The sequence below is a fragment of the Ziziphus jujuba genome, chromosome 2 (assembly GCF_031755915.1).
Source record: "Ziziphus jujuba cultivar Dongzao chromosome 2, ASM3175591v1".
Classification (NCBI taxonomy): domain Eukaryota; kingdom Viridiplantae; phylum Streptophyta; class Magnoliopsida; order Rosales; family Rhamnaceae; genus Ziziphus; species Ziziphus jujuba.
The window spans coordinates 27,114,344-27,186,432 of record NC_083380.1 but is presented as its reverse complement, the minus strand read 5'-3'; the positions used below and the strand labels follow the sequence as shown (position 1 = coordinate 27,186,432).

The following is a 72,089-nucleotide window of genomic DNA, read 5'->3' as shown; positions in this document are numbered from 1 at the left end:
AATAAAATTAGATTATTTAAAAAAATTAAAAACAATTAGAAAGTAAAGGGAAGAGAACAGGCGATGCACAATCTAATTAGTGCATCGCCTGTAACATATATAATAAAAAATAAATAAAAAAACAGCTCAGTTATGTTACTCTAATATTTTTACAGCTTATTTATTATTGAAATAAAATTAGATTGATTAAGAGAACAAAAAAAAAAACAAAGAGATAGAGGGCAATGCATAATCTAAATAGTGCATCACCTGTTAAATATATATTAAAAAAAAATCTCAATTTTGTTACTTTAATATTTTTACTAATTATTTATTGTTGAAATAAAATTAGATTGTTTAAAAGAATTTAAACAAAAATTAAAAAGTAAAAGAAGGTAACAGGCACAATCTAAATATTACATCGTCTGTTACCTCTATTAAAAAAAAAAAAAAAAAAACTAGCTCAGTTATGTTGTTATAATATTTTTACTAGTTATTTGTAGTTGAAATAAAAGAATACTATTTAAGAGATTTGCAAGACTAAGCTATAAAAGAAAAATTATATAATTGAACAACAATCTTGTATAATTAAATTTTATTATTATGTAAATATAGATTAGTGGTTGGTATTCATTTTTCATTAGTAGTATTTAAACGTACAATACAATTCAGATAAAATATACAAGCAGTAGTGATGACAACTCTGATCAGTCCCACATTCAGCGATCCTTAACGGATGTGTCACGTGTTTTTTGTTTTTAGCGACCTTTTGAGGTCGACAGTTTTTGGATGCATTGTATATTTATTGAATTTTTACTGACGCATTAACCTCAGAGTTGCATTTTTGTTTTTTCAAACACGTTTGTTTCGAAGTGTTGCTAAGTGAGTATCGCTAGATATCAATTTTCGCGTAGTGTATCGATGTTCCAAATATAAATGATCGTGATGTTGCTAAAAACTTCGATCTGCCCAAATAACAAGATGAATTTACAATTAAGCATAATTACCGAGTTGATATTTTTAATGCTGCAATAAATTCTCGGTTATAAGAATTAAGTAGTCAATTTAATGAGCATACTATGAAATTACTTATTCGTAGTTCTACTTTAGATCCTCATGAGACAGCTAAATCTTTCATAATTAATGGTATTTGTGAGTTAATAGACAAATTTTATTCAAAAGATTTTGTTGATCATGAAAAGATACATTTGAGAATGCAACTACAACATTATGAGTGTAATGTAGTTCAAAATCCACAATTCAAAAGTTTATCAACTATATCTAAGCTATTACAATGGATGGTAAGGACTAGAAAGTCGACAATATTCCCACTTGTTTGTAGAGTGCTTGAATTTGTGCTTATTCTTCCAATTTATACTGCAACTACAGAACAATTTTTCTCAGCCATGCATATTATCAAAACTAGACTTCACAAAAAAATGGAGGATAACTTCCTTAGTAAGTAGTTGATTTTGTACATTGAAAGGGAAATCTTAGAAAAGTTTAGCAGTAATTCAATCATAGATAATTTTCATGATTTAAAAGAATGTAGAGTTCTATTTTGATTTATTAATAATCTGTTTTTAGTATTGATATGCATGATAGAATTGAAAATTTTGAACGGAGTTACTTAATAATATATGTATTTTTGTTTTTATTACTATCTATCTGTCTGTGTGTGTATATAAATATATATATATATATATATATATATATATTATTAGAAGTAAAAAAAAAAAAACTTTGATTGTTAACCCACATCAAAAACCAGAATTCGAAAGTCAGTTAGAGTTTCTCCCTTTATGAATAAATAAATGGAAATATGAAAAAGAAAATGACGAACTCAAAGTTGGAAGATGCCATTTGAAACGAGAAAAAGAAAAAATAAGAAAAATCTAGGAGACGAAACCTACGAGACAAGGAAAGAGAAAAAGAGATGATATAATTAGAACATGTATATTGCCTGCTTTTTCTTTATTAATTATTTTTGTACTCATTTTTCTTTTACTCAAAACAATTAAAATTACAAAATTGTATACATTTGTTTCTTTTTCTGCTTATTAGAACTTTTATTTTAAATTTTATTAATATTTTTTAATCCAATGATAAGAATAAATATATATAAGTTGATATGAACAGAAAAAAAATATTGATTTTATCTATCTTTTCAATAATTAAATTTTATTGATGTATCTCATTTGTATCAATAAATTTTATTATATAAAACTCATATTTAACTTTTGTTTATTTATCTATTTTCTTTATTAGTTTTATATTATAAAATTTATAATTCAACATTTAAATTTATTTATTTATCTTTTTAGGATTTTAGTAATTTTAATCATATAAAATTAATATTTAGTGAAAGTTGGATTATTTTTTTTTTTTTGGCTGAATCTATATAAAAATTAAACTCAAATTTATAGTTAAGAAAATAAGAAATAAAAACAAAAATTAAAGAACGAATGTAAGAATAAAGAAAATAAGGAAATTATTTATTAAGGGCATAAAAGTAATTTCTCATGGAATTTTGGGCACTCATCATGGACCATCATCCTCGATCCAGACACAAAAGTCACCAATTTAGTACCGGTCTCACAGAATTTGTATATTTATATATCAAAATAATATATGATATTTGCTCTACAAATTTAAATAGACAAATTTTGTGTGATCCTATCCTTTTTTATTTTGATTTGATGACAAATAAATCTTCCAATTTTCATTGAATTATGTATGGTACAGAGTAATTGAGTATAAGAGTCATAAGAAAAATTAATGCATGCTGAAAGAAAGCCACTATTTATGATATGAATAAGAAAGAAGACAGGACAAGATAGAGAAGACCTCGATTAATTAAACCAAGTCACATCATTTTGAAAAATAATAATAATAATAATAAAACTTCTTATTTTTTTATATAGTTAGACCACATAATATAACACATTTTTTTTTTTTTTGGGTAAAATACCACTTGATATCACACTCATTAGCAGTTTAGTCAGTCACCCGTCACCCCTATGTTTTCAATTTTCAAATATCTCGACCCTGTTCCAAGAATGACTGATTTGCTTCACTGTGTCATGGACTTTTATTTTTATTATGTTTATTTTTTGATAGTTTGAGTTGAAAGGGATGCTGACCGTGATGCATGTGGCTGATGCGGTTGCGTCTTTGGCCTCCGAGGAGTCGGTGTTCGTAACAGCTGGCATTGATTTTGTTGTCGACCGTGGATTTGTACTTTTGTTACTCCCCGGCCATGATGTTTCACATTTGTCGGCCTCGTGACTTTCAGTCAAAGCCTTATTATTATTATTTTTTTGTTTTTTTCCTTTTTAGCTATAATAATTAATTAATTACAAATGTTCACCAGCAAGCTATCTTCTTTTTTATTAGTATTAAATGTTGAACCATACTGTATTACATTCATTAATTTTATTTTTTAATTATATTTTACTTAATGTCACAAATAATAATGATAGTTTATTACATTTTGAATAACAAATAGCTTTTTCTTTTTTAATCATTTATAACAACTTCTCTTCTCTTCTATTTTTTTTAGTCAATTTATTTATTTATTTTTAATTTTGTATCTTAACAAATAAAATAACATATCATGTTGACATCAGAATAATTTAATATTTTTAATATTAATTTTTTTATTAATTTATAGATTATATCAAAAATTATGATTTAAAATTTAACAATAGTAAAATATGAATTTAGTAATATATTAAAATTTTATTTAAAAAAATAAATTTAAAATTTAATAATTAATAAATATAATTTTACATATCAGCTATTGATACAATTTAAAAATTTTTAAAAAATAAAAAATTTAATATTAATTTTAATATTTTGATAACATATATAACACAATTGATTTAGTGGTACCAATTGGTAGGTTTACCAAGTACAAGAGGCAAAATGAAATTTGTTATCATTTTACTAGCAAAAAAATTAATAGAGAAAATTATGGATATTTATTCATGAACTCAATAGGCAATAACACCCTATTATATGATTTGGCGTACAAAACTAATTAGAAAAATTTGGTGGTCCTACCGTTATTGATCTTGATTTGATGATCAATAATTCAAATTTTTAGTAAATTATGTATGATATGTCAAGCACTTTTTTTAAAATTATTTTTTGCGTCCATATTTCATGTCACCATTCATCTTTCTGATAATGCATCTGAAATTGATGGTCATTTATCTCTAAATCGGGAAACATGTAACTACATCGAAAGGACGCTTTAGTTTGACTAAATGGCTAAAGTGTGTAATCTACCAAAAAAATTCTAACCAATTCTTTTATTGATTTCAGAAAAAAAATAATATATATATATATATATATATAATATTATATTTCATCCTTTTATATATTAGACCACTTTATATGTAACACATTAGGATTTTCAGACATCTCGTCCCTGTTCCAAAAATGACAGACTTGGTTCCACCACCATTCAAAAGCAAGCTTCACGGAAAGGTGGCAATAGTCACCGGCGGTGCCAGCGGCATCGGCGAGGCCACGGCGCGCCACTTCATCAACCACGGTGCACGCGCTGTAGTCATCGCCGATGTCCTAGACGAAAAGGGTAGAAACGTCGCCGTATCAATCTGTTCCGACCGTTGCGCTTACATCCACTGCGATGTATCGGATGAGGACCAGGTAAAGTCCTTGGTGGAGTTGACCGTATCAAAGTACGGTCGACTCGACATCATGTTCAGCAATGCCGGAATTCCTAGCTCCGACGGACAAACCGTCTTGGACATGGACATGTCGAAGTTGGACAAGGTTTACGCCATCAACGCTCGTGGAATGGCGGCGTGTGTGAAGCACGCGGCGCGAGCGATGAAAGAGGGAGGAGTTAGGGGGCGCATAATATGCACGGCGAGCGTGTTGGCCACGAGGGGGTTTTGGGCCAGCACTGATTACGTGATGGCTAAACATGCGGTGGTCGGGCTAGTAAGGTCGGCGAGTTTGCAGCTCGCCGGCGATGGGATTAGAGTGAACAGCGTGTCGCCGGGAATGGTAGGGACACCGTTGACGATGATGAGGTGGGGATTGAAAGATGAGGAGGAAATGGAGAAGATGGTGGAGAAGTTCTCAATGTTGAAAGGGATGCTGAGGGAGAAGCATGTGGCTGATGCGGTAACGTTTTTGGCTTCGGATGAGTCAGAGTTTGTGACTGGGCTTGATTTGGCTGTGGACGGTGGGTTCATTGCTAGACAACCATGATATGTACGGCTTTTTTTTTTTTCTTTTTTGATGACGATATGTATAATGTTTTTGGTAACAATGTTAAAAAGCATATTTTTAAACCGGATAGGTTTCTTCTCTTTTTCTTTTTTTGAATAGAAAAAAAAAATGTTTAAACTAAATCCATGTTAATATGTTGAAATTAATAGCAATATATATATATATATATATATATATATTGCAAATGAAATAAACAACAACATTAATATTACCAAATTAACTCATGAGATTATAAATAGAATGAATTTTCCTATAGAAATTACAGTTATTAACTTATTACTTATATATCAAAACTTTTAAGTTATATGACCTCTTTTTCTTTTTTATTTTAATTTGTATTTTTTTTTCATGAGTATAAGGACATTCGGAAGCCACTCCTAGTTTTAAAATTTGTCAATTAATTGATTCAAATATAACTAGTTAGCCCTTGTTCAAAGTAAGGAACAAGAAAAATAAAATAAAATATATATATATATATATATATTCTATGGTACAAGCTCTGCACTTTTTTAATGTATAGATATCCATAAAAATGATTTTTTTTTTTTTAAATTTGTCAAGTATACAAAAATGTCAACTTCTTAAAAAATCTTTTAATCATCATCTTTACGAATGTCATATATACAATAAAAAAAAAAATAGATATTGACACTGTAGAAAAACTTTGTCTATATATATCATAAATGTATATATTGGTAAGAAATAGAGAATATTATTTCAAAGTAAGAAATAGAATACATATATGTATATATTAAATATAAAATACATTATATTGATGGACAAATACACATTCTATTGGGATACTGGTAGGTCCCTAGCTAAATTATACCCCTTTTGGGAAGATTATCCCTAACCTTTTTTTTTTTTTTTTGGCAGATTGATCTCTAAACTCTTGATTTTATTGGCTTAGTTCTTTCATAAATTTCTATTAGTTTTTGGCATCAAATAGCAAATGAATTGCACATGACACAGTTAATTCTATAAGGTTAATATGATGGTTTTACTATCATAATATTCATTTTCAATGCTTAAATTTGTCAACTAAAAAACAAATATTTATAATCATTTGAATATTTATAAAGTTCACTTTTGAAAATAAAATTTAATATATCATTAAATTTATATTATACTATTTATTAATTTTTTAAATCTTAATCTTTATCGATTTAAAAAGCTTATAAAAAAAGAGTTGATATTAAAATTATCCATCAATCTCTCTCTCTCTCTCTCTATATATATATATATATATATATATTATTTATATTGGCATGAGATATATTTGAAAGGCATTTCTTATCATTTCTATATGCTATGCAAGTGGGGTTTGGGATAAAGATGGTTCTATTCATATTACAAAGCATGCTAAATGCATTATAATTTTAATTATTTTTTTAGTATTTCAACAATACCTATACAAAAATGTAAATTTAACTATAAAAAAGAGGGAAAATTATTAAAAAAATATAAATTTAAATTCATTATAATTATATTATTTTTTAGTATTCAACACTACCTATAAAAAAAATGTAAATTTAACTATTAAAAAAAAAGAAAAAATTATTAGATTCACTACAACTACAAACTGATTCCCTTTAATAATTAGATCTATACTTATTATCTCTTTTACAATTTAGGAAAAACATAAACCCTAATCATATTATTGATTTATAAAAACATATAAGCCTTAACCATAAAACTCTATAATAAATATGACAAAATAGAAAAAATTTTGACAAATTATCCCTTTCAATCTTAAGAATGCAAGTATTAAAATGTTTAGTTTTATCAAAATCAATTTTCCCCATCTAGTTACATTCTTCATTTTTTTTTTTTTTTTTGTTTAATTGCTTGTTTTGGTGTTCTTTTTTTTTTCCTTTTCTCAAATCCAATTGAAAACCAAATTGTCCTTTTTTGTCTTTTTAAACAAACAGTGGCACGTATTTATAAAAACTTCAATTTCTTTTCATTTTGTCGTTATGTACAAAAGCATATGAATTATTAAGATCCAAATTAAAGCACGAAAAAGGAGAGATCATAATTGTCTTCTTCTTGGTCATTTATAATAAGGAACTACTCCGATCACTACTCCAATTACAAAGAGAGAAGGGCTTTTAGGGGTTCTCTGGACACTCGTCCTCTTTCTATAATTATAATTATAATTAGTAATTATAATTCCAACCGCGACAAATTAAGCTTCGATTCATCATCCAAACATTCCAGAAGAGTGCCAAGTTTAAATCTTTTATATAAAAGTTAAATTAATCTTTAATTTTTAAGGTTAATATCATATAAACGCATGCCTAAAGATTTTATATATTTCAAAAACATCCTGCTCTTAAGTACATTCTATTAGATTTAACTGTGAAAGGACAAAAAGTTAATTGAGCAATATGGAAAAGTTAAAATTTTTTTATCTTACATGCATTGAAAATGGTAAAACTTTGTCTCCTGAAAAATGTACAACAAAATATATAATAATAAAATAAAGAATTATTTATATATTAATTAAAAACTAATTATTATATTTTATAAAATAATTAAAAAGCAATTAATTTGTGTTGCAGTTTCTAAAATACATGCTCTATAACCCCAAACTGTGTTGCAGTTTATTTAATTATAATAAACTGATTATTATATGTTATAAACAAAATTTCAGGAAAAAAATAATAATTATTTGTTGATCTCCCAAAATAAAATGTTGTAATACAAAAAAATGGAAATGAATGAACTAATTATTATATATTTCCAAATATAGCAAAAGATTCAGTAAGTTGTTCCTCCTAAATAAAATGGTCTGTTACCTAAGAAACTAATTATTCTCCTTAATTTTTTTTTTTTGGGCTAGAAATTCGTTAACTAATTATTATATTTTATAAAATGAAGAAAAGATAAACAAAAAAAAAAAAATTAGTTGTTGCTCCACCTAAGTAAAATATTTTATTACCTAAAAAATTAATTATCCTCCATTTTTTTTAGCTCGAAATTATCATCTTTAATTCAATATTTACTTTAATTAATCCAACTATTTGATATCATCTTCCATATGTATAGTACATAATAATATATTATTAGAACTATTAAATTTTTTTCTCCAATTTAAAATTTTTGTATTTAACTTTGCTTTAGATTCTTTTTCTATATACTGTAAAAAAATAATTTCTTTTTAATATGATTCCAAATTTATTTTATCAATATTTATTCATTATGAGTATCTTTAATTTTTTCCGTCTATTTCTTGGTATTAATGTTGACAATTATGTTTGTATTTCTAATTTACTTATCTAATAGTTATTTTTCGAATAAAAAATTACATGAAATATTTTTGAGAGTGGCAAATAAAATAAATGATGGAAAAAAATTAGAAATTTTTATATGGTATTTAACCATGCCATTATTTTAAAGACCATCAAAATTTCTTTTTCAAAAAAAAATTTAATTTAAAAAATATTATGATTTCAAAAGGTGACGAATAAAATTGAAGCTACTTATATTAGATTTTTTTATATTATTTGAGTGAAACCTAGTAATATATACATATATATATATATATATAATTATAATTTTATTACTTGGTTATATACATATATTTAATTTTCAAATTCAATTAATCTAAATATATAATTACATAATAAAACCAAAAAAAGTTGACGCAAAATTGCAAATTATGTAACAAATATGAAAAATGGTAAAATAGTAAGACTAAATAGGTAGAATATTTTTATTATAATGATTATTGATAAAATAGTAATAAAGATAAAAGGTTAATATTTAATTTTTGGAGAAGGGGTATATATGATACAAACTATATTAGTAATTATTCACAAAAAAAGGTTAATTTCATACACCCTTTTTGATGTTTGATTTAAATATAAATTAGTCCTTTTAGTTTTAAAAATATCATAAACTTCCCTTTAGGTTTTAAAAAGTTATTATTTTCTTCCAAATTGTTTTATTCACACCCTTTGAAATAATATTATCCACACCCTTTTAGGAGTGTTAGCCGTAATTTTCAAAATTTGAGGATTAAATTATAATGAATGCAAACCTTAATAGGTGCAAATGTAATATTCCCAAAAAAACTATCTTAATTATTAAAAGTTATTTTTGAATTGTAAGGATATTAATGTCCTTATAACTTGTGACATAGAAGAGAGAAAATCTTTTTGACAGAAGTTAGCTGCACATGGGTTATTTTTGAAATGTTTAAAATCTCTAAGTATAATTTGAAATAACAGAATCTTAAAAGGTTTAAGTGAGATTAACCTAATTTTTCTTCTCTCCTTAGGGTTGTATAGTATGATTTTGATTTTTATAATCTACTATACTCTGCTTTCCTCTCCTCTTTAACATTCTACTTCTCCTTTATGAATATTTAAAGAAAATTAAAAGAAAAAAGAAAAAAAGGAGAAAAAAAACAAAAAAAAAAAACATCATCAGATCCATTGATGAAAAGGAAGCCAAAACAATAGGGGAAAAAAACAAAAAACCATTGATTACGTGACTAAAGCAAAAAAATAATAATAAAATAATAAAACAAACTTCATATCATTGCAAACCCACACCAATTTCAAATAAAAAATTGATTGGGAAGTTAAGAGGCATGATAATTGTTAGGATCCGTCCAAGACCCCTCATCAGAATCTTAGACAAATTCTGATCCCAGGAAAACACCACCGAACCTTACAACGGAAAGTTCGGCAGCATCTTCCCTAAGGGTAGGACTTACCATAATTTTCCTGCATTGAAAATACACTTCTGTACACACTACCTTATTTCTCCCATGTTACTATAATTTAAGTTCCACAACTGGCAGCACTTCGATAACAAATTAAATAAAAGGCATATAATGGAATTAATTTAGTAAATAACCAATTAAAATATACCATCATAGATTCTCGTCCGCCTACACCACCACACTTAGTGCTGCACATGTCAATTACACCCCAATTATCGTTTTACAAATAGGCCAATGCATAACATAGAACGAAAGGTAAAACAACATCACATTAACAATAAAATAAAACAATAACAACGTTTTAATGATACTGGTATTAATGTAGCTTGCCTGAGGTTTATCATATTCCCATACATGCCCGAGGGCTATCTCACCTATCCAAAGGCAACCATTTGTCCGAGGACTATTATACTTGTCCGATGGCTATTTTTTTTGCCCGTAGACTGTCATACTTGTCCGAAGATACCATATGACAGTAATAATAAGAAGAACAATAATTATAATAATGATCATAATAGAAATTGGAATTACAATAAAAATAATTATTATAAATAATAATAACAATCCCGATAATAGTGACAATAATGTTTGGATAAATAGTTAAATACAATTAATAGTAATAAGAATATAATAACATTGATTAGGAATATTAGTAGAAATTAAATCACAAATAGATAACATAACATAAATGCATAAAATCATATCTTAAATTCCATAGCAAAAAAATGAAATATGCACACTTGTAATGGAGATACGTATGATACCTTCTAACATGCTACGTGATCCATGATTCCAACTGTTGTCGGCACTCTGCTGCCAATACAAACTAGGGTGGTTGCCTATATTGGCCGTCCGATCCCCTGGACTCGTAAGCAATATGATTATGAGGCTAGCTCTACATGGACCACATTGGTTCGCCGCCTCCGTATGGTGCGGTATATGCAGTATAATACCAAATAATATAACATACAAATATATGTATGAACATATATAAAAACAATTACTTGATGCACCATATTATATACCAGTGGTGCCCAAAGGTACCCAGCGTCCCGAGCATCGATTGACAGGAGGTTAAAAAGAGAAACTTGCATACGGTCGCTTTGGCGTCCCGACAGCGCGCTGCTTAAACCGTCATCTCGGCCATGGAGGGGGGCGGCTTATGGCCAATATTAAACTTGCCTGCCCTCGGTCCAATGGCAACTTACGGGAGACATTACAACTTGCGCGCTTATCATAATCACATATACAGTACAGAACACCGGTACGTGTATGAGTGCATCTTAAACAAATAACCAAAAAAATTTCATAACATTATAAAATATTAAATTTAGATAAATATAATCCAATTCATATGCTTTTATCAAATACATAAACAATAATAATAAATAATAAATAATCAAATATACAGATATTTTTGAGCTCAATAATTAATAGGAATATTTTCATAATCCTTTTTGAAATTTACTTGCACACAACCTCATTTAAATCGCATTATAAAATGAGTGCTCATATTTGAATTCACAAGTAACATTCTAATTTACATAATATTTCAACAATAATTTAACAATTATTAACACAACTCCATATCCATGAATAAATAAATATCTAAAGACATAAATATATTTACAGCCATATAAATATGCACTTTTTATCAGATCCATAGAATTTCATATTTTCTTTTAAACAGTCGTAAAATTAAATATAACAAAATTTTCAATAATATATATATATATATACAATCAATTTTACCAAACCATATAACGAATATTATATAGCATTATGTTTAATCAATTAAATAGCATATTAAATTAGATAATAGTTCCTTAAATTTTTCTAGTCAACCATAATAATTATCAGGATACACATATATCTACTCGCACACACACACATACATATCCATATATATAATTATGTAATTTCATATAAAATCACACATCTCCATAAGTATATATATATATATATATATATGCCCATTAACAATATATATAAATATATATATATATATATATATACATACATATATGCATCATATGTTCACAGTACATGTGTATACATACATATATATATATATATATATATATATATATATATATCAATCTATCCACCTGCTAACTATAATTTTTGTATAATAATTCCAATCAACATAACAAATAAACTCACCAAAATTCTATAACGATCCTTTTACACCTTCTGCTTAATATTATCAACATTGTCCACTCTAATTTGATAGAATACTGGATGAACCCGTAGCCTAAATGGCAAATTTGGGATTTTTCAATATCTTGACAATTAATTCAAATTAACCAATCCTTTAGCCTCTAACAATCATTAAGAACCCAAATGTAATGGCAACTGGCTAAGGACTTGTCCAACCTCTATCCAATTTCAACATAAACACAATCTAGCTCCATCAATGGCAACTTTTTAATTACTCAATTATAATTTGCATTCTAGCAACCAATTTAAAGCTTATGATGAGAGTATCAAGAAAATACCTTCAATTGGTCCAACCGCCGCCGGAGGTCGCCGGAATCTTGCCGTGAAGTTGCTACCGAAATGGGCTCTTGTCGTATCTCACGAATGAGCAAGATTTGAGCCAATCCGAGCGTGGAAACCGACTCAGGGGGCCCGAATTTGTGGAAAAGGACCCATCACATGGTCGGCAACAGCTGGAAAACCAGCCAACAGGGAGGGCACCAGTCGCCGGTGTTGGGCGCCGATCCCAACACGTCCGTCAACCAATCGGTCGGAAAATCAACGGCTGAGCTCGCCTAGCTGTGGGCTGTCCCGTCACCTGGCGCATGTAGCCGTCCGATGGCTAGAGAAAAAATGCAGTCTGAGAGAGAGAGAGACCGTCGGGGGGAAGAAGAAGAAGAAGAAGAAGTCTCGTGGCGCTCCCCCCCCCCCCCCCCCCCCCCTCTTTTTTTCCCACGTGGGGAGAAGAAAAAGAAAAAAGAAAAGAAAATAATAAACAATTATATAAAATAATATTATTTTATAGAACACTAATAAAATAATATGGTATTTAACCATGGTTGACATGTGGTATCTCACCATAATGACACATGGTACCCTTTAATAAGTCATACGTGGCACACTGTTCATATATTTAAAAATAATATTAAAATAATACTGTATCTAAAAAATTTGCAGGTCCATAACATTTTAACCAGATGTCCAATTTAAGCGTGCAGCTAGTCTATGAACTCGTATCAACGAGTATTTCACAACCATGCATGAGTCAAAGCTCAACTTTGCATGAACAAAAAGTCAACTCTGGCATTCCTTAAACAGTTTGGACCTCAACTTATTTTGCTCATAACTTTCAAACCGTAGTTCCGTTTTCAACATACTACTAGTGTATGAACTCGTGACAATATGTACTTTTTAATGGTACCTTGGTCAATGTAAAATTTCATCAGGAGTAAAAAGTCAATATTTAGCCCATTTTCGATCAATGAAGGTCAAATCCGATCAATCTTGGTCAAATTTGAGAAATTTCCAGTGTACTTCCGAGACGGGATGTTACAATAATACCTTGAAGAGTGTAAACCTTGTAGTGTATTAATTAGGTTTTATTTTAAGTGATTAAAGATAAAACAAGTATAAATTATTAGTGCAGGTAGTAGATATATATCTTGATGTGGTGTACATGTAATGCAGCTAAAATATTTTATAGTGTATATAAAACTGCTGCCCTTGGGGTAAAACAACACTCTCTAGCTTGTTTCTCTCTTCCTTAAACTACCATTCAATTATTTTCAAATAAATAAAAGAAAATAAACAAAACAAAAAACAAAAAATAAAAAATACTCCCTTCGCTTCTCCATAGCCTTAATAAGTTTAACATGAAAAAGGAGTAAATCTTTAAAGAGAAAGAAAATACTTGCAAACGAAAGCATATCAGATTACAATATCATGGAATTTTCAAATATTTTTATTACTATTAAAACCATATTTTAATCCCCTTTCACCTTTAATTCCCATACAAGTTCAATCATAAGTACGACAGATAAATAAAGATAAAACGAAAATAATAGAATAAGGTTGGTCAAGCAGTGAACCCACCGTCCACTACCAAATCAAGCCCAGTCACAAACTCTGACTCCTCTGAAGCCAAAAACGACACCGCATCAGCCACATGCTTCTCCCTCAGCACCCCTTTCATCCTTGAAAACTTCTCCACAATCTTCTCCATTTCCTCCTCCTCCTCCACTCCACACGTCCTCATGATCAACGGCGTCCCCACCATTCCCGGCGACACGCTGTTCACGCGAATCCCATTGCCGGCGAGCTGTAAACTAGCCGACCTCACCAGCCCAATCACCGCGTGCTTCGACATCACGTAGTTTGTCCATGTTTCTAACCCACGACTCCCCGCTAAGCTCGCCGTGCATATTATGCTCCCCCTCACCCCTCCTTCCTTCATTGCACCAGCCGCGTGCTTCACACACGCCGCCATTCCCCGCGTGTTCACTGCAATGACCTTGTCGAAGTCCGACAAGTCCAGGTCCAAGACGGTTTGGTTGCTGGTGGCGCCGGAGATGCCGGCATTGCTGAACATGATGTCCAGGCGGCCGTAGATAGAAACAGTGGATTCAACTAGAGACTTTACCTGGTTTTCATCGGCAACGTCGCAGTGGATGTAGGTGCAGCGGTCGGAGCCGATCGAAGCGACGACGTTTTCACCCTTGTCGTCCTGTACATCGGCTATGACCACTGCACGCGCACCATCGTTGATGATGTGGCGAGCTGTAGCCTCGCCGATGCCGCTGGCTCCACCGGTGACTATTGCCACCTTTCCGTGAAGCTTGTTGTTGGCGGTTGGTGAAAGATTTGCCATGTTTCGGAAGCTAATCGAGATGTCTGAAACTGGTAACGGGTTTTGGGTTATATAGAGGCTTCTTTATATAACTGATCTACAATAATATTATATTATAAAAATGTTTGGAAAAGATAAATATTTTTTATAAAAAATAGCCTTAGTGCGTAGTGACTTTTATTTTACGCAGTGTTCTTAGTCATCATCAAGACCACGATGGCACGAGCCTTTAATTTAAAGAAGATAAGATAGGAAGATCGGTGAAGAGTAGCGGGGATCAATCTTTAAAATATCCAATTTTTTTTGGAAATTTTTATTTTTTTAAGGAGTGAAAATAAAATTTAAGTTTTAAATACAAATGGATAAGATTTTCATAATATCTATACAAATTTTTACCAAAATTTCTATACAAATTTTTATCAAAATATTTCTATGGAAATTTTAAAAATATTTACCAAATTTTTTAAATTTTTTTATAAAAAATTCAAAAATATTATTGATGTGTAGTGAATTATTTTATCAAATTAACTATAGTGATGATTTCTTTTTAACTTTTTAATTATTTTTTAAGTATTTAATAATATAAATAAAACAAAATAAATTGAATTTAATAACTTCTATAAGTTCTATTCATTGATAATATATATATATATATATATTTGCTATACATTTTGTATAAGATTGATTTATTAGAATCCCATAATTATAAGTTAACAATTAATTATATAAGAATGAAAAATAATAACATAAAATAATAATATGAAAATACAATATTATGTAAAATTGATAATAACAGCATTTAAATTAATAACATTAAGCATATAAAAATAAAAGATGATGGAATACATTATATTAAACATCAAAGATAACTATATTTAGTATAAGATTTTTATAGTTGACATATTAATAATTACATAAAAAATTATTAATTACTTTTCACATTTCACATCTTAAAAATGAGAATGAAAAAAATACTAATAATTTTCAATTATCTAATAATTCTATGAGTATTGAGATGATATTTATGAAATATAATATATTCGTAATGATTGTTTTATTTTAATTAATAAATAATTTATAAAATATATAATTTTTTGGGTATATTTTTATCAATAATAGTTTATTATGATCGTTACCGTTTACTATAAATTAAATTAACTAAGAGAAATATAACATTTATTCAATATTTTTACAATTTTATAATCAATTTGATAACTAATTATTTAAATAAGTTAATGATAAAATTTTAATAAAAATTTTTATTTTTTAAAATAAATTTTCATAATTTTTTATGAACTTTATTGATATTTGATACTTTCTCATATTTTTATAGAAATTTTTATATTTTAAAAATTTGATATTTTCACTGAAATTTTGAACCGAGGATCAACTTCAATTGTCTCTACATTAATAGCAACAAAAATAGTTGGTAAGGTTGAGCTATCATAATTGTATAATTTTTTTTTTTTTTTTCTGACGAATAGATGGTAAGTTGAGCTGTCAATATTACAACTATTAAGTTATATGAATATCTAAATATATATATTTTTTTGGGTATAAAAAATTCAGAAGTCACCCCTAGTTTTAAAAATTGTCAATTGATTCAAATATAGGTGTTAGCCTTTGTGCGCGGCGGGGAGAAAAGTTATACTATATTCACGCAGACATATTTGACCTGCATTTCTTATCTTTTCACATGGGTACGGAGGGAAGTTGGACGTCAGACTATATTCACGCAGAAATATTTGACATGCATTTCTTATCTTTTCACATGGGTCGAACGAGCACATCCTTAGCAAATGGAGTTTGGGGTAAAACAACAGCGTCTACTCGTTTCTCAAAAAATAAAAAATAAAAAGTAAAAACCAAAAACCAAAAACCAAAAAGAACTTTCTTACACTTCCCTATTTAGCATAAATAGGAGAGGAGTTTTGTTGGTATTTTTTGTAGTCTAATGTACTTCTTAGTATACCCGCCCACACACACACACACATTCTTTGCTTTCTCTTTTTTCTTGGATTTTTTTTGGCCATATATGTAAAATAAATTTTTTATTCCTATAATACTGTATATGATGGGACTCTTCTTTATGCTTTGTCTTGAAAAATATAGCATATGTAGACGTCCATGATTACCATAAAAAAAGGAAAAATTTACTTTAAGTTATAATACCCAAAAAATATAATGAAGAAACACAAATTTGGTAAAAATAGAAAAAAAAAAGGTTTGAAAGAAACTATTGATAGTGGAACTATTAAAGGCTAGGGAAATAAAAAAATTTAAAAATAAAAGAAAATGGAAATATAAGGGAATAGAAAGAAACAAAATCGAAATATCAAGTTGAAGAAAAGAAAAAAAAAATGAAAAATTGCTAAGGCTGACCTACACGAAGGATAAATTGATGCTTCCTTCACATAGGGTTAGAGAGAAATAGGGCAAATGTATCTATTCAATGAGTCAAGGAAACAAAGAAAAAAATAAAATAAAAAAGTATGAAAAAGGGGAAAAAAACAAATTAGTTTCTTTCTGTCACGTGTGCGGGTGAGATTGAGAGCATTCTTTCGTTTGGGAGTAGAGGCTTTTATATGCATGTATTTTCTCCTTTTTTGTTTTTCCAAAAAGGTGAAAAAAAAAAAAAACCAATTAGCTCCATCATATTTAAACGAAATCTTATGGTAGTCCCACAGGCATGGCTTTTACTCAAATGGATTTACCTACTATCATGAAATTTTAGGATTGGATTTGTACTGATATGGTTTTAATTTTAGATTTTTTTTTTTACTGCATTATTTCTGTCGCTTCCGTTGCTTTTTTGGAACAGAAGAAAAGAATTCTCTGAAACTTGGTTTGTATATGTCTCTGGTTCTTTTTGAAATTTTGATTTCCAATTTCCATTGCATTTGTGGCCTTTAGATTGTCTTTGCTTGTATATTTGGCTTCTGAATTGATTTACGCTCTATTTTTTTTTTTTTTTATGTTTTTCCTTTTTCCTTTTCCAATTATGTTTTTGATGTTGGGTTGTTTCTTTACAATCTACTTTCTTCTTCTTCTTCTTCTTTTTTTTTTATTTTTTTTATTTTTTTATTTTTTTAATTCTTTTGGGTTACTCATAAACAGAGAAAGTAAGATTTGGTATTTGACTGAATTTGGGTTTTTTTTTTAATGTTTTCTATCACTTTCTTTCCTTTTTTCTTACGATTTTAGTTTTGTTTTGTTATTTTTCAATTTTATCTTTAATGGTCTAATTATTATTTTCTTCTTTCTGATGTTGATATTTGGTTGTTCCTTTACATTTTTTTTTTTTGGCAATCATAGATAGAAAGTGAGTTAGAATCTTTGAAAGATTCTAAAAAAGATGACTAAACGATCAAATAGAAAAAAAAAAAAAGTTAAAAAATGTAGAGATTGTTTGCTGGTTTTGGATAGTAGGTTTTGGACAATCAAAATCATAAAAAAATGAATAAATAAAAAACCAAGAAAGAGGAATGTTTTGGATTTATTGGGGTTTGATAGTAGGTTTGGACAATTAAAATTAGATTGCTATAGAATTTTGTTTTCACAATATTTTTTTATTTATTCTTTTGAGCCGTTAATGATACGTGATAATTTAATTCCATTTAGAAAAAGCTAACTTCGTGTAGAATTGTTTTTTTAGTTTTGTTTTAGAATAGTTAAAATTGATCTTCATAATAAATTACAGTAGGAAGGTAATTTTTCATACTTTTATTGTGTTTTATGTCATAATAGTTATAAATTTTGATAACGTGAATGTATTGTTTTTGTTTTGGATATAAATATGGCTATGAATTTTTATCCAAAATAATTAAAAGAAAAGTAAAGTAATTGTTCAAACATGCTAAATGAGAAGATCTTTTAATGTGTTATAAAGAATTTAGTCCGGAAGCAAATAGAAATCAGGCATGATCGTAGAATTTGGGAAGCAAAAATGGAAATTTTTCTTTTTTTTTTTTTTTTTGGTAGAATTGATATCTTCTTTGGCTCATGTGTTCTAAGGCAATATGATCTTTCATACAGATGTAATTTCTGGCTAATAAATTTGTTATACAGAACTATTTATATATTTTCTTTTCAAAAGTCTTTTCCTTAGATATTGACCAAAAAATAATTTCTTTTTCTTGAATTAATGAAAAAAAAAACTTTGAAAATTGTTGCAATTTATCAATTTGTTATGTTCCATAGATTACAAAACTCTCATATCGTTTTGTAAAATGTTATTAATCTTTTTGTTTTATTAACTTCTTTGTTTAAATGTTATGGGTGGAATTTAGAAATAAATTAGCAAACTTAATTTGGTTCATATCATAATTTTTTTTTTTTACTATTTTAAGCTTATTAGTTGTTAGGTAAAGAGGACAAAGATTGAAAGGCTTGAAATTTTTGCATGAGAAATTTTATGTAAAAAATATGGTCCATACACCATAAAATTTAAAATAATAATAATTACATAACTTCAATAATATTCAAAATTCAAAATTAACATTACAAATTAAAATTATATTTTAAATAAAAAAAAAGTATATCTAACACTATTAAACCATGGTCCACGTGCAACGCACGTGGCCCATACCTAGTTTATATAAATGCTTTGAACTGGTTATGAAACTTTTTGTAGCTTTCTTGCTTGAGGATGTCTTTATTTGGAAGTCTGATGTCTAAAACTTTTATCCATATAACACAGTTAGGAAAGAAATTGATCCCAATTGAGTGTTTAGTGATCAAGCCTGTGATGAAGAGCTTATCATCTTCAGCTTTTTAAACAATTCCTTATGAGAAACCTAGAATTGTTTCTAAAGGATGTCTAGATTCATCATGATTTTGTGAGCTCCTATATCCATATATGCAATGGCTTTAATTGATGCTACATACTTTTCTACTAGAACTTGCACTTGGACATATGAAGTAGGTACCATACTAATGCTAAGTGCTTTCTTATTAGGTGTATCTTTTATTGGTGTAACCATGTATATAACAAACTCTTCTTCTTCTTAACTATTTGTGTCCTCTATGCAACATCCTATCTTTACTGGCAAACTTGTCATTCTTTACCGATATTGTCCCTGATTTAGCTATTGTACTTTGTATGAAGCTTTATGTTTAGAGCTTCTTATGAGGTCAACTCTAATATTCTCACCAAAAAAAAAAAAAAGAAAAAAAAAGAAAAAAAAAAAGAAAAAGAAAGAAGAAGCTATATATGTAATTAAAAGTTATTTTTGTATTGTAAGAATATTAATGTAACACCCCGTCCCAAAGTACAACGGAAATTTTTCAACTTTGACCGATGTTGTCGGTTGACCGTTGATCGCAGGGGTCAAAAGTTGACTTTTTGACTCGGATGGAATTCTAGGTTGACTGAGGTACCGTTATGAAGTACATATTGGCACGAGTTCTTAGACTAGTAACATGTCGAAAACGGAGCTACGGTTTGAAAGTTATGGGCAAGAGAAGTCGAGGTGCAACCTGTCCAAAAGGTGCCGGGAGTTGACTTTTTATAGTTGTAGAATTTTGTTTTGACTTTCATACGGTTGTAAAGTACTCGTTGATACGAGTTCATAGACTAGCGGCACGCTTAAATTGGACATCTGGTTAAGAAGTTATGGACATGTGAAGTTTTTCGAATACTGTAATATTTTATTATATCTGGCTTAAGTGAGCAGTGAAACGCCACGTGTCGACATCTGAGAGGTCCACGTGGCTGAACAGTGTCACCCACGGTGGCTTTTATTTTGGCAAAACGGCGGGGGAGGAGAAAGAAAGAGAGAGAGGAGAGAGAAAGGGAGAGAGAAAGATCACCGGCCGTCGGAGTTGTCAACTTTTTCGGCCGAATCTTGTCACACGCGCCGGCCAGGCAGGAGCACCTCTCCATTCCCAGCCAACCCCCAAAATCTCACGGCCAACCGGCTGGTAACACGTCGGGATCGGAGCGTTTTCCAGCGACGGTGATTTTTCCCCTCCACCACTGGCCATCGCCGATTTGCCCAGTTTTTGGCCACCCCAAGCCACACGCGCCTGACCAGTCTCTCACCCATGGGAATTTCGGCCTACCCACCAAATTTCACGGCCAACCGACTGGCGACGCGCCCGGATCAGGGCTTTTTTCGGCGGCGGCGCCCCCACCTTCAAACCCAGATCTCTTCGTCGTCCGACCTCCATTTGCCTCACTGCCGGTCCCGTTGGAACCCTCTCCCTTCAATCTACAAAACCCCCGAAAATCTCAGCCATCGGCTACTGGACGCGTCGGCGGCGGCGACGGTTGCCGATGACCTCGGCGGCTAGCCGGAAAATCCAGTTCCGGCGAGTACCCAGTTGCACCGTCAGTCCCTCCCCACTAATTCCGACCCCCTGAATCCAAATCCGATGTCCTTTTTCTCCAATTCGCGATGGTTTGGGAGAATCGAAGAGTTGAATCCCGAAAGCTTTCCGGCGAGATTCCGGCCAGCTCGGGTCCGATCTCTGGGAAGTAAGACAGGATTCGTAATCCTCGTCACTCAAGCTTCGATTTGGTATATTACTCGTCAATTTTGGTTAACGTTTGTGTTTAACCCCCGGGTACCGGGTATTATTTATCCGAATAAAATATTATTTTGTTTGACTGTGTGTGAATTGTGTTCTAGGAGCACGTGTGCGTTGTGGAATCGATCCTATGGTGGATCGTGATTTAATTACGTGCTCCAGGTGAGTGACCCACCTTTAAAATTATTTTGGGGTGATTAATTATATTTATGTCGTGTTAATTTGATATCTAGAATTATGCTCATGTGGTGGAATTTAAATATAATTGGAAAAAAATATTATTTTATATATATATCCATTGATGCTAAACGAAATTTTGGGTTATTAAGAAATTTCTGATTATTATTTTATTTTGATTTAATTGTATTTATTACACATGAGTAAGGTATTTTCATAAATTAATTGTGTCTGGATTTTTTTATATTATTTTTGGGCATGATTGGTTTAAATTGGTGGTTTCAAATTTTATAAATCATGCCCGTGGAATATTATTTGATGGACTTTGTGCTACGAGAAAAATTATTGGTATATTATTATCGATGGTTTCGTACCGGAAATGTTAAAGGAAAATGTGGGATGGTAAATTTGAAAACTGGTATAATTCCCATGGTGATTTTTGAAAAATCGGTACGGTAATAATTAATTTAATAACTGGTTTTAGACGCACTCATACAGTATTGGTGTTCTGGCTGTATATGTGGATTAGCGCGCAAGTTATTATGTTTCCCGTGAGTTGCCATTGGACCGAGGGCAGACAAGTTTGATCTTGGCCATAGTCGTCCCCCTCCGTGGCCGGGATGACGATTTCAGCAGCGGCGCTGTCGGGATGCCGAAGCGCCGTATGCAAGTTTCTCTCTTTAACCTCCCCACCAGTCGGTGCTCGGGACGCTGGGTATCGAAGGGCATCACTGGTATATGGTGTGGTGCATCAAGTCTGAATTTTCAGATAGAAATTTCAAACCCTAAAGTGTTCAAAAAATTATTTATTATATTTTATTACATTTGGGTTATTTAATTATTATTTATTAAATTAATTGATTCCTTGGTTTTCGGGAAATACGAACAATCGGGTTTTGCGAAAATGTTTTAAAAGGGGAACATTTCCAACGGAGTGAATGGAGAGAGTTTTGAGAGAAATATTATCTTCAATTAATTATTATTTATTTATTTATTTATTCTTGAGTAATCAAGTGTACTATAATTATTATTACTGTTATAATTGTACAGTAGTTAGGATCACTCACTGAGATGATTAGCATCTCATATTTTTAAATTCCGTTACCCTAGGTACAGGTTGGGAGATGTTGATCGTCCGGGACGCGCCCGACATCTCAGTTCATTGCCGAAAGTTTAAGAAGCATTTCTTCCCTTTTTCCTCTTCATCTTGTATTGTTTCATCTGACATTGTATTAATTCCACATTTATTTGTATAATGCTCTATATACTGTATTGGACATTTAGTTATTAATTATGCACTGATTTATTGTTATTCATTGGAGTGCTGCAAAATTGTGGAATCAAATTGTAGTAATGTGGGAGGAATAAGGAGATGTGTATAGAAGTGTATTTTCAGTGCAAAAAATTTGTGGTAAGTTCAACCCTTAGGGGAGGTTCTGCCGGATTTTCCATTGGAGGGTCCGGTAGGGTTTCTCTGGGATTACGGCTTGTCTAGGGTTCCAGTGTGGAATTTTGGACGGGTCCTGACAATTAATGTCTTTATAATTTGTCACATATGAGAGAAAATCTTTTTGAAAGAAGTTAACTACGTGTGTGTATTTTAAGTTAACTACGTATGGGTATTTTTAAAATATTTGAAACCTCTAGCTATAATTTGAAATAGGATAAATCTTAAGGAGTGTAAGTGAAATTAACCTAATTTTTATAGTCCAATATACTCTGCTCTTCTCTGCATAGGTAAAATTTTTATAATCTAATATACTCAGCTCACTCCTCTTTAAAATTCTACTTCTCATTGATGAACATTTAAAGAAAATTAAAAGAAAAAAAAAAACATAATCAGATCCATTGATGAACAAGGAAGCACAAACAACTAAAAAAAAACCATTCATGACGTGGTTAAAGCAAAAAAAAAAAAAAAAAAAAAAAAAAAAAAAAAAAAAAAAAAAAAAACTTCATATCATTGCGAACCCACACCAATTTCAAATAAAAACATTGATTGGGAAGTTAAAAAGCATGGTAATACCTTGAAGAGTGTAAACTTGTAGTATATTAATTATGTGTTGTTTTAAATTATTGGAGATAAAAGAAGTATAAATTATTAATGTAGTTAGTATATATATCTGTCTTGACGTGGTGAACTAGTGCAGCTAAAATATTTGTTAGTGTATATAGAACTGCAGCTCTCGGGGTAAAACAACACTCTTAAGTTGTTGCTCTCTGTTTTAAACTACCATTCAATTATTTTCAAATAAATAAACAAATAACAAAACAAAAAAACAAAAAATAAAAAATACTCCCTCTCACCCCTCCACAGCCCAAAAAAGGAATAAATCTTTAGAAAGAAAGAAAATACGTGCAAACAAAAGCATATGAGATTTCAATATAATGGATTTTCAAATATTTTTATTACAGTTAAAACCATATTTTAAACCCCTTTCACCTTCAATCCCCATACAAGTTCAATCCAAAGTACAACAGATAAATAGAGATAAAACGAAAATAATAGAATAAGGTTGGTCAAGCAATGAACCCACCGTCGACTACCAAATCAAGCCCAGTCACAAACTCTGACTCCTCTGAAGCCAAAAACGACACCGCATCAGCCACATGCTTCTCTCCCAGAACCCCTCTCAAGCTTGAAAACTTCTCCACCACCTTCTCCATTTCTTCCTCCTCCTTCACTTCCCACACCCTCATCGTCAACGGTGTCCCCACCAATCCCGGCGACACGCAGTTCACGCGAATCCCGTCGCCGGCGAGCTGCAAACTCGCTGATCTCACCAGCCCGATCACCGCGTGCTTCGACATCACATAGTCTGTCCATGTTTTGTACCCACGACTCGCCAACGCGCTCGCCGTACATATTATGCTTCCCCTTACCCCTCCTTCCTTCATTGCACGCGCCGCGTGCTTCACACAAGCCGCCATTCCCCTCGTGTTCACTGCAATGACCTTGTCGAACTCCGACAAGTCCAGGTCCAATACGGTTTGGTTTCTGGTGACGGTGGCAATCCCGGCATTGCTGAACATGATGTCCAGGCGGCCGTAGATAGAAACAGTGGATTTAACTAGAGACTTTACCTGGTTTTCATCGGTAACATCGCAGTGGATGTAGGTGCAGCGGTCGGAGCCGATCGAAGCGACGACGCTTTGACCCTTCTCGTCCTGTACATCGGCTATGACTACTGCACGTGCACCATCGTTGATGATGTGGCGAGCTGTGGCTTCGCCGATGCCGCTGGCTCCACCGGTGACTATTGCCACCTTTCCGTGAAGCTTGTTGTTGGCGGTTGGTGGCAGATTTGTCATGTTTCGGAAGATAATCGAGATGTCTGAAAAGTGGTACTGGGTGTTGCGTTATATATGCTTCTCTATAAAACCGATCCTCTGTCGTATCATACTATAAACATGTTTGGAAAAGATACAAAAAAAAAAATAAATAAATAAATAAATAAAAAATTAAAAAATTAAAAAAAAATTAAAAAAAAAGGCTTTGATTATATGTAGTGCTATTAGTCAAATCAAGACCACGCGTACGATGGCACGAGCCTCTAATTTAAAGAAAATGAGATAGGAAGATCGGTGAAGATAACCGGGCATCAGCTTCTTTTGTCTTGACATTGAATAGCAACAAGAATAGTTGGTAAGTTGAGCTATCATAATCGTATAATTTTCTTTAAAAAAAGAAGAAAAAGCATCCATGTTCAATTTGTTGAAATAAATAGCTATATATGTTAATATTACCAAAATTAACTGAGGATTATAATGAATTTTCCTATGGAAATCATAGTTAAAAACTTGTTTTACTTATATATCAAAACTATTAAGTTATATGAATATATATATTGGGTATAACGAAATTCAGAAGCCACCTCTAGTTTTAAAAATTGTCAATTGATTCGATATATGTACTGTTAGTGTTAGCCCCTGTTCCGACTAAGGAGGAAGAAAATAAAATGAAATATATATAAATATATATATATATATACACAGACCGTCTACTATCAGGTCGGACAGCATGAAAAACATGCTCAAATTCACAGCCTTTGGATTTTAACATTTGGAATGGACGGCTGAGATTGAAGGAATGGCTCACGTGTGAAAACTTTGTCCAAACCTGCCCTTTCCATTCGCACAACAACTTTTCTCTTCTCCTCTTCTCCTCTGCTTCTACACATCCACCGTTCCAGCCACCCAAAATTTAGCCCCATCATTCCAGCCACCAAAATCCAGCCCAAGTGGCCAATCGATTGGAACCAGAAAGGGTCAGGTGTAGCCAATTAGTGTATGAAAATAATTTACATATCTTAGCTCCAAGAAAGTGGCTTCTTTTTCCAAATATCTTCTTAATTAATGCTATTGATTTTTTAGAAAATGACATATTTTTTAGAAGAGTTTTTTTTTTTTTTTTTTTTTTTTTTTTTTTTTTTGTTTTGTTGATTGTCCTTTTTGTTTTTTTTTTCCAATTAGTTGAAGGAAATTGAAATGTAAACCTTTTGGTTATGGAAGTTTCCAGAACCACTTTTTTTCTTTCTAACAGTAACCAAAAGCTATACCAATACCACGTTTGTACATACAGTAGTTGGAATTGAATTTAATTTGATCATAAATATTAAAGATTCCTTAATTTAATATTATAGATTCAGGTTTAATTATCATTGAAATCTTTCTGTATTAACCATATATAGTAGGAATGTTCAAAGATATGATATACAAGAACATTGCATCACTACAATTTGAGAAAGAGAGAGAGAGAGAGAGATTGATGCAGATAAAACCTCGGGAAGTCTTAAAAGACAAACCAGTTTTCGGTAACTAGTGGAAGTTTGATAGCTTCTTTACATGGTCATAAAAGGGATACGATCTCCTAATTCGAAAAACCAGACAAAAAAAAGGAAAAAAGAAAAAGAAAAGAGGTTGGAGATTAACATTGGTGTGGATCTTAATTAGTGATTTTTTACAACCATGCTGGATTCTTCAGAGGAGTAACAACAGCCTTCACCTGCAAGTAATTGTTTAGGCTGTTGATTCCCTTTTCCCTTCCAATCCCACTCATCTTGTACCAACCGAAAGGAATTGTAGCATCGAATACATCGAAGCAATTGATCCATACAGTCCCGGCTCTCAATGCATGTGTCAGGGTGTTGGCAGTGTTGATCCTCTTGGTGAAAACCCCAGCTGCTAATCCACATCTGGTTGCATTTGCCCTTTTTTATTAGATTTGCGAGAGGGGGAAGGGAATCAGATTGGCGAGCGGGCAGGGGGCGATTTGGGCAAAGTTTTCACACGTGAGCCATTTCTTCAATCTCAGCTGTCCATTCCAGGTGTCAAAATCCAAAGGTTGTGAATTTGAGCATGTTTTTTATCCGGATGGATGGCGTGCGGTCCGACCTGATAGTAGATGGTCTGTATATATATATATATATATATACAGTCCGTCTATGGTGCGGACGGTCCTCATGCGGACCACAGTATTGGTGACAGTTTTTCATAGTATTGGTGACGATTTTCTAAAAAATCGTCGTTAATACTATAAAAAACCGTCACTAATACTGCGGTCCTCATGCGGACCGTTCTCACTATAGAATTTTCATATATATATATATATATATATATATGTATATAGATATATAATATTTTGCAATAAAAGATAGAAAAGAAATGGAAAATATTTTGCTATATAACTTATTTTACTTTCTTTCCCAAAAAAAAAAAATTGTTTTACTTAATATTTTGCACGTGAAATAAATAAATATATATATATACACTATATTCACGCAAGACATATTTGATAGGCATTTCTTATCTTTCCACATGGGTGGTCGAACAAGCATGTCCTATGCAAAGGGAGTTTGGGGTAAAACAACAGCGTCTACTTGTTTCTTAAAAAGTAAAAAGCAAAAAACAAAAAGAACTCTCTTACAGTTCCCGATTTAGCACAAATGGAAAGGAGATTTTGTTGGAATTTTTTGTAGTCTGAATGTACTTATTAGAATAATGAATATCATTTTGGTATTTATATAAAGGCCTTGAATTGGTTATGAAATTTAAGTTCTCTAGGATTTGTAGTTTTCTTGCTTAAGGATGTCTTTATCTCGAAGTTTGGTGCCTAAAACTTTCATCCATATAGTACAGTCAGCAAAGAACTTGATCCCAATTGAGTGTTTAGTGATCAAGTCTATGCGAAGAGCTTATCATTTCCAACTTTAAACAATTTCTTGCGTGGAACCTAGAATTGTTTCGGAAGGATGTATGGATTTATTATGGTTTTATGGGCTCCTGTGTCCACATATGCAATGACTTTAATTGGTGCTATATACTTTTCTACTAGAACTTGCACTTGGATATTTAGAGTAGGTATCATACTGATGCTAAGTGCTTTCTTAATAGGTCTGTCTTTTATCGGTGTAGCCACGTATATAGCAAACTCTGCTTCTTCACTGTTAGTGTCCTTTATGTAACATCCCACCTTCATTGGCGAATTTCTCACTCTTTACTGATATTTTCCATAATTTAGCCACCGCATTCGGTATGAAATGTTTTGTTCAGAGCTTCCTAGGAGGTCATCCATTGTTTGACTACTTTTGCCTAAGCATACTTAACTTCGAAGTTCTTTTGAACTCAGAATCTAACTGCTCTAAAAAGACCTTAGCTTATGAGAGTGACTACCATTACATTTGAATAATCCCTATGCCATAACCGGATGATGTGAGAGTAGACACCAGATAACCTGCCAATGCCTCTTGCACCCGCCCACATTGGTCATCACAATCCATCTCCTTTGAGGCGCAACGTCCTCACTCGCACACTTCCATCTGGGTATAGTTTCCGATACCATTTGTAACACCCTGCCTTCACTGGTGAACCTGTCACTCTCTGCTGATATTGTCTCCAATTTAGTACCGCACTCGGTATGGATTTTTTGCTTATAACTTTCCAGGAGGTCACATCTTTTGACTACTCTCACATGAGCTTGTTTAACTTTAGAGTTCTTTTAAACCTTAAAGTCAACAATTCTCAAAAGGCCTGGATGTTATGAGAGTAACTATTATTATATTTGAACCATCTCTATACCATATTTGGATAATATGGGATTGGACACCAGGTAGCTTGTCAGTGCCTTTTGCACCTGCCCACATTGTTTATCACATTCTATGATGGTAAAAATAGTATCCCCATCTTGCTCACCCTATTATGAGAATATAGATTCTAGGTCTACCTCTTATTTATGCATATCTGCTTCATCAATCTGTAGTTGTTGAAGGAGATTAACTATTTTCTTCTTTTTGTTATGACATCTTCTAGCATAATGTCTCCTTAAGCTATAAAGTAAATAACAATCTATTTTATGGATTTATTTCTGAAGTACTTGAATTTTTATTTTTTTCCAAATTGATGCCTTTGAGAATGATGCTCCTTCTTGCCTTTACAATCATAATTACTTTAGGGGCATTTAACATGTAAGTCTGATCTCTTGCATACTAATTTGTATAGAGGTTGCCTTTTTATTAGATTTTGGAAGTAATGTTGTCGCTCACACAGCTTATCAAGAGAGGCTAATGCTATTTGGTGGATGTGACCTAGCATAATTTGTGACATTTACATATTTATAGTAGATATGGATCTCTGTATTTTAGGGTGTAATTCTTCTAGAAGAGAAGCTATACCTGCTTGAGGTTAAGATCATTGGTGCCATTAATCATGTAACATCTTGTTGAAATCCTTTGGTAATGGCTCTCAATATTCTATCTTTTGAGAGAACAATATTTCATTGTGAAATATTCCCGTTGTATTTGTGTTGCTAGGAGATTATGATATCCTATAAATTCTGTGTATATAGTCCCCAGTACTTCATTAACATTGAAATTTGTATGAATTGGAGTTGGCGGTATTCATCTAGTTACTAAAATCATTCTCTTAGAGAGCCAATGAACTTAATGCAAATTACTCCCAAACTTGAACTAAAGTTGCACCATGTCTATTCATCTGGTTGTCTATCCAAGCTCCAAAGTCATGCATTTTGTTCCTCCATAAAGAAGGATGGAGGTCATCAAAGATGAACCACGAGCCAGCCTAGGTTTTCAAGGTGAAAGAATCACCTTGGCTGTGTAAATTAGATCCAATACCTTCCTTTCTTTCATTTTCCAATGATTCAGAGATCATAAGTTTTATTTTTTTTGGAATTTGGTGTGTTGTGAAGGATTACAATATCATGAGGGTTGAGATCTCTACTTGTTCCATCTTTGAGTTGGTATCATCTGATCCTGAGTTAAAGTAATCCATTGTTGATTCAATATCGTATTTTGACGAACTTGCCAGGGTCATAGTGGTCATCTAATGAATTATAGGCAAGGTTGGCAGAGGACTAGCAAGTGACGAAGGTGCCAGAGATTTTTGAGGGAATATTTTTGGCTGTGGTGCTATAATGAAGGAAGAAGGGTTAGATTTGGATGAATTTGATGGTAAAGACTTATTGAAAATTTCATGAGTCATCTCGAAACCAGTAGAGAAATATGTAAAGGTCGAGTGTATAAGTGGAGAAATTAAAAGACTGAAAGATTGAGAAATTGGGGGCCTTTGGAGATCATCATTTATCTACTTAAGTTAAGACTTTAGATCCCTAACCTCCTTTTTTTTGCTTGAGAATTTTAAACCGAAATTCTTTTGAGTAATCATTGTCCCACGGTATTGATCTAGAGTTGTAATTGAAGAGATAAATCTATTCTTCAGTTGCTGTATCTTTAGAGAGAGTTCCTCAACTGTAGCATTAGTTGATGCCGCTTGTGTGACCACCTTTTTTAATTTAGTATCAATTCATTAGAGGACTAAATTTTGAGCTTTTTCATTTAGTGTAACACCCAGACATGAGAAAATGCTTTGAGTTTGAAGTTTTAACCAAGTTTGACCAAGATGGATTGGGATTGACCAAGTGGGTTCCATAGTTGACTTTTTATTGTCAGAAGAATTTCATGTTGACCAAGGTACCATAGAAAAGTACCCATCGACACGAGTTCATAGACTAGTAGTATGTTAAATTCGAAGCTAAGAAGAGAAAGTTATGGTTAAAAGAAGATGTGATCCAGATTGATCAATGAATTCGAAGTTGACTTTTTATTTACATAGATTTTTAATGTTGACCCATATGTTATATGAAAGTACTCGTCGATACGAGTCTGTAGACTGGCAGCACATATAATTTGGACGCACGGTTAAAAAGTTACGGGTCTGTAAAATTATATCTATTTTTCTTTGAACTAATTTTATTGGGTAATGAAATATTCAAAAGAGTCATTGATTAGTGCCATGTGTCACTAGTTGGGATGTGCCATATGTCATCATTAATAAGATATTATACTATTATATTATTATTTCAGATTAATTATTTTATTTTCTTTTTCTTTTTCTTTTTCTTTTTCTCTTCCTCCATGTGGGGAAAATACACTCTCTCCCTTCCATTCTTCTTCTTCCTCCCTCTCTTTCTTTCTCTTCCTCTCTCTTTCCTTCTCTCTCCCTCTCCCTTTTGGATCCCATTGGAAAACACGCTCTTCAATCGCCTTATTGATGACATGTGCCGGATAGGTGGAGAGTTGGTAGGAAGTCTGGCCGGCAGCAGGAAGGACATGGCTAGCTGCCACCAGACGCGCCCAGATCTAGCCTCCGTTGCTGGCGATGAGAATGCCTGTTTTCTGGTGATCCGGCCACCCCTCGGTCGAATTGATCCCCCTTTCCACCATTTTTGGACCTCTTGAGCTCAATTTTAAGGTCCATTCAGCTTAATTCACTGCCGTTTGGGAAATATAAAAAATTGAAGTTTGGCTGAAACCTTAACAACCATTTTTCGGCCACCACTGACAAAATTGAGGCCAATGGAGGTTAGTAATGTGTTCCTTACCTCTTTAACTTTCCATTGGTACCTCATTTTCAAATTATGGTAGAGTATTTAGAAAAATACCATTTTTGAATAAATTATTATATTAAATGTGGAAAATTGAAAAATGTATAATGTATAAATAAATTGTTATTTAAATTTATGAGGCCAAGCTTATGTTGAATTAAATATGTGTGGCATTGAATTTATATCTTTGAAATGAAGGACAATGTAGTTTTAAATCATTAATTTTATTGTTGTGGCTATGACGCATAATAAATAGATTCTTGTGTATTTAATTATATATGAAATTTTATGAGATTTTAATAAAATCTTTGGGTATAAATTGATTTTGAAGGTTGAAGAAAATAATTATATTAAATTACTGTGATCGAAAATACAATTATGCATTTAATTAATTATTTATTTATGGATTTGGTCTTATGGTGATAGAAATTGAAATATTCAAATTGATAGATTTGTGATTATGGATTAAAAGAGAATATGAAATTTTATCGATTTTGTAAAAGTGCACACTCGATTGTATTTTATCAAAACTTGATATTTATAGTATTACAAAAGTTTATAGTTTTTAGATGTATCATATAGTATTGATGTTCTGTATTGTGTTTAGTGTGCAAGTTTGTATAACTATCATGTAGATGGTTGTTTATTATGGATATCCTGTAGGTGCCATAGATATGAAAGCTGACAAGTACATTTGTGCAGTGAGCATCAGCAGCCTCCTCCTTGGCCGCAGGTGGCTGTCATGAATCAGCGTGCAGGTTATATTCAGGGTTGTCCCTATGAGATAGGCAAGTATAATGTAGAGCGAACACCAGCCGTCTCCTCCTTGGTCGTAGGATAGCTGTCATTATGGATCAGTGAGCATATATGTATGGCCATCCTGTGGGAGCTATAGGCCAGAGGTATAGCAAGTATAGTGCACCGTGCATCAACTGCCCTCACGGTTGATTGTTTAGCCATGGGAGATTATAAGCAATCGGTGCTGCGGGACATCAAGGTGACCGATTGCAGGTTCTCTCTTTAATCTCCTTGTTAGAGAGTACTCAGGACATCGAGTACTGTCTGGCACCACTGGTATATAGTATGATACATCAAGTATCTTTATATATATATACACATATACATACATCAAGTATCTTTATATATATATACACCTATAAATATATGTATATGTGTATTATGTTATATTATATTTGTATGTACCACATCGTATAGGGCAATGATCCAATGTGGTCCATGAATAACCAGTCTCATAGCTATGTTGCCTATGAGTTCAGGAGATCAGACAACCAATATGGGCAACCAGCCCTGTATTGTATTGGTAGCAAAGTGCCTGTGACAGCTGATATCATATATCGCATAGTATGTAAGATGGAATTGTATGTACCTCCGATACAAATGTGCATATTTTGTAATATGTTATGAATTTTAAATTATTATTTTATCTTGTGTTACCTTATCCATTCATGTTTGATTTCTTAATATTATCCTTATTGCCTTTATTGTTATTACGATTATTAATATTGTTATTATTATTGTTGTTGTTGTTATTATTATTATTATTATTATTTATTCATTAGCATTGTTATTATTATTTTTATTGTTATTATTATTATAATTATTGTTATTATTATACGATAGCCATCGGATGAGTGTGGAAGCCTTTAGACAAGTATGTAGCCTTTGGACAAGTTATGCTGTTATTGTCATTAATATTACTATTATTATTGTTATTCTATTTTCCTCCTATCTACATTATGCATTGGCACGTTGTAAAACAATATTTAAATATAGTACGGTACTAAGTAGATGGTGTGGTCGGACGTGAATATTTAAAATTATTTCATGTTTATTAAATTATAACAAATATATGCATCTATATTTATATTTTATTATCGAAGTGCTGTTATAGTGGAATTATTTGTAGGAAGGTGGGAGGAATAATGTGATATTATATAGAAGTGTGTTTTCGTGTAGGAAATTTTTAGGGCATATTCAACCTTTAGGGGAGATGTTGCTGGATTTTCCATAAGATGGTCCGGTAGAGTTTTTCCTGGGATCATGGCTTATCTAAGGTTCCGAGAAGGGATCTTAGATGGTTCTTAACATTTAGAGTTTGCCAGTTTAGCATTTCTTCAGCCTGAAAGATGGGAGATGGGATCCTATCGGCTTAGATTTCTCTTGGTTGAATGAAAAGTTTGGATTGTAATTTGTATGTAAGATGTTCTTGCCATTCCAAGACTAGAAATTCTTCATCATAAGCCTAGGATGAAGAAGAAAGCATCATACATTGTTGAGGTTCACAAAGACCTTTATTCTTTAAGATTCGTAATTCTTTTTTATAAGCAGGTGGATGTCTAGAAGTGTGGCAAGGTCCAATCCATAGGCAATCTGCATCGTCTGGAGAGTACAACCTTCTTGTCTTGCAAGGACTTTGATTTCTCCTTTATGCGAAGTTTTGATAGCAAGTGCTTTTGTTTTTGCACATCTCTAGAGCAAAGTCTCATAAGAAATACCTTTTGCGATGGCTGACATAAACATTTTTTTCCATCATGTTCAAAATATTTGATAAGTAGTTATTGTGAAAAGGAATTTGAATAGTAGTCTATAAGAACTGGGCTAACTACATAGTTTGGAACAAAGTGGACACTGAATTTTGAGAAAAGGAATTAGGCTAATTACAAATTGGTTCAACGGATCCATCTTGTCATTTGACAAATGTCAGTTCCATAATTAAAAGGGTTTGGCCTACTGATGAAACTTTTCATAATTAGTGATCCATGTGAGAGGCATTATTTTCTTGAAGTCTTCCCTAGAGGTTCTTCTAGAAAATTGTGTTATACGCACTCATTCTTCATTATTGATGTTGATAAAAACAAGATTCGAACACGATCTTGGGATCTTTAGATTTACCTTCAGGAGCTTGTACGCTAGCTGGTATTGAAGAGTTGTAGCATATACGTTGGAGATTTGATTTGCACCTGAGAGGAGCAACTGAATATTCGAAAGGTTTGGATGATTAGGGTACTTAATAGGAACATTGAAATTAGGATAAAAGTGATAATGATACTTCTTGAATCTAGAGGAGACAAGATAGTCCCTATTCATGCTAATAGCGAACAAATGTATGGTTTAAAAAAGCCATACTTGCTGTGACAAGAAGACCAAATATGCCATGTAAGGAGAGAACTATCCTCATAGCGTCAAAGTAGATATTGGTATATCCTTCATTTACCTAGGTAGAAATTAGTTGCTGAGGTATGTGGAGATCAATATATTGCTCCTCGGAAAAAACATGAATAAGGTAACTGTCCATTTTTGAGGATTGAACATATTCTTTAACGGCTAGAGTAGGAGACTTGATCAAGGTTTCAATACCTCTGAAAGTAAACTATTTCTTTCGGAAAATCCTATAAGGCTTGAGAATAGGTAAAGTAGTAAGTGAACATTTGATTTTCTACTAGCTGATCGATTTTTTTTGGAGCTCAAATGAGGTAAATAAAGGGAAGGTTCTTAGTTATCCATGTGGAGAGATTCTTCTTTATTCACCATCACCATACTATAAAACCAAAAGGCTTACTAAATTGTTTAGCCTAGGCTCTGATATCACTCTTGCCTTCTTTTCAAATTGAAATGACAAACTAACTTATGGCCAAAACATTCCCTAGTCTCAAATCCTCCCTTATATTTAGCCATTTAAATTGTAAAAAGTTAACAGCGGATCTATAAGAGCATCTCATGTTTTTTGGTAGGCAAGATCCTCATAATGAGACAGGCCTAGAGCATACTAGCATTCAAGAACATCCGGATCGTTTTTTTATTTTTTTTAATTATTTCAAGGTAATGCTTTTTTATTATTATTATTTTTTAAAATGCTACTCCTTTTATTTTATTTTTTTACTTTTAAGACATTTTTTTTTTTCCAGAGCACTACTAAGATCATGTTTGGTTTATGGAATAGATGCAGAATTAGAACAGCTATTCCACAAGTCTAACTTTTCTTACGTTCAATACGTTTTAAAATTTACAAATAGATAAGCCTTCATCTGAAGGAATAACTATTCCTTTAAAAAAAACCTAAAAATTGTTATTCCTACGTACTAATCTTGATAAACTTCAAAAATATACTTATTATATTTTGATAAATTTATATTTAAATGAATTATCATACAATAAAAATACATAAATAAATATAAAAATAATTATTTAATTAATTATTATCAAATTTGAAAACTTTCAGAACCAAAAGTATTTTAAGAAGGCTAAATCTCATTCTTATTCAATATTTTTATTGAACATATAAATAGGAATTATTATTCCTTTTTTATTCATATGAATAGCTATTCGAATTCTATCAAAAATGGACATTTGGTATATTAAACGTGAATTCTATCAAAAATGGACATTTTGTATATTAAACGTGCACTAAGTTTTTTTTTTTTTTTTTCCAAAGCACTGCGTACTTTTCGTATCTTTTTGTTTTTTGTTTTTTGTTTTTTGTTTTTTTTTTTTTTTTGGGGTTTCCCTTTATATATCTTTTGTTTAGCCATGATGAGTTGACGTTCATCATTTTACATTAAAAAAAAAAATCACTCAAATAATGTTAATTTCTATTTTTCAATGTTAATATTTTCTTTTAATATATTAAAAATAACTCAATATTCATTTAATATATTAAATATAATTATTTTGAGAAAATTAGATTATAATATTAAAAATGATGACGGATTAATTTTTCTTAATTATAATATAAAATTAAATATTATTTTTTATTTTGTAATGTTAATTTTTTTAAAAAATTCTTTTAATATTATATAACTTTTGATTTTGTAATTATTATCATAAATAATAATAAAAGTTTAGTATTTTTACAATCATTTATGTTAGATTATAATCCCGCATCAAATAATGTACAATATTAATAAAATGCATTCCAATCTAATATAATACAACAAAATTAATATAGTACAGTCTTACATGCCAAATGTGCCATAATTAATATAGGCGAAGTTCATAGGCGAGTTGGGCTGGTGAGGTTGGCAAGTTTGTAGCTTGCTAGTTAATAGCATGTCATCGGGATCCACGTGAATAGCATATCATCGGGATTGGCGAGGATGCCAATGGCAACGACGAGGTTGTTCGAAAATTAATTCAAACTTGAATTGCAAGATTTGAAATTAGAGAATTAAAAATTAAAGTAGTAAATTTGTAGTTGAAATTTAAATAAATTAGGATTAGGTTGAGTTTAAATTTGAATGTATTTTATAAGTCTATGTAAAGACTTATGTTTTTTCTATTGACTTGTGGAAAACGTGTGAAAATTTATGTGGAAAAAAATGGGGTGAAGAAAAAGAGAAAAAAAAATAAAAATGTGAGTGGTTTAAAAGGTTGTGATGAAACATGTGAGCTGCTGAAAAAATGCATCTGGTCAATGGAGGACCTAGGAAATTTTTCCATGGGGCACTAAGATATATTACCATTTAACTATTTCTTAATTTATGATGAGAAATATAAACATATAAAAAAGATGCAACATTTGTTTTACCATGTTGTAATTTAATTAATTAGAATATTCACTAAACAACAAGGATTACATATTTTTCTTCAATTTCTTTGCAAGAAAAATATGATTTTAACACTTTCACATTACATTGCAAATATATAAATATATATAAACTCCTTGGTTCAGAATAAAAATAAAATAAAATACAAATATGGTTATTTTAGGATTTAAACAACTAAAAAACTTTTAACAGCAAAAATGTGTAATTAAAAAAAATACAGATTACTTCCTCCAAATTATTACAAATTTTAAATAAGAATTATATTATAAATACTTTTTAAAAAATAAATATTTTTTATATTAAATAATTATTACACTTCTAATATATTAAGAACTTTGATTAAATAGCTATTATATTGTTGAAATATTATATGGATAAATACTAGAATTATATTAAATAGTTATCTTCATATAATAAATGTAAATAAAAATATATATGAATAAAACAAAATACAAATGTAAAGGAAAGTGAAAAATTCAAAAATCGAAAACTACATGCGGCTTTGGGAGAGAAGGAAGAAGCAATAAATGCAAGAAAGGCAAATGAGATGACTATACGAGAGTGAAGGAAGGAGGGAGAGAGGCACACAAGTATAAATATAAGGTTATAAAAGTAAATAGATAAATATATAATGAAATTAAAAAAGCAAAAAATCTAAGGGAGCACATGCCCCCCCGGGTCCAACGTGGGTCTACCTATGCATCTGATTAAAAACAAATTGCAGTGTCAAAATAAAAATATTAGAAATGAAAATAAAATTGTTTAGTGTGCCATTTTGTGTGCTATTCTTTCCTTCTACTGTAAATGTGTTAAAAAAAACCCAACAGGGTGGGGAATGAAGGAGAAGGAAAAAGAGAAGACGGTGGAGAAGTTCTAGCTGTTGAAAGGGTTGCTGAGGGAGAAGAATGTGACTAATGCAGTGTCGTAATTTTGGGTTCAGAGGAGTCACAGTTTGTTACGGGGCTTGATTTGGATGTGCAAGATGATCACTGCTGGACAACCATGATATGTATGTTAGAAGGCATATCTAAAAGCAAGCCATTTGTTTTTATTATTATCGAAAGTAAAATGTTGAACTAAATATCCAAGTAAATTTGGTGAAATAAATAACAAAGTTAACATATTAAATTCACTGAGGATTATAATATAATGAAATTTTCCTGTAGAAATCGCAGTTTTGAACTCATTATATATACATATAGTGGTAGTATTATATATATATATATATATATATATTAAAACTTTTATATATAAAAACTTTTAAGTTATAAAATTTTAATACCTCCTTTTATTAATATTTGATGTAAGGAAATTCGGATGCCACTCTGAGTTTTTTTGTTTGTTTGTTTGTTTTTTTTTTTTTTGGGGTTTTGAAAAAAAAAAAATGGTGGGGCATGGGTGGTTTGCCATAAATATCCCTGTAATTTCAAATTTTTTTAACTTTAACCCTGAAATAGAATCCGCACCAATGCTTCAAATTTATAAATATTGGACAGTCAGTCTATTATTACCTTTATAATGTGACTTTTTAACTCTTAAAAGTGCAAGTGTACTATAGATTAGAAGCTTATCTTTTTTTGAAGCAAGGGTAAAGTCATGGTAAAAAACGTACTGTGGTTAATATAATTTAGCAATTAAGAGTCATGGTGTGAAGATTTAACATTGAATACTGCATGTTTACAAATGTCAAAAGATGTTGGTGCTAATTTAAAACTATAATGGGTAAAGTGCAAAAATATTAAAATTTCATAAAGTATTAGTGTAAAAAACCCACAAAATAAGATAGAAAATAGAGTTAGTTACAATTTGGTATCCTTAGCTTATATGGTTTTGTGATTTAGGCATTCAATTTTCAAAATTAACAATTTAGACTTTCAATTTTCAAATTTATTACAGACTTATCTAATTTCTAATTTTTTGGTCAAATAACATGGTAATAGTTTTACTTAATTCTCATTGATCAACACTATCATCACTTTCATCACAAACATTTTTGCTACAAGTTTCTAAACAAAACCGTTACCGATTTGTTTGGTCAAAATTAGAGATTGAACTAATCTACAATAAATTTAAAATTTAAAAAACTAAATTGCTACTTTTAAAAATTTAGAATTTAAATTGAAAAATCTTAAAAGTTTTTTTTTTTTTTTTGGCAAATAACGGAGGGAATTTTCACCCAAATCGAGGTGCAAACCTTAGACGTAGACGTGTACTCACAATAAATTTACCACCTATCAAACCTATAAATTCAAAACATTATCTTGAAAAATATATATATATATATATATTGTACATAAAATTATAGGATCAAAAAGAGAATATCCATCTATGTATCTATCTTCCCTTTGCCGCAGCCGACACAAAATAAATTGTATTACTCGTTCTTTTCTTTGGTAGTCATATAATGGGTGGAAAAGTACTAAAAGGAAAATAATTAGTGGTAAAAATTATAATTTTAATCATTAGTACCATTCTTTATGAACTATATTTTTTAACTTTTAAGAGATGTTTGATAGTGGTTCTATTTCTTTTGGGGTAAATTTTGATAGTAGTTCTATGGTTCAATGAAAGCCAAAATCACTTTTTGTATTAAAAAGTCCTCAATTAAAGTGTATTTTTTTTTTTAAGATTAACGCTTGAAAATAAATAGTATAAGATAAATAGAAAATCTTTTAAAGATGCTCTTAGGTATGGAGAATTTATCTAAAAATAAAAGAAAATTGTTATTATTTGCACATAACTTTTTTAATACAATAAGTGTCTACTAATTGCAAATTTTCAATATAATAAGTTTTCAGTGACATATAATTATTCATTTCTTACTTTTATTTTAATTTATTAAAATAACTATACTTTTGGGTTCTCTAATTGATCAAAATTTCATAACTCCCATTACTTATCTATTGGCCTTTTTAAATCAAAATTAAAATTGAAAACCTCACAAATTTATTTTTTAAAAAAATTGGAAAATGTAGAACCCAAAAGTAAGACTTTTCAATTGTTTATACAATACATATATTTTATTCATGGAAATATATACGATTATAATAGTCCAACTTACCAAACAACTTACTATTCGATGCAGACAAAAGAAGCTGAAAAACCCCACTCTTCATTGCACCTCATATACAAATTTTTATTATATAAAACGTGCACGTGGGACTCGATGGTAACAAATAACACATAAAATAACTGCCACTAGTTTATCCATTTATTTTTCAAAAGTATTTTTATAATAAAATATATTAATAGCAGACCAGTTTTATAAAGTAGCTTCGCACAAACCCAACTACCACCTTCAGACATCTCGATCATCTTTGCAAACATGACTAATCTTCCACCAACTACCACCACCACCAACAACAAGCTCAACGGAAAGGTGGCAATAGTCACCGGTGCCGCCAGCGGTATCGGCGAAGCCACGGCTCGCCACATTATCAACGTTGGTGCACGTGCAGTAGTCATAGCAGATGTACAGGACGAGAAAGGTCGAAACGTCGCCGCTTCGATAGGCCCCGACAGATGCACCTACATCCACTGTGACGTTACCGACGAGAACCAGGTTAAGTCCCTAGTGGAATCGACTGTTTCAATCTACGGCCGCCTCGACATCATGTTCAGCAACGCGGGGATTTCCAACAAGGGCTTACAAACCGTTTTAGACCTCGACTTGTCGGAGTTCGACAAGGTCGTGGCGGTGAACACGCGGGGTGCGGCGGCGTGTGTGAAGCACGCGGCGCGTGCGATGAAGGACGGAGGGGTGAGGGGGAGCATAATATGCACGGCGAGCGCGTTGGCCAGTCGTGGGCTCGAAGCAGCCACTGACTACGTGATGTCGAAGCATGCGGTGATCGGACTGGTGAGGTCGGCGAGTTTGCAGCTGGCGGGTAATGGGATTCGAGTGAATAGCGTGTCGCCGGGGGTGGTCGCGACGCCCGGATCGTGTGCCACGTTTGGAGTTGATGAGGATCACTTGGATGAGGTGGTGGAGAAGTTCTCGAGGATGAAAGGGGTTATGAGAATGAAACATGTCGCTGATGCGGTGGCGTTTTTGGCCTCTGATGAGTCGGAGTTCGTCACTGGGATTGATTTGGCTGTCGACGGTGGTTTTGTTATTCCGCAGCCGTGATTTTTGGTGGAAGTTCACAGCCGTTGACCGTTTGACTACAGTCACACCATCTTTTCTTTTATTCCTAATAATAAATTAGAAATGTGTTAGAGCCCTCTTTGTTTTATTAGTTATTAGAAAAAAAAAAAAAAGTTCAAAAATGCAGGCATCTTTGTTTCTCCTTAATATATATAAAACAAATAAAATCTTTGTTTTTATCGGAAAAGATCATGTTTGATGAAATAAAATTATTAATTTAGATATTCAATGTAAACTTGGCATTGTTACTTCAAACTATATAAATATTTATATTTTGCATCCTAAATTGTTTATTCAGATATTTTACATCCTAAACCACGTGAAAGCTTGGACCGCTGCTCGGTGTTGCAGTATCCGTTTAATACATTAACAGAATAAACACATATGCCCAACATGACTTTAATAAAAGGGTCAGAAATGTCTTTTTGCACCTATAACCTTCCTCTGAGAGTCTGGTTCCTGTTTGGCTTCTCAGAAAAAGATTTGGAGTCGGAGTCTGCTTCTTGGGTTTTTCTTGGATCGGTTTCTCTCCAATTTCTGATTCTTGTTTGGCTTCTCGAATTCCACATTGCTGGGTTTCTTGCTTTGGGAGGTTTTCGTATTTTGGTGGTAGTGAAGGTGGTGGTGGTGGTTTTGGTTGTTATGTTCTTGGATGAGCTTAGTTTGACTAGATCTGAGAATTTTTCTTAGAAACTAATGGATTAGAAGATTACAAAGGAAAAAAAAGAAAAAAGAAAAAGAAGAGAAAGAGATTCATGAAACATTTTCGTTGCTTTAGACGATTGCCATAAAACTTTTTCCAATATATTTTGTTGCTTTTAAACTTAACCAAGATTTATGAAATTAAAATTCTCTCCATATTATTTGTGGAATATGTGTGGGGTTCTGATTTTAGCATTTGATGTTGCAAAAAGTTAATAGGAATAAAGCTTGTGGTTTGGCTATTGGGTATAACCTCCATTTTTCAAACACCAAGGAGAGGCAATGTAACACTCCGTCCCAAACTACATCGGAATTATTGCACGTTGACCGTTGATCGAGTGGGTCAAAAGTTGACTTTTTGTTCCGGTTGAAATTTCTAATTGACCGTGGTACCGTAGCGAAGTACATGATGCCCCGAGTTCGTAGACTAGTAGCACGTCGAAAACGGAACTACGGTTTGAAAGTTATGGGCAAAACAAGTCGAGGTTTAAATTGTCCAAAAGGTGCCGGAAGTTGACTTTTTATGGTTGTAGAATTTTGTTTTGACTTTTGTATGGTTGTAAAATACTCGTTGAAATGAGTTCATAGACTAGCGGCACGCTTAAATTGGACATCTGGTTAAAAAGTTATGGACATGTGAAGTTTTCCGAATATCGTAATATTTTAATGTATCTGGCTTGAATGAACAGTACATGCCATGTGTCGCAATTTCAGCCAATCCCATGAGTGAACAATGTCACCCATGGGTGGCTTTTATTCAGGCAAAAACGCATGAGCCGGCGGAAGGAGAGAGAAAGAGGGGAGGAGAGAGAGAGCTAGAGAGAGAAACCGATCGGCCACCGCCACTTAGCCATTTTCCGGCCACCCTCCCCTCACACGTGCCACCCCACCTTGAAGACCACCTAAAAACCGGCCAGCCAGCCAAAAACCACGGCCAATCGACGGCCGATGCGCCCGGATTGAGGCTTTTTCCGACGGTGGTGCCTATTCATTCAAACCCCGATTTCTCCCTATTCCGGCCACCGTTTGCCTCACCGCCAGTCCCATTGAGTTACCCATCACCAGATCTACCTTCCCACCAAAAATCACGGCCAATGGCCACTGGATGCACCGCCGGCGGTGATGGGTTCCGGTGACCACGGTGGGTCACCGGGAAAATTGACTTTCCAGCGAGTTTTCGGCTGCACCACCCCTCCTTTCCCACTAATTCCAACACTTTAAACCCAAATCCGATGTCCCCTTTCCTCAAATCTCAACGGATTGAGAGAATTGAGGAGGTGAATCCCGAAAGCTTTCCGGTGAGATTCCGGCCACCTCAGGTCCGATCTCCGGGAAGTAAGACCGAATTCGTAATTCTCGTCATACAAGCTTCGATTCGGTTTATTATTTGTCAATTTTGGTTAACGTTTGTGTTAAACCCCTCGGGTACTGGGTATTATTTATCCGAATAAAATATTAATTTATTTGAGATGTGTAATATTGTTGTTCTAGGAGCACGTGTACGTCGTGGAATTGATCCCATGGAGGATCTTGGGTTAATGCGTGCTCTAGGTAAGTGACCCACCTTCAAATTAATTTCGGAAATTAAATTTGTGAATATTTTGTGTGAATTGAATATTTGAAATTGATATTTTATGTGCCAAATAATTAGGGGATTTATTTGTGGAAATTTGATGCCCAATTGAGTGAATCAAAAAATTTATATATCAAGAATATTTGGGAATTTAAAGAAATTGTGGTTTTAGTTTATTTGAATTATTGCTATGGTTATTATTCAATTATTGTGCACAATTATATGAATTAATTATATACAGAATTTATATGGTTTTCATATTACTGATTTAAATTGATTTTTGAGAATTTGAGAAAAATATGGATTTAAATTATTATGTTTTAAAAATATTTATGCTGGAAATATTAATGGCTTGATTTTATGCCATTGGAAAATTTGGATATTTAAATTGATGGAATTGAGAGTTGATGGGTTTGAAATTGGTGGAATTTATGAAATGAATTTATGACGATGATTTATAAAGGAATTGTGGAAAATTTACGGGTTTAATTGTATGAAATAAACCTGATGATATTTATGGAATTTTGAGATTTTGAAAAATATTGATTTATGATTTATGCGTTTTTAGATGCACCATACACGTACTGTTGTTTTATGTATATGGATGTGATTAGTGCGCACACGCATATGATTAGCGCGCAGGTGATTTATGGGGTTGTCCTGTGATTGCCATCGGATAAGGGTAGGCTGCCCTTCCGTGGCCGGGACGCCTATTAGCAGCAGCGCGGTGGGACGCCACGCGACCGTATGCCGGTTTCTCTCTTTAATCTCCTGTCTGGTGGTACCTCGGAACGTTGGGTACCGTTGGCGCCACTGGTATATAGTGGGTGCATCAAGTGATTTTCAGAACTTGGATTTCAAAATAAATATTTTGAAATTGTATTTAAATTAAGAATGTATTTAATGTTGTTTTTATTATTTATTTAAATTTAAAGCTTTACGCGAATTTTATGAAATTGATATCGTGATTTTATTACCTATTCTCATTAATGTTTAAAAGTTATTTGCCTTGATTTTATCATTTAAATAGATTGGTTTTTTAAAATAAATTCTATTATATTTTTATCATTTGTTTTATATCAATGTTTAAATTGATTTAAAATATTTCTTTGATTATTTCATTGATTTAATTAATAAATTTATAATTTATATAGTGGGTTTATTTTTGTCCTTATGCCAAATTTCTTTAATACAAGTTTAATTATGATTTTAATTATGGTATCCAATGATGTCTTATTCTATATTTCCATTATAAATTTTGGATCTTTAAATTCTTGTATATTATTTGTTTATGACATTTATTAATCAATTAGTAATTGTTACGAAATTATTTTATTTCTATTCCTATTTTATTTTCATTATAAATTTTGGATGCTTGATTTATTATATTTTATTTGATATTTAGTTAACTAATTGTTTCCCTGTTTTTCGGGGAATACAAATAACGGATTTTGCGAAAATATTTTAAAAGATGAACTTTTCAAACGGAGTGAATGGTGAGGGTTTTAAGAGAAAATATTATTTTCAATTAATTATTATTTATTTACTTACTTATTCTTAATTAATCAAGTGTACTATAATTATCGTTGCTTTATAATTGTACAGTAGATAGGGTCACTCACTGAGATGATTAGCATCTCATATTTTTAAACTCCATTTCCCTAGGTACAAGGATTGGAAGACATTGATCGTCCAGGGCGAGCCCGATGTCTTAGTTCATTGCCAAAAGTCCAAGAAGCATTTCCTCCCTTTTTCCTCTTCATCTTGTATTGCTTCTTTATCTGACATTGTATTAATTTCACATTTATTTGTATAATGCTCTGTATACTGTATTGAACATTTAGTTATTAATTATGCACTGATTTACTGTTATTCATTTTGAAGTGCTGTGAATTTGTAGAATTATATTGTAGTAAGATGGGAGGAATAAGGTGGTGGTTATAGAAGTGTGCTTTCATTGCAGGAAATTTGTGGTAAGTCCAACCCTTAGGGGAGGTTCTACCGGATTTTCCATTGGAAGGTCCGATAGGATTTCCCTAGGATCATGGCTTGCCTAGGGTTTCGGTGAGGAATTTTGGACGAGTCCTGACAGGCAACCCACTAGTAATTATGACTCCTCCCATCTAAATTCATCATTCATGACGTCTGGATGAATCATAACTTTTCAGATCTAAAAGTGCTTCAGCCAAGCCATCGCCCAGGAGAACGCGGTGAAATTTTGAAGTTTTCTTGTGTTGCTTACTCTTATAGCTTGGAAGTGGGATTATGCTTCTTGATCCCGATCTCAATACTTGAGGAACTCTTGGTTGAATTGCTTATGGATTTCATAATCTTGGCCTATATTTATTTATTTATTTATTTTTGAATAATTTGGTTTTTCGTTTTGAACAGGAAGAAGAAAAGTATAATCATGGATTTCTGCCATGATATTGTGGACATATCAAGAGTGAATTCTGATAGAGTTTTGGCCCAACACCAAAATGTGAATGATTTTTATTTGGGCTTGAGGTTTTGTTTATTCACTTTACAGGTTGGTTAGAAAAGATTTGTTTTGATTAGTTTTTTAAATAAATAAAATAATAATTTTTGAAATATTTTGGTTGAGAGTTTCAAGGGAAAACCAACTCTTTTGAGTGTTTGAGGTCTTAACGTTTTTTGAATGTTCTTTTTAATTTTTTTAGGAAAAAAATACAGAAAAAATTATTTTAGAGAAATAATGTGAAAAAGGAAAAATTAAAGAGAAAAACAGTGACAATGGTAAAGTGAAGGTGTGCAAAAGTTCGAAGGAAAGATCTTGGAGATGCCGTGTCCAAGTTTTTTAAGCTGTTCTATCCTAGAAGATGTTTGTCACAAAACTTCTGCACCGGTAGACATATAATGTCTTAAGATTGTTGGTGACATGGCATGGCACCACATCAGCATGACACCACATTAGAGGTGAGATGATGTGGCATGGTGCCATGTCAGCAGGGTGATGATGTGGCGGTGTGCCGCATCAGCACATGGTGCCACATGGCAGTGCCACACCAGCATAATGATGATGTGGCAGTCTACCACATCAACATCATGCCAAGTCAGCATAGTGATGATGTGGCATTGTGTCATGTCATCAAGGTGTCATCAAGGTGCCACATCAGTAGCAGTGACACGTGGCATTGATGTCATCGATGATGTCAGCCCTGTGGGTGTATACAACAATTTTTGTAGTGTATATAGAAACCTTAAAAATCGTATTTTTTTTTTTTATGTTTTCCTATTGGAAATTGCTTATATTTAGTTTGTTAAGATATAAAATAACAATTAATTAATTTCTGTTTTTGTGATTATACATAAATGGCAAGTGGAAACAATAGGACTATGCCCACTCAGACTTCTGGAATTCAGATGCCTATTTCTGCTAGTCACGCAGAGAAACTTGAGAAGTTCAACAGAGCAAACTTCAAGAGGTGGTACTAGAAGATACCATTTTACTTGACCACACTAGGACTTACTTGGTATTTAATTGAAGATGCAACATCTAGTAATGAAGAGAGTGATAAGGAGATACTCATAGCTGTGGATGCATGGAACAATTCCAATTACTTATGTTGGAATTATGTCCTAAATGACCTTTCTAATGCCCTGTATGGAGTATACTGTGGCACGAAATCAGCAAAAGAGCTGTGGGAAACACTGGACCGGAAGTACAAAACTGAGAATGCTGGGTCCGAAAAATTTATTACAGGTCGATTCTTGGACTATATGATGGTGGATACAAAGCCATTAATGAATCAAGTACATGAATTGCAAGTGCTGATTCAAGAAATGTTGCTGAAGAAATGATCATGAATGAAGCCTTACAAATGTCTTGTATGATTGAGAAGCTATGTCAGGACCCGTCCAGAATTCCTTCCCCGGAACCCTAGACAGCCCTGATCCCAGGGAAACCCTACCGAACCCTCCAACGGAAAATCCGGCAGAGCCTCCCCTAAGGGATTTACTTACCACAAATTACCTGCACTGAAAACACACTTCTAACAACATCCCCTTATTCCTCCCACAGTCTACAAATTGTTTCCACAAATTTCAGCACTTCAATATAAAAAAAATACAGTAATCCAGTGCAAGATAAATACAACCAGAGTGAAAGAAATAGTACAACTGCAATAAAAGAAGAACAGGGTACTTCACGCAGTAAAACAGCGATGAAGATCAAGTCCGCTCCGGATGAACACCGACAACCTGGTACCTAGAGGAACGGAATTTAAGAGTGTGAGATGCTAATCATCTCAGTGAGTGACCCTATCTATATAATATCACAGTAATAAGTAGATAGATAATAATTAATTGGAAATAATAATTTCTCTCAAAACCCTTACAATTCTCTCAGTTGGAAAGGTTCCCCTTTTAAAACCTTTTCACAAAACCCTTTATTCATATTCCCCGAAAACCAAGACATCAAATAAATATCCGAACAGTAATAATTAATTTTAATTCCAATACAGCTTTAAAACAATTTATTTTTAAAACACCGTTCCGAAAATCAGTTGATGCACCCACTATATACCAGTGGCGCCAACAGTACCCAGCGTCCCAAGGTACCGCCAGACAGGAGGTTATAGAGAGAAACCGGCATACGGTCGCGTGGCGTCCCACTGCGCCGCTGCTAACCAGGTGTCCCGGCCAAGGGGGGTGGCCTACCCTCATCCGATGGCAACCACAGGACAACCTTATAATATCAACCGCGCGCTACTCACACCCACCTGCGTGCTAATCACATCACCTGCGCGCTAATCACACCCACCTGCGCGCTAATCACAACCGTGTGCACACTAACCATATCACATATAAACAGAACACCAGTACGTGCACGGTGCATCCAAAAATCATAAAATCCACATGTTTAAATTATATAACAAATTTCACATTTTTCATAAACATAGCGGGCATAGTCCATTCGCTTGAACCCGGAAATTCTCCGTAATTTCTTTATAATCAACACCATAAATTCCATGATTTTCAAATCCACCAACTACCAAAATCCACCAATTCAAATATCCACATTTTCTCAATAGCATAAATAATTCTCGAAATATAATAATCAAATCTCATAATATTCCATGGGCATATTTTATAAAAATTGAAATCACCAACATAACCAAATATTTTCCTTGAAATATTTGAAAGTCAAATCGTGCCCAATTTACAATTAAAACCACACCAATTTCAAAATCCTCAAAACCATAAAATAATTTCACATGGCATAAATTTGTAGAATGCACATTTTCTTAAATCCAATAAATTCATAAATAATTCCACAATAAATCCAATAAATATTTGGCACATAGAAATTAAATTCCAAATATTTAAATCGCACATAATATATTCACCAAATAAATTTCCAAAATTAATTTGAAGGTGGGTCACTCACCTGGAGCACGCAATTAACTCATGATCCACTACGGGATCAATTCTACGACTCACCGGTGCTCCTAGAACAAAATTCACAGACAGTCAAATAAATTAATATTTTATTCGGGTAAATAATACCCGGTACCCGGGGGGTCAAAACACAAACGATATCTAGAATTTACGAGTTATATACCGAATCGAAGCTCGAGTGATGCTAATCACAGATCCGGTCTTAATTTCCGATGATCGTACCCGACGGGGTCGGAATTTCGTCGGCAAGCTTTTCGGGTTTCGGCTCCGCAATTCTCCCAAACCGTCGCGAATTGGCGGAAACGGAAGCCGGATTCGGATTCAGGAGATTCGGGTACTCGCCGAAACAGTACTTTCCGGCGAGCCGCCACGGTCACCGGCAACCGTCGCCGGCGGCGGCGCATGCGGTGGCCGTTGGCTGTGAAATTTTGCAGACTTGTAGATCTCGAGGAGAGCAATCCAACGGGACCGGCGGTGAGCAAAACGGAGGTCGGACGGCGGAGAAATCACCGTTTGAAGATTTCCGACCCCTCCCCGGAAAATGCTCCGATCCCGGCGCGTCGGTGGTCCGATGGCCGTGATTTTTGGTGGGTAGGCCGGACTTGAGGAGAGGATCAAGGCTAGCTGGCGCGTGTACTGTATATCGGCCGGAACAGGGTCGATTTGCGGTGGCCGGCGGTGGAGGGGAAAAACTCACCGCCGAACTTCGGAGCTCCGATCCGAGCGCGTCCGGCGGCCGTTCGTCGTGAAATTTGGAGGTTTTGCCGGAAATGAGGTGGGCAACCTGGCTGGCCGGCGCGTGTACAGTATCTAGGCAGGAAAACTTGAAAAAGTCCGGCGGTCGGTGGGTCCTCTCTCTCTCTTTCTCTCTCCTCTCTCTCTTTCTCTCTTTTCTCTCTCTTTCTCTCTCTTCCCTGAGAGTTTTAACAAATAAAAACCATGCGTGACACTGTTCATGCCATGTGGACCAATCAGAAGCTGACACGTGGCGTTACTGTACACTTAAGCCAAATATATTAAAATAATACGGTACCCGGCGAATTTCAAACGTCCGTAACTTTTTAACCACATGTCCGATTTAAGCGTGCCACTAGTCTATGAACTCGTATTGACGAGTACTTTACAACCATACAAGAGTCAACTCAAAATTACATCACAAGAAAAAGTCAACTTCCGGCACCTTTTGGACAGTTTGAACTTCAACTTGTTTTGCCCACAACTTTCAAACCGTAGCTCCGTTTTTGACGTGCTACTAGTCTACGAACTCAGGGCGTCATGCACTTCGCCACGGTACCCTGGTCAACTCGAAATTCCCACCGAGTCAAAAAGTCAACTTTTAACCCCTTTGGTCAACGGTCAACGGTCAACCTCGGTCAACGTGCACGGATTCCGGTGCGATTCTGGACGGGGTGTTACAAGCTACCTCCAAGTTGGAGTGACTTTAGGAATTATTTGAAGCACAAAAGAAATGAGATGGATATGGAGGCTCTTATTAGCAAGCTTTGCATTGAAGATGACAACATGACGTCTGATAAAAGAGCTTCGAAGGCTGTGTTGAAGGCTAATGTTGTGGAGCATGGTCAGAGCTCTAAGAACAAGAAAAAAACTAGAAAAGCTTCCAAGTTGAGGCCTAAAGGAGGAATCTCCAAGAAGGCCAAGTTTCAAGGTAGGTGCTTTAACTGTGACAAGATGGGTCACAGAGCTACAGAATATAGGCTACCTAAGAGAAAGAGAAACCAGGCACAGGTAATGGAGGACATCACTTGAGAGGTCGATGACATTGACCTTAGTACTGTGATCTCTAAGGTGAACTAGGTGCGATCTAATCCTAAAGAGCGGTGGGTAAATATTGGTGCGACCTGCCACATGTGTTCGGATAGGAGCATGTTCACTTCCTTCGAACCAGAGAAGAATGGGGAGAAGTTGTTCATGGGTAACTCCGCTACCTCATAAATCCAAGGTGAGGGCAAAGTAATCCTGAAGATAACCTTGGGAAAAGAGCTGACTCTAAATAACGTACTGTATATTACAGACATTCGCAAGAATCTGGTATCCGGATTGCTGCTGAGTAAACATGGTTTTTGCTTAGTGTTTAAGTCATATAAGGTTATTCTGTCCAAATTTGGGATATTTGTGGGAAAGGGTTATGTAGTCAATGGTTTATTTAAACTTAATGTAATGACTGTAAAATGAAAAGAAAGGAATAAAGCTAGTAGTTCTTCTGTTTATTTGCTTGAGTCTTCGATTTTGTGGCATGGTAGACTAGGATATGTTAATTTTAATTCTCTGCGGAGGTTAACTAACTTAAATCATATTCCCACGTTTGAAATTGATTCCAACCATAAGTGTAAAACTTGTGTGGAAGCAAAATCAACGAGGTCATCATATCAAACAATTGATAGAAATAATGAACCTGTAAATTTAATATATAGTGATGTATATGATTTAAAATTCGCACCGACTAGAGGTGGTAATAAGTATTTTATCACCTTTATTGATGATAGCACTAAATATTGCTATGTATACCTGCTAAAGAGCAAGGATAAGACTATAAAGAAATTTATTCTTTATAGAACAGAAATTGAGATTCAACTAAACAGGAAAGTTAAAGTGATCAGAAGTGATCATGGTTGAGAATATGTAACTCCATTTGGAGAGTATTGTGCTCAATATGACATTATACATGAAGTTACTCCACCATATTCACCACAATCTAATGGTGTGACTGAACGAAAAAATAGAACTTTAAAAAAATTGATGAATGCAATGCTGATAAGTTCTGAATTACCTCAAAACTTGTGGGGAGAAGCCATTTTATCGGTAAATGACCTTTTAAATAAGGTGCCTTGGAAAGATCAAGTAAAGACACCCTGTGAGTTGTGGAAGGGAAGACAACCTTCCTACAAATATTTATGAGTGTGGGGGTGTCTAGCTAAAGTAATGGTACCTACACCTAAGAAGGTGAAGATAGGTCCTAAAACTGTTGATTGCATCTTCATAGGATTTGCACAGAATAATAATGCATATTAGTTTTTTTTGGATAGGCCAGAAAGTTTTGATATACAAAATAACACAATAATGGAATCGATAAATGCATCATTTTTTTAACACATTTTCCCATATCAAGTGGAAAAAAGGACCAAGTTTGTCTAAACAAACTGACGATATTATTAGTGATGATAATAATGATAGTAATTGAGAACAAGAGAATAAAGATGAGACTAAGATTGAGATTAGACATAGCAAAAAAGTAAGAACCGAAAAATCCTACGGTCCAAATTTTCTTACTTATATGCTAGAAAGTGAACCTCAAAGCTTCTAAGAGCCTGTAAATTCTTCTGAAGGGAATTTATGGAAAGAAGCTGTAAAAAGGGAGATTGATTCCATCTTGCAGAATCACACTTGAGAATTAGTAGATCTTCCTTCAAGTTGTAAACCTTTGGGTTACAAATGGATCTTTAAAAGGAAGATGAAATCAGATGGAATAATAGATAAATACAAGGCAAGGTTTGTAATTAAGGGATACAAGCAAAAAGAAAGCCTTGATTATTTTGACAATTATTCTCCAGTAACGAGAATAAATTGCATAAGGATGGTACTTGCGATTGCTGCATTGCAGGATCTTAAAGTACATCAAATGGATGTGAAAACAGTCTTTTTTAATGGAGATCTACATCGAGCAACCTGAGGGTTTCTTTGCTTCAAGACAAGAAAAGAAAGTATGTAGGTTGGTAAAATCTTTATATGGATTTAAACAAGCTCCAAAGCAGTAGCATAAAAAATTTGATAATGCCATGCTAAAAGATGGGTTTAAAATAAATGAATGTGACAAATATATCTATGTAAAAGATACAGAGAATGGATGTGTCATTCTATATTTGTATGTAGATGACATACTCATAATAGATAATGACGACAATATGGTCCGAACTACAAAAGCCATGTTAAATTCCAAATTTGACATGAAAGATATGGGGCTTGCAGATGTGATTTTAGGTATGAAAATCACGAGAACTTCAAATGAAATCATTCTTAATCAAATGCATCATGTAGATAAAATACTAGGCTAGGTTTAGTAATGATGATACTAGTATAGCCAGAACACCCATAGATATGAGTTAACATTTATCCAAAAATAAAGGAGAAAGTATATCTCAAGTGGAATACGCTAGGGTGATTGATGAGTTGTACCAGACTAGACTTAGCCTATACAATAAGTAGATTGAGTAGATATATGAGTAATCTAAATGAAGATCATTGGAAAGGGATTGTTAGAGTATTAAGATACTTACCATATACTTGTGAATAGGGACTACACTATATAAAATATCCTATTGTATTAGAAAGACATAGTGATGCAAATGGGATATCAGGTATTAAGGATTCAAAATCCACTAGTGGCTATGTGTTCACATTAACGGGTTCAGTCGTGACATGGAAGTCCTCAAAACAAAATATGATAGCTCGATCCACTATGGAATCTGAGTTTATCGCATTGGAAAAATGTGGTGAAAATGCAGAATGGCTATGCTAATTTTTAAAGAACATTCCTAGGTGGCCTAAACCTGTGCCAGCAATAAGTTTACATTGTGATAGTCAATCTATGATTGGCAAGGTATAGAATATAAAGATAACATTGCGGATTCGCTAACCAAAGGGTTAAATAGAGAATTAGTTGATAAGTCATCAAGGGGAATTGGATTAAAGCCCATGAATAAAGTCAATACGATGGAAATCCAACCTAATTGACTGGAGATCCCAAGATCTAGGTTCAATGGGAAAACTCAATTGTAAAGACTAGTATGTATCATTGTGGGGGTTAATCCTCTGCCCATTCCTATGATGAAACAGTGATGGAAAAATATTAAGTATAAAGTATGCTTCTAATAATTCCTATAAGTGTGTGAGTGGTAATCTATGTATAGTTATGCTGATTACATTGGGAATATGAATCACCTATGTGAGAGAGAAAAGTGGCTGCTTCAAAGGAGAATTGTTAAGGGCATAATTCTTTAGAAACTCTTGCAGAACCAAGGAGGTGTTCAGGGCCAAAATAAACACAACAGTGAGAACCGAAGTGCACTAGGAAGGAATCATGTGTGGGCTATGTTGTCATTTACACAATGGAAGAAATGGTTAAAAAATTTCGTATGTACCATTAGTCAGTAAAGAAGATAGTTTCACAAGGGAAGGTTCAAAAAGTAACATCTACCTATCTTATGCATGTTCCGACTGCAGAACTTTACCACAAGAGTCATGTTTTTTTTTAGAAGTCAAATAATTCATGTGGGGATTGTTAGATTTTTGGGCAAAAACCAAAATGTGAATGATTTTTATTTAGGCTTAGGCTTTTGTTTATTCACTTTACGTGTTGGTTAGAAAAGATTTGTTTTGATCAGTTTTTTAAATAAATAAAATAATAATTTTTGAAATATTTTGGTTGAGAGTTTCAAGGGAAAACCAATTGTGTTGAGTGTTTGAGGTCTTCACATTCTTTGAACGTTCTTTTTAGTTTTTTCAAAAAAAAAAAAAATACAGAAAATTATTTTAGAGAAATAACTTGAAAAAGGAAAAACCAGAGAGAAAAACAGTGACGGTGGTAAAGTGAAGGTACGCAAAAGTTCGAAGGAAAGATCTTGGGGGTGCTGTGTCCAATTTCTTGCAACTATTGTATCTTGGGAGACATTCGTCACAAAACTCCTGCACTGGTAGGCGTAAGATGTCTTAAGGATACTATGGTATCATACAGGCCTTAGTCAAACTTCTAGAAAGCAGATCAATTCCAGAAAATACAGGTTCTAAATTATCTGAATATTTTATGTAATTTTAAATTTATGTTGTTTTAATTTTCCACATGTATTTACATATATATATATATATATATATACATATATTTTTCACAATAAATTCCATATTATTAATATTTTTTTTTCTTGGTACAAAAAAGCCATCTTATTCTTGTTGGTTGACTACTGAAAAAAGCAGAGAACAAAAGCTAATATTTCTGATTGTTTATGGTATATTACATATGGATAAATAAATGTAGTATGCAAATTTACATCTATTTATCAATATTCTTTGGTTATCTTGCTCAGTAAAGTCTCTCAAACAATTGTTTTTTTAAAAGAAAAATTTTAAAGGCTTTTATGTTTTCTTGGAGCATAAGATTTAGTGTTTATTATCTTCTGATCCAATTGTTTGATAAAATATGTTTGAAGGGGTCAATTCTTGTGTTTTGATCAATAGTTTTGGAAGAACACTTGTCATTACTGTTACTTAAATAATGAAGTAAACTATAATTCGAGGGATCTATTTTGAATCAATTAATGGAGATAATGCTAGTTTGTTTTGTTCGTACTTTAAATTGAATTTTCTATCATACCAAATGCTTTTCGATCAACCTTGAAAACATAGATCCAAAGCAATGGCAATGTTGAATTACTCTCAATTTGATTGGTTCAAAAGAAAAGCATGCTTTCATCTACAACTTTCTTGAAATGTCCAAAAAGAAAGAAGATAATCCCAATATATGAAATGCTAAAATATAACTTATTTGTATATAAAATTTTCAAATGCAGAAGGATGATTAGCTTGAATAATGTCCGAAGACTAATGAGCATGAATTTAATGAGTTTATAGTTGCCAGTAAGTATGTCCTCTTGCCAAGCTACTCTCTCTCCCTTATTGGGAAAAACTAGGGCTCCTCCCTAATTGTTATTCAAGAACTTGAGACTAATTGCAATAGAGAAATAGCACGAATAATCAAAGCACACACCAAACATACATGGCAAAATAATAAAGAGAAGATAAGAGATTTTTACTTGGTTCAAAGATCAATGTGATCCCTCCACTAACAAAGTGCAACCACATAACTTTCACTATCAATAGAAGGTTTTTACAATGGTGAAGAATCCCACTTCCTCTTTTTGTTAGCTCTCTCCATCCAAATCACATTAGGGTACAAATATACACATTAAAATTGGGACAAAAGTGACAATTGATTAAAGACTCAAAAATAAATACATAAATAAAATAAATAAAACTAAAGACCCAAAATGGTATTCGCGTGAGTAGCGTGTTGCCGGGGGTGGTTGGGAAGCCAGCAGCGAGTGCCTCGCTTGGAGTTGATGAGGATCATTTGGATGAGGTTGTGCAGAATTTCTCGAGGATGAAACGGGTTTTGCAAACGAAGCATGCTATTGATGCGGTGTCTTTTTTGGCATCCGATGAGTCAGAGTTCGTGATTGGGATTAAATTTGACTATCAACGGCGGTTTCGTTGCCCCGTAGTCATAGACGTTGACCATTTGATTGCAGTCAAAGCATCTTTTATCTATTTCCTAATAATAAATAATAAATTACAAATGTGTGCGAGACTTCTTTGCTTTATTAATTATTAAAAATAAATGCTCAACTATATCCCGACATCTTTATTTTTCCTTTATATAAGGGTTTTATAGTACGTCTGTATATTTTTATTGTATGGATGTTCGTCAAGACAATGGTTTTTTAAGAAAAATTGTAATTAATATTCGAGTTTGTGTGATAATATTGATAACCATCATCTTTATGAACATCTGTATGATAAAAATGTTCGAATGTCTGCATCATAAACAGACTTTTTCTTTATAAATATATATATATATATATAGTCCGTCTATGGTGCGGACGGTCCTCATGCGGACCACAGTATTGGTGACAGTTTTTCATAGTATTGGTGACGATTTTCTAAAAAATTGTCGTTAATACTATGAAAAACCGTCACTAATACTGTGGTCCTTATGCGGACCGTCCTCACCATAGAATTTCTATATATATATATATATATATATATATGTTTATGTAAATCTTTGTTTCTACGGGAAAAGAGCATTTGTGGTGAAATAAATTAATATGGATATTTTAATGTAAACTAAGTAGGATGATTTTGGCTATACATTAATCATAAACATATAATATATGTATAAAATTATAATACTGACCTTATAGCTAGTAAGGACATTTTATAAGGTAAACCATATTATTTAAATGATACCATATTATGTAAATATATATATATATATATATATATTTAATAAAATCTAGATGGAACAGTAAAAAGGTGGTACGATTTTCATCCAACTATGTAATAATTATAAAAGTTTACAAATTTCGCAGTAATTATCAAGAGCACAACCAAGATGCATGAATTGATGAAATCCCACTCTCAAAAACGCACACCAATGATAAAAAATAAGTTAAATTAAAGACCAAAAAAGCTATAGCCATGGAATTTAGGCTCTGTTTGAAAGGTGGTGAAGTTTTGAGAAAAAATTAATTTTCAGAAAAACAATTGTTGGTTGAGGGCAATGCAAAGACAATCATTGACCTCATCATGGGAACTTTTCTTTCATATATTAAGGTGTTACTAAGTCATTTAGATCAAGGCAAATAGATTTCCAAAAATAAAATTTTTAGGATTTGCAAATAGTTAAATTATTGTGTACATGTCTTCTAATTGAGAATAAAATTATTTATGAAAAATATATATATTATCATTTTCTTTGAGAATCTCATAATGACATGGGTTTGAGAGATTTACTTTCAAATTTATGTTTCCAATTCCTAATAATTAGACTTCCAATAAATCTGTATTTTCCATCTTTTAAAAATTATCCAAACATAGGGAAAAAAAAAAAAAAAGAAGTTAACTTTTCAAAAAAAAAAAAAATCTCAAATTCCAACAAAGGATGACACTTCCCAAACAAGCTTTAGGGGCTAACTTATAATCAATGGTTTGCTAAGTGTTGAAGGTATAGTCCTAATTAAAGGTCATGCATCTAAGTAATCCTCATCTTTATCAAATTCCAAGTCATTACAACTAATTTCATTAATTAAGATGTTGATATTAATGGAATAATTTTTTTTTAAAGATATTAATGAGAAATTTTAGAACAAAAGGCAATTATCAAATAAAGAACTAGGAAATTGGACACATATATACAATCTTTCATCAATAATATTGTTTGAGTGGAAACAATCAGGTTGAATTTTTTGAACTTTCTAATTACTACTCCACTTAAGGTGAAAAAAAGAAAGAAAAAGTAGGAGTTAATAGCCGCCGGTATAGTACCAACTTATTTTATTCTTCAACGCTCAAATTAGGTTATAAATTTATTCTTTGGAAATTGTGAGTATAAAGGGCTAATTTAGGAGAAAATCTTTAGTACCACCGCGGTACCACGTCACACTATGCAACATCAAAACATTTATTGCCACATGTTTTAACATTTGCCACATGTATTGCTATCTCTTACCTTTTTATTTTAAATTTTACAATTCATAATTAAGCTTTTTATTTTTTTATTTTTAAAATTAAATTTTAAAAAGCTTTCATTGCTTGCTTTAGAAAATGACTTTTCATGTTCCAAACTAAAATTCTCCTCTATGGTTTTATTTGTCCATTGTTAGCTACGTTTGAGTGTGAAGATATCCAACTCTTTTTTCAAAATCATCTTGTAAGCTATTCAACCCAGAAAGAGTAGTAAGGATTTGGGTTTGGCAAATATGATTCTTTTACAGCTTGGTTGGCTTCTCTAAGAGAAGTTAATTGATATTTTTTTGAAAAAGCAATGAAATAAAACCATTCCTTTAGCGGATAAATTCACCCAAACACGAGTAAATTCAAAATTATCTAAAATATAAAATACGCTAATTAGTAGTATCCCAAATCTACCCCATGTTTTATTTATCACCTTTTTTGTAGAATTTTTTTTTAAAAAAAAATCAAAATGTTTAAAAAGATAGTGAAGGAAAGGATTTACTTCAAAATAGTGAGAAAAAGAACCTTAAGAGAAGCCTCAAAATATTGAAATTCGATATGAACTCTAATTTGCTAAAGAATTATTTCAAATACACACACTTTTGTACCCTCTCTTCTCTTATGTTCTTCTTAAAACTCCATGACTAGTTTATTTGCTTGAGGCGATAGCAAACCAAGAGTGAAATTCTTCTTTGCTTGATTTTGTTTTCCTTGAATACATCTTTCTTTTCATCTCTGTTATTGTTTTTGGTGGCTGTTGAAGTTACAGCACCCTTGCGGAAGAGGAAATGACAGAGTTTTGATTTTGATTTTCTGTTTTTTTGTTTTTTTTTCTTTTCTTTTATGAGATAGCTGAAAAAAATTTAAAATAAAAAATCAATAGGTGGCGACATATGTGGCAAATGTTAAAACATGTGACAATAAATGTTTTGACGTTATACATTATGATGTGGTACCAAAGATTTTCTCCTAATTTAGGCGTAACTTGCATTGAAGATATGTTTCTTTTTTATTTTATAGCCTCTCCACATTTATTTCAGTGCTACGTGTTAAGGTTCAGTCAAATGTAGCAACTGAGCTTTACTCTCAGTTTGTCATTTAGGCAGGTGTGGGATGATTCTTTGTTGATTAAATTGTTTACTGGTCTGCTTGATTAATCTTGCTATTTGAGCGTTTGACTTGTCACTTGGAAAATATTTGGACTAGGTTTGTCTAGGCAGCTTTCAAGCTTTGTAATTAACCTCCCAAATTATGGTCACATGGCGTTGGCTCGATTGGAACATTCTATTGCCAGGGATATTTTATTTCCTTTGGTGAATCTATTATTTCCTGGCGAGGACCAAATTTTTTTTATACTTGTTATTTGTGGTCTTTTTATTTAATAAATTTTAATAAGAATATTTAATTTTATTATTTTTTATTTAAAAATTATAAAAGTGAATTATTTATCAATAACTATTTAAATTGTTATATACATATAAATTCTACCGATAATCATTTATTAATAATGATAAATAATATTTTTAAATTTTTTTATATGGTATCTGTTGGAAAAGATAACACATGAAAAAGAAATATCTGTTAATATAAACATCATTCATTAATAAATAACAAATAAATAAATATAATTAAATAAGTCATAACTTGTAAATAATATATCGAGGCATGCATAATGAACTATCCTTAAAGAAGATACGACATCTTCTACACTTGTAATATCAATTTCTCTAGAGATATAACGATCAAGAATTCTAAAATGCTGTAATAAAATTTCATATGAACCCTTTTAGCATCCTTGTAATACCTAATTTATATATTAAAAATAATATAAACAAACATTTAATAAAATATACTTTTACTGTCTAAATATAAAAAAATATATATATATATATTTAAGAAAAAAAAAGTATTAGTTAAATGTTAAAAGCTTGTATAACATTTGAATTCAATTGAAAGAGCAATTCTATTTATAGAGCTATTCTAAAATGTAACCATTTGGAATACTTTATATGAAGGTAGAAATTAAGATTTGATGCAACGAATAAAAACAACTTTTAACAACTTAATAAAACGTTATATATATTTATATATATAAATATCTTTTTAATAGGAAACGGTTATTGGCTAAAAACTAATAATAAAAGAAAATTTTAATTCACAAAGATTAATATATACATTATAAAAATTAACCAAACCATCAAATAACATCATATCAAAAATAATAGAGAGAAAGACTGATTTGATCAAAATAGTCATATAAAAACTTGGTCTCCAACTGTTATAGAAAAGTTTAATTCCAATACTTTCTAATATATGTATATATAAATAATATTTATAATTTTAAATAAATTCTAACAGTACCCATTTAAAACCCATACATTATTAAGAGAACAGTGCTTCCAGGAGCACTTCTCATGACATCGAACATTTTCGAACATTTTAGTATGGTCACGTTAACTTGGTGCACCAGTCCAGGTTGTCAGTTTCTAGACAGCTAATTTAATTCGGAGCATATACTCAGCAGATACTTGCAAAAGATTACATAAATATGTATTATAAATATCTCTCATAGTTTTTAATTAAAAATAATAATAATATATGTTTCTAATTTTTTTTTAAAAAATTTATTATCCACAGAGAAAGAAAAATTTTATTCAAATAAAAATAAAAAATATCTATCAGTGTTAGATATAAAAGGCAATTATTAGATCCAACTTCTTGATGTAAATTTTCTAGACTAATAATATGCATCCAAAAAATGATAGATATTCCAATGAAGAACAAGCTTGATGGAAAAGTTGCAACAGTAATCGGCGGTGCCAGCGGCATCGGTGAAGCAACAGCGCGTCATTTCATCAACCACGGTGCATGTGCTGTAGTGATCGCAGACATCCAAGATGAAAAGCAAAACGTCGCCGCATCGATCTGTTCAGACCGCTGCACCTACATCCACTACGACGTAACTGACAAAGAACAAGCCAAGTCTCTGGTCGAATCCACAGTTTCCATGTACGGCCATCTCGATGTGATGTTCAGCAATGCTGGAATTTTCAGCTCCGGCACCCAAACTGTCCTGGACTTCAACTTCTCGGTGTTTAACAAGCTCTTCGCCGTAAACACTCGCAGAATGGCTGCATGTGTGAAGCACGCAGCCCGTGCCATGAAGGAAGGTGGGGTGAGGGGGAGCATATATAGTATGTACGGCGTATTAGAATTTTACGGATTTAAATATACATAATAAATTCCATAAATCATAAATTACTAACCTCCAAACGCAGCAATTGATAAATTAAATCTTTAATCCTGTAAAATAGAAAACAATGTAAAGTAGTACCTATGGACACATTACTCTCAAACCACTCTCAGATCTATGAAAAATTCTAATATCAAAATACCGTATGACATATATTTGCATGCTTGCCCTAGATCTTTTATAGTCTCTGCAAGTCACAATTAGCCATTAATTTTAACACACACAGAATATTAATAATTTAATAATATAATAATACTAGAAAAAATATAGGTAAGTTAATGGACCTATAAAGAGAGTTGGTCCTCCAGTCTAATGGGCCAACTGGAGTCGTATAGAGAGTGTGTGACCAAGGGCCGTACTACAAAATAATAAAATAAATCAGTCCCATTAATGGTATAAATAGGTCCTGTAAGTAAGTAATTGATTATGTTAAGTCCACAATTATTAATTTATTTAACATTCTCCCACTTGGACTGCATAATCATCATCAGATATATAATCCAAACTCACTTACTACAGAATATCCCGAATCATAATGCCATTTCATCTAAATAAATAGTATACCGATAGGGCACAACAATATACAAGACTAGGCAGTAGAGATTCTCTCAGTAAATCTCCCAAAACATTATACCATTTCAACTGAGCACTTTGCATGCCATGAACTCATTCTAGGTAGTAGAGATTTACCTCACCACGTGCAATCCCCCAACACACAAATACCATTTCATCCGAGCATATTGTGTATCGACAGGATACGTTAACATACCCAAACTAGGTAGTAGGGACTCACCATGGCACCTGTGGATCAACATACACATAGACTAATAGTCTCAAGAGGCCTGTAAATATAAGGAGCAATAATATGTGTAATAAAATATCTCATAAATATATAATGATCCACATATATCAATGTATCAAAATAATAAATAATACTTAACATGGATATTACTGCAGAAAATATAACAAATTCCCACTGACCCACAACAGTCTCAACTGCCTAACAATCCCATACAGGACACATGCTCCTCAAATATGCCTACAGGTAAGGCCTTGGGTAGTGGATCTGCCACCATGCTGTAAGTAGGCATTTGAACTACAGTAATGAGGCCTTCTTTAACTTTCTCTTTAACCACAAAATACTTAACATCAATCTACCTTGCACCAGGGGTACCTTTTAAATTATTGGAGAAAGATACTGCTGCAGTATTGTTACAATATATCATAATAGGCCTTTCAATGGAGTCAACCACTCCCAAGTCACGAATAAAATTTCGAAGCCAAACTGCATGACGAGTAGCCTCATAACATGCCACATACTCTGCCTCCATAGTCGAGGATGCTGTCACTGACTGTTTAGCACTACGCCAAGATACAGCACCTCATGCCATGATAAATATAAACCCAGTGGTAGATTTTTTATCATCCACACAGCCTTTGTAATCTGCATCACTATAACCAACAACATCTAGGGAGTTGGTACGTCGATATGTCAACATATGATCTTTAGTACTCTGAAGATACCTAAAGACCTTCTTAACTACTTGATAATGAATAGGACCAGGATTACTCATAAATCTACCAAGCACACCCACAATAAAAGTTATATCAGGCCGTGTACATACTTGAGTATACATCGGGTGCAAATGGGTCTTTAAGACTAAAAGAGACTCTAATAGTCAAGTAGAGAGGTATAAGGCTGGACTTGTAGCCAAAGGGTTTAGCTAGAAGGAATTAATTGATTACACATAGACATTCTTTCCTGTATCCACAAAGGATTCTTTTAGAATCATTATAACAATTGCTGTACATTATGACCTAGAGTTGCATAAGATGGATGTCAGAATTGCTTTTCTGAATGGTGATTTATTTGAAGATATGTATATGGTTCAACCAGTTGGCTTCCAGCAAATAGGAAATGGTAATTTGGTTTGTAAGCTTAAGAAGTTAATTTATGGTCTTAAGTAGGCTTCGAGGCAATGGTATCTTAAGTTTGATGAGGTTGTCATCCAAAATGGCTTTAAGGAGAATGTTGTTAATAGATGCATATATATAAAGGTCAGTGGGAGCAGTTTTATATTTCTGGTATTGTATGTTGATGACATACTTCAGGCTACTAATGACACTGACCTATTGGCTGAGACAAAGTAGATGTTGTGCAACCATTTTGATATAAAAGATCTTGGAGAGGCTTTTTTTGTTTTGGGTATCAAGATTGTTCGAGATAGGACTAATTATGTGTTGTAATTGTCTCAAAAAGCCTATATTGATAGAATCCTTAAGAGATTTGACATGCATAATTGTTCTTCTAGAAGTGTACCGGTCACAAAGGGTGAAAGATTTTCTAAGGATCAATGTCTAAAGAATGATAAAGAGAGAATGGTGATGAGAAATGTTCACTATTCTTCAGCAGTGGGTAGTTTATAGGCTTGCTACCCAATGGTAACTCAACCAAATCCCAAACACCATTTGATGCCAAGAATTTCATTTCATCTTCCATTGTATCCAACCAAAAATTTGAGTGCGAACTGCTTATGGCTTCCTCATAAGTGACTGGATCTTAATCATCACTTATGTCAAAATCATGCTCCTGCAAGTAAACCTCATAATCATCAGGAATAGCCAACCTCATGGTCCTTTGTGACCTTCTTAAAGGCATATCAGCATCTACAATAGCTGGGATATTCTACTCCTCAATTACGGATTCATCCTGATCAACTACTGGATTAATAATATCACTATCAGGAATTACAAGACTAGGAATGAATACATTTTATTCTCTAAATTGAGGCTCCCTTGGACCATTACTATCATCAAATCCAAAATCATATTTAAAATAAACAGCCCTGTCTGATTCAACAATTCTCATGGCGTGAGATGGACAAAAGAATCTTGAACTTCTAGATCCTACACAATAGCCAACAAAATACCCACTTATAGTTTTAGGATCCAACTTCTTAATTTGGGGATTATAAATCCTTACTTCAACTTTGCAACCCCATACGCAAAAATGATGCAAATTAGGCTTTCTCCTTGACCACAACTCAAAAGGAGTCTTAGGAACGGATTTACTTGGAACTTGATTCAAAATATAAGCAGCCGTCCTTAAAGCCTCTCCCCACAAGTAATCTGGCTAGCTAGAATTTGCCAACATAGATCGTACCATGTCCAACAACGTGCGATTTCTCCTCTCAGGTATGCCATTCTGCTAAGGTGTACCAGGCATTGTATATTGGACGTCAATGCCACACTCACGTAAATAAATTGTAAATGGCCCTAGGTTCCGTCCAGTCTCATCATATCTGCCATAAAATTCACCACCTCTATCAGACCTCACAACCTTTATCTTCTTATTCTTTTGAAGCTCCATCTTTACCTTAAACTCTTTAAAAGAAACTTAAGAATCTGACTTCTCACGGATAAGCTCAACATGTCTATAACAAGAAAAATCATCAATAAAGGTAATAAAATATCAATAACCACCCAAAGCAGTTGGAGTGAAAGGTCCACAGACATCAGTATGGATTAATTCCAAAACATCTCCACACCTTACTATCTTATCCTTTCTAACCTTGGAAGTTAGCTTCCCTTTCACACATTCTACACAAGTCGACAGATAAGAGAAATCAAGATTAGGAAGTATTCCATCCTTCACTAACCTTTCCATCCTGTGCCTAAAATATGTCCCAAACACTTATGCCACAACATTGAGGAATTATCATTAACTCTTGGACGTTTAGAAGCAATAATAGGGGCAATAACAGAATTAATAGAAGAATTGAGACCATTACTAAATAAATCAAGTCTATATAAATTGCCACATAAAGTTCTCAAACCAATAACTTTGCCATCCTTATATAATTCAACTTTGTTATGTCCAAACAAGAAACTAAACCCTTGACTATCCAAAAGTGAGATAGATAATAAGTTCCTTCTAATTGAAGGTACATAGGAAACTTCTTGTAATTCTAATAAGTTCCTTCTAATTGATATCTTCCTTCACTCTTAAGTTAGCTCCCATATAAATATGCTGCTCAAGATTGGTTGGCCCCCATTTGCCTTATCATCCCCTGCAATGAATTAGTAACATGAATTGTTACTCCAGTATCTAACCACCAAGAATTCATAGGCACATTAATAATATTGGTCTCAATCATTAAAATATTATCTTTCTTCTCTTGCTTTTCCTTTAAATTCCAATACTCTATCTTCTTGTGTCCAACTTTATTGCAGTAGCCACACCTTCCACTGAAGTACCCTTTCCTTTCTCCTATCTGATAAGTATCATCATACTTAGTATTATTTAAAAGGTCCAAATAATAATGTTTCTCATTCATATCAAACTTGATAAATTTCTTTCTTATCTCCTCAAGAAGTTCCTTTGCAGTATCAACCTTAGAAATACTAGCATACATTGATTTGTCCATATAATTCTCCATCATCATCATACAGCACTTATTAGAATGCTTCCAATCCTCATAAAGTTTCCTATCTGCTGCACTGCTTTCATCAGTGGGTATCTCTGGTGGATCTATCTCTAAAGCCAAATCCAATTTCATAAATGTCAAATTCATAACTAAAGTCTTCTTCCACTTCTCATAGTTTGTCCCATTCAATTTCATCATAGTAGTCATAGGCAGAACATTCGGGGTGCTACTAACTGTGAAAATAGTAAACACAATAAAGCATTTAATATATATATATATATATATATAAAAGAATAACTATTTTCCAGTCCCTCAACACAAAACATAAAATATCAATATCGCTAGGGTATTTGTAGCACTAAAGATACCCTTTTGCAGGCCAGGGATAGTCAACCAAATAACCACAATAAAATGCATTGAACTAAATCACCGACATGGCAACTCAGAACCATGGATACATGGCATTTAATTAACTTCCACTGCCATTTCAGGCGTCAGACAAAGCAACTAAAACCACTGATAGGATAGTCTAGTTACCCGTATAGATCCTGATTAATAAGTAGGAGATAACAACATATTGGCAATTTCATGAAATAGATAAATATAAAATATCCCATTCACTATGCCAACATACATTATATTGGTACACATAATGCAAACAAAATAAGTCTCACGACAGGTGAGTACTTAAAATTTCACACTACTATACCAACTAGGCATAAAGCCTTTTTAGGGAAAGCTAACACAATCCAATTCTCCAAACATAGATACTTAATTTAATTCAATAAATTTGGAATAAAATAATTAAACAAATAAACAAATGAACTAATTACCAATAAACAACTAAATAACAAATTTATATATATATTTTATTATTTTATAATAATAAAATAAAAACAATAGATAAATAAATAATTAATCAACAGTAAATTAATAAATGAGAATAAATATAAATAAGAAAAACAATTTTTTTTTTAAATTCATTTATTTATTTAATTTTTTTTTATTTCCAGTTGCTGACGTCAGCAAACGACATGTCGTGCTGATGTCAGCATGATGATGTCACAGAGGCACAAACAACCTATCGTTTCTTTCATCTCCCTCAGCCAACCGGGTCACGGTCAACCCGGTTCTAGTCCAAACAGGTCACGTGACCCAAATCTTTGACCCGCCTATAATTGGCTTCTCCGGCGGAATTTTTCTTCAATTCTGGTGTCTAAAGAATTCTTTCGGTGTGGGCAACAATATTTAGGGTTGAATTTGGCTTAAAGACCCAAAAAATTTAACACTTAAGCAAGATGTAATTCGGCCTTTAAACAAGAATTTCCAGATCCAATTTTGAAGTTTTCAGTCCAAATTACCTCAAAAAATTAATTCCATTCGACGTAGAGATTAGAACCCACAATACCCAGATCAAAAAATCATGCAAAACACAATTTTCTCAATATTTTGCAAAAGCAGTATACGGCCGAAATAATAACCATGCTCTGATTCCAATTGTTAGAATTTTATGGATCTAAATATACATAATAAATTCTATAAATAATAAATTACTAATCTCCAGCCATTGATAAATTAAATCTTTAATCCTGCGAAATAGAAAACAATGTAAAGTAGTGTCTATAGACACACTACTCTCAAACCACTTTAAGATCTCTGAAAAACCCTAATATCAAAATACCATATGGCATATATTTGTTTGCTTGCCCTAGACATTTTATAGTCTCTGCAAGTCACACTTAGTCATTAATTTTAACACACACAAAATACTAATAATTTAATAATTTAATAATACTAGAAAAAATATGGGTAAGTTAATGGGCTTATAAAGAGAGTTGGTCCTCCAGTCCAATGGGCCAACTGGAGTCTTATAGAGAGTGTGTAACCAAGGGCAGTCCTACAAAATAATAAAATAAGCCAGTTCCATTAATGGCATAAATAGGCCTATAAGTGATTATGCTAAGTCCACAATTATTAATTTATTTAACACGGCGAGCGTGTCGGCCACTCACAGTTTAGGCTTCGGCACTAACTATGTGATGTCGAAGCACGCTGTTCTGGGGCTCGTGAGGTCGGCGAGCTGCATGCTTGCCGAAGATGGGATAAGAGTGAACAGAGTGTTGTCGGGGACGGTGGGGACACCGTTTCTGTGTCGGAGCTTGGGAGTGGAAATGGAGGAAATGGAGAAGGTGGTGGAGTCGAGGTCGAAGTTGAAAGGGGTGCCGACAGAGAAAAACGTGGCTGAAACGGTGGCCTTTTTGTCGTCTGATAAGTTGGAGTTTTTGATTGGGGTTGATTTGGCCGTGGACAGCTTGTATGTTTTTCCTTTATGATGATCTGATTGTATAGATTTTTATGTTTTGTTTTTTTAATGAAGTGAAGTTTACTAAATATGTAAGCTACTCAAAACTGCACTTTTTGTATGGAAAATTAATAAAAGTTTTAAGTTTTGTGATGTTTTTGTAAAAATGAATCAAATTAAATAAAATTCTGTATTATAGGCTATATGTTATAACAATCAATTTCTCCCTTTTGGAGGTTTGATTTGAGTTTAAACTTTAGTTATGGGTTAATCGTATTTATGCATCCTTAAACTTTATAATGCTCAATCTCACAGATCAATTCAAGGAGACAATCTTGCAACACCATTGGAGCATATCAAGCGATTAGATACAAATAGAGTTGCTTTTATGGCAATTTCAAAAGTCTTCAAATCAACTAAGCTGCCCCAATTAATTACCAATTTAAAGATATGATTTCTGATCTTTAGAATTCTTTTCTAAGTACACTTATAATTGTTGCTTATGAATCTATATATATATGTATATATATATATATATATATGTGTGTGTGTGTGTGTACAATTCTTTTGAAGTGTGGAAAAATAATATAAACTTTTATTTAGTTATTTCAAAATGGTATCAGAGTTTATTTTTTCAAAGGTCTCATCTATTGAAGAACCCAAACTTTCCATTCAATCATTCTACCAATGCTCTAGCTTGGTTTCATCCAATTATTTCCCACAAATTTTCTTATTTGGAAATCACGAATTCTACCACTAATTTGAAACCTTGGGATTGAACATTATTTCACATGCTCTCAAAAACCAGCCGATGAAGTTGTAGATTTCGCTGGAACCAAAATAAAAAAATTCAAACAAAGAGCAATGGATTTTGAGTGATTGTCTACTCACATCTTGGCTCGCAAATATGAAGAAACTATCACTATGATCCATGGGGAAAAACAGCTTAATCAATATGGAGTGCAATACAAAACCAGCTGTTGCCCAACACTTAGGACAATGAGGCTCAACTTGAAAAGAATCACTATAGTTATCAAAAAAGAAACTCTTTCATTGTATGAATATATCTGCAAATTCCAAAAATTTACTTTTTGTTTCAACTGTTTGATAATTCTTACATTGTAGTGAAACTATTTTATTCTTGCATTACTTATCTAATTTCAAGCTAATTATTTGTATTGCAAGAGCACATGTATGGTCCCTATTAATATAAAAGTAAAATTTTATATGTTGGTTAAATAATGTCTGTGAGTAGTTAACGTTTGGTAGTGTTTCTGTCAGACGAGTAAATAATTAAATAAATAAGTTACGTCTGGATTGTTATTTTCAGTGCGTGCGTCAGTAGTCCAATTTCAAGCCAATTGCGTTTCATGCATATTATCCGGCGTAGGTTCCCGGCTGTTGCATAAATATTTTATTTTTGTTCCAAATCCCATATTGCTGGATGCTTTAGTTAATGATTGCATGAGAGAATTTTTCAATATAAATAACATATGTTTAATAATAAAAAATATTTTTTAAAATAAATAGTGAAATTTTAAAAGTATACTCCAACAACATTTTCTGTTTATGCTTTTTACCCTTTTTTTTTTAATTAACATATATTATTTCTGTTTTTATTTTTTTTATTTTTATATAAATTATCTTTCAAATATTTCGTGGTAGGCATAGAAATTTATGCTAGATTGAATTAAATTAATATAACATTAAAATAAAAAATAAATGTGATTTTTTACATTTGGGTGACTAAAATCATTTTCATATTAAAAAGTAAATGTGAAGAGTCTATTAGAGCACTTTTTTAAAGGTTTAGCTTTTTAAAATAAAAAAATATCAGACAAATAGAAAATCCTTTGTAGATACTCTTTTAAGTATGGAAATCTTATCCTAAGGCAAATGAAAACTGTTATTATTTGCAGATAACTTTTTTGTTAGGGTTTTGGACTGTAATGCCCTTTAAATTTACATCAGATTCGCAAATTATATCCTAACCTTCATGTTTAATACTTATACTCCTTGTACTTCACATATTGTGGCAACAACACCCAAGCACCTTAATATCGTATCTTTTTGTTAAATATCACGTGTCTGGTACATAGTTCGTTTTCTTACCGCTATTTTTGACATAAAAGATTTGGAAACCACATGAGGGGTAATTTTAGCATGAATTTTTTATATATGGCGCCGAAGAGGAGAAAAAGCGGGTTTAAATTAACATCTGGGGAGGGCATAAAGAAGCAAAATCAGATATTGAATCCAACCCTACTTGCCAAAGAGGACTTATACGATTATAGTAGTCTAACTTACCAACCACTGCTTGCTAAGTTTACTGTTCAATGCAGAGAAAATAAAGCTGAAAAATCCACGGGTCATTGCTCCTCATATTTCCATTATTTAAAGGGTCTTGGGAAAACAAATAAAACCCCAAAACCCAATTTCTACTTTTAGAGGCAATATAGGAAACTAGCTGATTGTCCCCAAAAAAATAAAAGAAAAATGGCTGATCTTCAACAGACCAAGAGCAAGAAGCTTGAAGGAAAGGTGGCAATAGTCACTGGCGGTGCCAGCGGCATCGGGGAAGCCACGGCGCACAACTTCATCAACCACGGTGCACGCGCAGTAGTGATCGCCGACATCCAAGATGAAAAGGGCCAAAACGTCGCCGCATCGATCGGTCCCGACCGCTGCACCTACATCCACTGCAACGTGACCGATGAAAACCAGGTAAAATCGCTAGTCGAATCCACGGTTTCAATCTACGGCCGCCTCGACATCGTGTTCAGCAACGCAGGAATCATCAACAAACGCCCACAAACCGTTTTAGAGCTGGACTTGTTGGAGTTCGACAAGGTTATCACAGTGAATACGCGGGGCGCGGCGGCGTGTGTGAAGCACGCGGCACGTGTGATGAAGGAAGGAGGTGTGAAAGGGAGCATAATATGCATGGCGAGCGCGTTGGCAAGTCGTGGGTTCGAGACAAGCACAGACTATACGATGTCGAAGAGCGCTGTGATCGGGCTCGTGAGGTCGGCTAGTTTGCAGCTCGCCGGAGATGGGATTAGGGTGAACAGCGTGTCGCCGGGGGTGGTTGGGACGCCGGCGGCGAGTGCTTCGCTTGGAGTTGACGAGGACCATTTGGATGAGGTGGTGGAGAAGTTCTCGAGGATGAAAGGGGTTTTGAGGATGAAGCATGTTTCTGATGCGGTGTCGTTTTTGGCCTCCCATGACTCGGAGTTCGTGACTGGGATTGATTTGGTTGTCGACGGTGGTTTTACTACTCCGCAAGACGTGATTTGATGAAAGTTCGAGCCGTTGACCATTTGACTGCAGTCAAAGCTTCTTTTTATCTGAGTCATTACAATAAGATAGAAATGTGTGCTAGCCTTCTTTGCCTTATTAATTATTGAAAATAAATGTTCCACTATATCCGCCATCTTTATAAATCTTTGTTTAATTGTTCCTGCCGGAAAAGAGCATCTGTGGTGAAATAATTTAATATCGATATATATTAAAGTAGAGTAAAACATATATATATTTTGGGAATTCGTAGCTTCTTCTTTTTTTTTTTTTTTCGTGTAAATGATACATATGTATCTCTTAGTTGGATGATTTTGGCTATACATTAATTATAAACATATAACAAATATATAATTATGACATGCACCTTATAGTAAAGACAGTTTATATGGTAAACCATAATGTTTAAATGATGACATATTATATGAATAATATTTAATTTTTCTAATAAAATCTAAATGGAGCGGTAAAAAGTGGTCCCACTTGCATCCAACCATATAATAAAAGTTTGCAAATTTCACAATACTTATCAAGAGCAAAACCAAGATGCAAGAATTGATTAAATCCCAACCTCAAGAATTGATAATTTAAAAAAAAAGAAAAAAGAAAAAAAAAGTGATTAATGACAAAGAGAGCTATAGCCATGGAATTTGCGCTCGGTTTGAAAAAGTATTGAAATTTTCCTAAAAA

The 72,089-nt window shown here is 32.8% G+C and overlaps 6 protein-coding genes across 6 annotated transcripts; 4 read left to right on the top strand and 2 right to left on the bottom strand.

Annotated features, from left to right (window-relative positions):
* The first annotated feature begins 4,349 nt into the window (after positions 1-4,349).
* On the top strand, positions 4,350-5,309 carry LOC107407359 ((+)-cis,trans-nepetalactol synthase NEPS2-like). Its single transcript, XM_048474137.2, has one exon. It carries the CDS (start codon positions 4,426-4,428, stop codon positions 5,224-5,226), a length of 801 nt encoding a protein of 266 aa, XP_048330094.2. The 5' UTR covers positions 4,350-4,425; the 3' UTR covers positions 5,227-5,309.
* Positions 5,310-13,894: 8,585 nt separating this feature from the next.
* LOC107407358 ((+)-cis,cis-nepetalactol synthase NEPS3-like) lies at positions 13,895-14,867 on the bottom strand. Its single transcript, XM_016014629.4, has one exon. It carries the CDS (start codon positions 14,826-14,828, stop codon positions 14,037-14,039), a length of 792 nt encoding a protein of 263 aa, XP_015870115.3. The 5' UTR covers positions 14,829-14,867; the 3' UTR covers positions 13,895-14,036.
* A 9,005-nt stretch (positions 14,868-23,872) lies between these two features.
* LOC125422432 ((+)-cis,trans-nepetalactol synthase NEPS2-like) lies at positions 23,873-24,917 on the bottom strand. The gene has a single exon (XM_048474105.2). It carries the CDS (start codon positions 24,825-24,827, stop codon positions 24,036-24,038), a length of 792 nt encoding a protein of 263 aa, XP_048330062.2. The 5' UTR covers positions 24,828-24,917; the 3' UTR covers positions 23,873-24,035.
* A 15,287-nt stretch (positions 24,918-40,204) lies between these two features.
* On the top strand, positions 40,205-41,295 carry LOC107419263 ((+)-cis,cis-nepetalactol synthase NEPS3-like). Its single transcript, XM_016028007.4, has one exon. It carries the CDS (start codon positions 40,303-40,305, stop codon positions 41,104-41,106), a length of 804 nt encoding a protein of 267 aa, XP_015883493.3. The 5' UTR covers positions 40,205-40,302; the 3' UTR covers positions 41,107-41,295.
* A 246-nt stretch (positions 41,296-41,541) lies between these two features.
* On the top strand, positions 41,542-68,133 carry LOC107419250 ((+)-cis,cis-nepetalactol synthase NEPS3-like). The gene is made up of 4 exons (XM_060815036.1): positions 41,542-41,716; positions 58,381-58,403; positions 60,900-61,316; positions 67,789-68,133. The coding sequence occupies exons 1-4, from the start codon at positions 41,542-41,544 to the stop codon at positions 68,131-68,133; spliced, it is 960 nt and encodes a 319-aa protein (XP_060671019.1).
* A 2,373-nt stretch (positions 68,134-70,506) lies between these two features.
* LOC107419261 ((+)-cis,trans-nepetalactol synthase NEPS1-like) lies at positions 70,507-71,573 on the top strand. Its single transcript, XM_016028006.4, has one exon. The coding sequence runs from the start codon at positions 70,599-70,601 to the stop codon at positions 71,397-71,399; it is 801 nt and encodes a 266-aa protein (XP_015883492.3). The 5' UTR covers positions 70,507-70,598; the 3' UTR covers positions 71,400-71,573.
* Positions 71,574-72,089: the final 516 nt, after the last annotated feature.

Bases quoted from the DNA above. Each gene is read 5' to 3' on its own strand.
- LOC107419263 (XM_016028007.4), top strand. From the start codon at position 40,303: ATGACTAATCTTCCACCAACTACCACCACCACCAACAACAAGCTCAAC.
- LOC107419261 (XM_016028006.4), top strand. From the start codon at position 70,599: ATGGCTGATCTTCAACAGACCAAGAGCAAGAAGCTTGAAGGAAAGGTG.
- LOC107407358 (XM_016014629.4), bottom strand. From the start codon at position 14,828: ATGGCAAATCTTTCACCAACCGCCAACAACAAGCTTCACGGAAAGGTG.
- LOC107419250 (XM_060815036.1), top strand. From the start codon at position 41,542: ATGTCTTTTTGCACCTATAACCTTCCTCTGAGAGTCTGGTTCCTGTTT. The intron at 41,717-58,380 runs GTTTTCGTATTT...ATTCTTTTACAG, and splicing joins TGGGTTTCTTGCTTTGGGAG to CTTGGTTGGCTTCTCTAAGA. The intron at 61,317-67,788 runs ATGTACGGCGTA...AATTTATTTAAC, and splicing joins TGAGGGGGAGCATATATAGT to ACGGCGAGCGTGTCGGCCAC.
- LOC107407359 (XM_048474137.2), top strand. From the start codon at position 4,426: ATGACAGACTTGGTTCCACCACCATTCAAAAGCAAGCTTCACGGAAAG.
- LOC125422432 (XM_048474105.2), bottom strand. From the start codon at position 24,827: ATGACAAATCTGCCACCAACCGCCAACAACAAGCTTCACGGAAAGGTG.